This window comes from Phoca vitulina, unplaced genomic scaffold, assembly GCF_004348235.1.
Source record: "Phoca vitulina isolate PV1807 unplaced genomic scaffold, GSC_HSeal_1.0 scaffold6, whole genome shotgun sequence".
NCBI classification, from domain to species: domain Eukaryota; kingdom Metazoa; phylum Chordata; class Mammalia; order Carnivora; family Phocidae; genus Phoca; species Phoca vitulina.
This window is the reverse complement of record NW_022589709.1, coordinates 21722572-21788875: the sequence shown is the minus strand read 5'-3', so window position 1 is coordinate 21788875 and position 66304 is coordinate 21722572. Positions and strand designations below refer to the sequence as shown.

At 42.1% G+C, this 66304-nt stretch overlaps 1 protein-coding gene across 1 annotated transcript; it reads right to left on the bottom strand.

Annotated features, from left to right (window-relative positions):
• Positions 1–21862: 21862 nt before the first annotated feature.
• On the bottom strand, positions 21863–49380 carry NREP (neuronal regeneration related protein). The gene is made up of 4 exons (XM_032403865.1): positions 49293–49380; positions 47933–47997; positions 27895–27972; positions 21863–23603 (listed from the first exon to the last, which is right to left on the bottom strand). Exons 2-4 carry the CDS (start codon positions 47933–47935, stop codon positions 23478–23480), a joined length of 207 nt encoding a protein of 68 aa, XP_032259756.1. The 5' UTR covers positions 47936–47997; positions 49293–49380; the 3' UTR covers positions 21863–23477.
• Between the last annotated feature and the right edge of the window lie 16924 nt (positions 49381–66304).

Sequence of the window (66304 nt, the reverse complement as noted above, 5' to 3'; positions counted from 1 at the left end):
CCCCCCCCCCCCCCCCCCCCCGCCGCTTGCTGCCTTTGGACTTGAAGTGAAGCATCTACTCTTCCTGGGTCTCTCTTAAGCCTGTTGGTCTTTGCACTGGAGCTATACCATCAGCTCTCCTGAGTCTCCAGCTTGCCTACTGCCGATCTTAGGACTCGTCAGCCCCTGTAATCACATGAGCCAATGAGCCAATTCCTCATAATCCCTTTCTCTCTTTCTCCCTATATAGGGAGAGAGAGAGAGGGAGAGTATGTGTGTGTGTGTGTGTGTGTGTGTGTGTGTGTGTGTGTGTGTGTATACATCCTATTCTATTTCTCTGGAAAATTCTAAAAAGTACAGTGAATGTCCCCATCACCGCCTCTAGATCTGACAAGGAAAGTGAATGGGTCTTACCTCTTAAAAACCCAGCATGGCTTCATTCCCCAGTAGCTCATGTTGTCCTGCCCTTACTGCAGTCAAGAAAACTGACGCTTCAGGATAGTTCACTGAGCCGTCTATCCAAGGCAAAGGTTTTCGAACATTATTTTTATCAAGTATATTTTTTTAAGCTTACAAAGAATCTCAATATGTAAAGTAGATAAAAAGGGGATCGATTTGATGAAATTGGCAGCCCTGGGGCAGGGTGGGGTGGCATGGAGGTCCCCTCTTGTGCTGGTAACTCCTTGCTCAGGGCCTCTGTAGGTTTTGTTTTCATCATGAGGTGCAGAACTTTATCTCTTTTTTAACATCTTTTCCTTCTTGAAAAAAAAATTATTATATAAGTTACATATACTTACTGTAGAAAATTAAGGTGTGCTCAAATAAGAGCAAGAATTACCCATTATCTCAAATTCTACCAACCACAGGAAACTAACATTTTCATGTTTCATGAATTGTTAACACACATGCACAAATAAACACATGCATATTCATATTTATATTTGCATAATATACATAGACCAAAGCCTTTCTGAAATAATTCCTTTCAGAACAGTTAGCCATAGAATTAGAATCCATCCTTTCATCAGGAAGTGGTAGAGTAGAATTTATATTGACTAAGAACAGTTTCATCTATTTAAGCTGGCTTTTGATTACACATACCGGAGTCTTCATATACAGATGAGTTCGTTCCTTTTCCTAACAGGTACCTAGAGAGACTATAAATTCCAGTAATGCTGAAAAAGTTTTGTTTTTTTTTTTAAAGATTTTATTTATTTATTTGACAGAGAGCAAGAGAGAGAAAGAGAGAGAGAACACAAGCAGGGGGAGTGGCAGGGAGAGGGAGAAGCAGGCTACCTACTGAGCAGGGAGCCTGACTCGGGGCTCCATCCTGGGACTTTGAGATCATGACCTGAGCCGAAGGCAGATGCTGAGCCAACTGAGCCACTCAGGTGCCCCTGAAAAAGTTTTCTTCAGAATGTCTAGAGTCCTCAGTAAATTTCTCTTGAGTATTTCTAGTTGCAGTAAATCTATATTCTTTAGGAGTGACTCGAGTGTCTGAAATGATAATAGACAAATCATCTTCGAGGGGGAACATTTTGCAAGAGTGCTGTCCAGAGTACCCGTCCAATCTTTGCTCCTGTTTCTTGCCTGCACATGCCCTACTCTTGTCACTCGGGTTCCCTAACAGCTGTCTGAGTTTTCCTGAGTCCGTGCTCTTGACATACCATTCTACCTCCTCTGTGGAAAGCATACTCGTGTTTTGAGCCAGTAGTTCTCCAACATCTGTGTGCATCTGAATCACCCAGGTTCTGGTTTGTTAAACCACAGCCAGCAGGGCTGCACTCCTGGAGTTTCTGATTCAGTAGGTCTGGAGTGGGGATGAAAAATTTGCGTTTCTAACACATTCCCAGGAGATGCTGACGGGGATCACGCTTAGAAGCACTACTCTGCAGGGCTTCCCAAATGTTGTTGTGTCTGTAATCATCGGAGCATCTTATTAAATGCAGGGCCTAATTCAGTAGGTCTGGGGTGGATGCTGAGGTTCTGCATTTCTAACACGCTCCCAGGGACCCCACTTTGAGCATTTTGATTGTAAGGCTCAGCTCAGAATACCCCTAGTTTTTGTTTTGTTTTGTTTTGGAGGAAGAGGGCTCCCCTTTCTTCCTTTCTGTCCATGGTTCCTCAACTTGTCTGCACACTGAAATCACCTGGGGGAGCTTCAGTACCTACTGGTGCCTGTGTCCCATCCCAGAGATCATGATGGCTCTGACTTACGGCCTGCGCTTTGGGATTTTTAAAGATCCGCAGGTGACTCTAACATGTAAACAAGTTGAGAAACCACTACTCTAAACACTCAAGGTACCTCCTATGCCTCCATGATATTTTCATTCTACCTAGTACCTGTTTGCTTATTTTGTTTTTGCTTTTGTCTAAGCTGCACTGCCAGCTCATTAACCCCCTGAAAGGAGGGATGGAGTCTTTGTTTCCCTCACCGTGTTTCACACACACTAGTGATTAGTGTTTGTTGAATAAATAAACAAGTAACAAAAATGAAAATCAAACGACTATGTGTAAGACATTACCCAGGCCACCAGCCCTCAGTAGAGTAGGATTCCCCAAAAAGCCCTTTATCTAAAATAATTTGACTTTCTCAGACTTTTAGGAACTGCTGCTCTTTACACGTTCAACTTTCTCACCTTGTGCCTTATGAATTCCATCAAGAAACTTCTCTGATACAGGCTTTATTTCACACGGTTGATTTTTTTCCACTTGCTCCTATGGGTAGGGAATTCAGCACCGTGCCAGATCCAGGGACATCTGACAGCCAGCTCCTGGGGTTCCAGAAGTGCAGGTGCACAGTACTCTCTCCCACAGGGGAGCTCTGTTCTTCATCTGATGGGACCTGGAACATCAGGGTGTGGCCTCCCCCATCCCTCGCTGAGGGGGCCCCTTCAGGGGCCAAAAACCTCAGAGAAGATGGGCTCGGTTTTCTCTGCTGTCACACTTTCCCCATTCGGACCTCTAGGCAGCTCCAGGTGTAGCCGCGTCAGCCGAGTGTAGGCAGCTGGAGCCCGGGGCTCAAGGTCCTCTGTCTTGTGATGGAGTGACCACTTCTGTGGGTTCGTGGTGACAAGCATGGTTTCCTACCATCCTGTGGCTCCGTCGTCCCATCTGGAGAGGGCATTCATTCTCTGAGAACCTAGAAAGTCTTACACTCACCCGCTGTGCTCCTGGCTAGTGGAGCCTGGCTCCAGGTCCTCAGGCTGCTTCCTGAGGTTCTGAGCAGATTGGTGTCCAGTCCCACCACTGTGCCTCCTCTGGGATCAGTGCTGAGGCCCTGCCGCGGTGCAGGGGTTTGGAGAGAAGGGAGCTGCTCAGAACAGAAAACCAAATCCCCACCTAAGCAAGTAGGATGTAACTTGTTTTTCCTCATCAAACAAGGCTTTTGGCTGATGCTGCAACTCAAAATACCATTAGGAGCAAGGCCCCTTCTGTTTTCTGCTCTACTGTCGTTACTGAGAAGACATTATGGTTCCAAGGTTGCAAAATGTGTGCTGCAACTGTGGGTCTCACATCCTTCCTTCTAGACAGAAAGAATAAGGCAGAGGCAGGCAGCATTCCTTTCCGAAAATTCCAAGAAACTGAGCTGATGTCACAAGGCTACCCGACGCTGCAAGAGAGTCTGGTAAAGAGGAGTTTCAGTTGGTCCCAGGGTCAATATATCCATTAAGCCCATACTTTTAGGAGCCTAAAAAAAGTCTTAATTTTACTTCCTTTTAAAATCAGAAGTAAAAAAGAATACGATAAACATGAATATCAAATAATGAATCCAGCCTGGATTGTATTTGTCTCTCTACCAATGCAATTGTGAAATATAGTTTTAGTTTTGGTTTTTAAGTGAGAAGAGGGCCACAAATGCAAAAGCCCCTAAAGACTATGAAAGCTATAATACTGCCTTGGTTGAGATGACCCCATTGCATTCCGCACTGATGCCAGCCCAGCACTGTTGTGTCTTTGTTCCCTCACCTCGAAACCAGGCCTCATAAGATTATGAGCATTAACAAACCAGTACACATAAATAATAATAACAATTCTGTTGTGTCCACCAGATAGCTGTCACTCACTAGAAGTATCTGTTAGTGTTTGTTAGTTTTTCTGAATGGTATACGAGACAATTTTTTTTCTTTGAAATAAGATGCTATTGTGCAATGCTAGCTAATTCTCTTGACATCATTTTCCAACCCAAGGATCTTAGTAGCTTCAACCTTTGGCGGCCCATTATTTATCGTTGCCCACTCTGCTAATTCCTTTTCTTGATGTTTTGCCAGTAAATTAGGTATGACTTAGACCAGTGACTGCCACAGAGTATGTGCTTCCTAATTACCTGTGTACCTGCACAGCCCGCCACCTTGGCTCTTTCCCGAAAGACCATTTAAGGAAGAGTCAGACTAGTGATTACGGTATTTTCATTTGTGGTTAGAAAAGAATGGGTTTTTCTTCTCTGCAAACATTTGGCCGCCAACTGCCAGGAGTACCACTTATGAGCCATTTGGAGGAGCTGCTGGTCCTTAATTGTTTCCAGATGACATTTAAAATGGATCATGTGGTTGAATTTGATTCCTGTTCTCAGAGTGCAGAGGATAAGCTTAGCACCTCAAAGGATGCTCAAAGCATCAGACCTGAAACATTCTACAGAGAGCACATACCATGTAACCTGTCCCTACAGAGGAAGCTTTAGTTAACAGTACTAATGCAAAATCCTCAAAGCAAGGACGTTCGCTTGTTCAACTTGGTATCCCCATGGCACAGCGTACAGAATGGCCTTTCTAGCCTCCTACTGAATCTTGGTCCAATTGAATTAAATTACCAACCTAAAAGAAGTTGACCTTAAAACCATTTTATGCTTCCAAAACCAATTCAGGATATTAGGTTTTCCTGGGAAAAACAAACTGTCCTTACTTACAGTCTTGGCTAAGAGGAATGCCAATATCCAATTAAATAAAGTATCATTAGCATCATGTTCTCTTAGACAAAAGGATATCCCTAAAATCAGCTTAAGATGAAAAAAGGAAAGAGAGTAAAGGTTAAAAAAAAGCTTTTGAGAGGTGACATTAATGGGCAAAATGCTTTCCTTTCTAAACTGAGTTTCTTCATCTAGAAAATGGGGGTAGTATTACCAACCTGAGAGCAGGTTGTGATGAAGATCCTCAGGAGAAACAGCGCCTCTCACAGTGTGGGACCCAGACAGGCGCTGTCCCTACTGTTACTCTTGGTGTTTTTACAGGGCAGTGCTGTTGCCAGTCTGGCTCAGGAAATCCCTTCCGGTTGTCATCACCATAGTAGGGGTTGGGAAAGACGATAGTTGGGAAAGAAGAGTATGAGAAAAGCATGTACTCCTGAGGGATGTCTCTCCTTATCCCTAAATGTTCTTCTTTTGTGAGGAAAGGTTTTTTTCTTATTAGTTCACAGCTCTCAACCACCATGAAGAAAATCTTTGAGAAAGCAGTAACCAGAGGCACAATTCTTTTGCTGTCTACCAGATCAAGGAGTGGAGTCTCGTGCATACCAAAGACATTTTGTGATTGTTTTAAAATTAATTTTTAGTTAATTAATTTAGTGAACTATTTCCTGTGTAACTTACTCTCTTCAGTTACACAACAGTGTGCCAGATTTTGAAAAATGAAACACAGGACTGTGGGACTGCCTTATTGCAGGTGAGCTCATACCCTGTCGGTGGATGCAGGGATGTCCTCTGAAGGGTGGAGATTTCCCTCTGCCAACCATCCAGGGCAGATTATAAATCATGCCTTGATCCTATCTTCAAGGCAGTTCCCTTTTCTTAGGAATGAGATGATGTTGGAAGCCTCAGTTCTGGCTAAAGGAGAGCAAGGTCAGTGCTCTTATGCATGGAGAAAAGATGGTTCTTTCATGGCAGGCTATAGGTAGCTCAGGACCAAGATAACCTATGGAAGAGCCCAGTGGAAGCCCCTAGGAGGATATTCTAGTCGACTCCTATCTATAAACTAGTTTTTAATCTTGGTTTTTTTGCAAGATTATTGCCTAACAGCCTATACTTTGATAACCTTTTGTTAAACGTTACTACATAGTCTCAGCTGGTACTCAGAGGAATTACCCGTGTCCACGTGGGAGAATCCTATGTTCCTCCTTAGGGAGGAGGCAAGTTATAGGATGGTAAAAGATGGATGGCTAGTTAGCGAGGAATGTCACTCAGAGCAAGAAAGCTGGCTGAGGGGTACAGGGATCACCAAGTCATTTAATGGAACATGAAAACATTCCTAAGTGAATTCTCAAACATTTAGTAAGGGTAGTAGAGTAGATAAGAATCTGGTACCACCAGACCTCCATCACTCGGAATGGGATTCCAGACTATTGGTGTGTTTGTTTGTTTGTTTACGGTCATTGTTTCCTGAATTGAAAGGAAGAATTACCCAAAAAACTGGAGAGTTTGCCAACACTGCACGTATATTAGTTTGCTTGGGCTGCCATAACAAAACACTACAGACTGGTTGGCTTAAAGAACAGAAACTTATTTTCTCACAGTTCTGGGGGCTGGAATTCTGGGATCAAGGTGTGGGCAGGACTGGTTTCTCATGAGGCCTCTCTCCTTGGCTTGCAGATGTCTGCCTTCCCCCTGTGTTCTCATGTGGACTTTTTTTCTGTGCATCGGCGTCTGGTGTCTCCTGCTCTTCTTGTAAGGACTCCAGTCCTGTTGAATGCGGGCCCACCCCCATGGCCTCATGATCCCTCCTGAAGACCTCATCTCCAAACGCAGTGGTATTCTGAGGGAGTGCCAGCGTGCTGAGGCCTCCACGTATGAGTTGGGGAGGGACACAAGTCAGAGGGTAATACAGATGTCAAAATGCAGTATCATCCAGGCCCTTAGAAGTGAAACAGGGAGACACCGGTGACTTCAGTGGCAGGGTAAGCCTTCCTTCTCTTCATTCTGATCTTCTCTCTTGTCTGCAGAGCACGGCATCATTTTTAACTGATCGTCTTTCTGGAAACCGTAGGCTGTGTCCTAAATGCTAACTTTCTAGAGTTTTCGGTAGTTCTCCATCCAGGGATGAGTGAAACGGTGTGATGGACAGGACTGCAGGGTTAAACTCAGTAAACAAACGGAGTCCCCCCCGCCCCCCGTCCTGGGCCCCGCAGTAAGGGCTTGGCTAAGACACAAGCTGTGCCGCACAAATCTGCTTTCTGCGCTCGACTTCCCAGCTCCCCCCTGGGCCATCCAGGCCTCCATTCACACACACTCGAGGCAGAGCGCTCCAGCGCTCCCCGGACATTTCTCTGGCAGGTTTCCCCTGCTTCATTCTTCTTGTTAATGGTAGCAGAGAAAATTACACAAGGTATCCGGGATGTTGATTTGCTACTTGCCTCGCAGTTTACTTCAAAGTCCCCTCAGAGTTTTCTGACTTTTACTTTCTAGAACAAATATTACTGGTATAAACATCAAGTACGCCTGTGCAATTATTCTTAATGGTTGTGGTAAGCGAGCTCTGGATTTTCAGGTCAGAAGCAGTCTGCCTTTTAGCAATTAGCAATTCATGGCCATGTCGTAATAAGTTCAGTTGGCACAGGCTCATGTCTCCAGCTCACGGAGTCAACAATGACAACAGCAGCCGCAGAGTGTAAAGATGAGCACGTTCCCGTTGAGTTCTCTCCTTTAGCTCTTCTCCTCACACTGTCGCACTACGTGGCATTGCCCGGGTTCTCCTCTAGTTGCCTTGACTGAAGATGGCATCAAAGGAGACCTATTTGATTAATCAAACCATAAAGTTAGACAGGAGCACAAGAAATTGTTCAATTGTTAAATCTTCCAGGAAAGCTTCAATGCAACCAAACCGTCAAAGTTTTCCAGGGCAGAAAGGCAGTGTTTCCTCTGTATTTCGCTGTCAGAAAGGTTTCCTTGGTCAAAGTCACCGCCTTGCCAGTGTCTGAACTTGAATTAACTCTGCATCTTACCATATCTCCTGACTGATACCCAGTCTCAGGAAAAGGCCTGGTATTCCAACATTTTGCAAGAAAATACACAAACTGAACTCTGAGCAGTGACCCTGGGTTATCCTTGAAATCTTGATTCACGGTATTAGCCGTGGCCAAGCCAGAAGGCACTCAGCCTATGGCTGATCTAAAAATTCTTGCTTAATCAATGACTCATGTGGTCAATCCCTTGCAATCTGGTCATAAATATGAATTTCCAGGGAAACCCTCCATAATGCTGTTGAAACCCAGTTGTTTTTATGTTAGAAATTTGGCTCTTTGCTTATTTTAGGCTATTTGCTTATCACTTTGCTGTGCCTTTGCATCGATGATCAAAGCATACTTTATTGGGTTCCCTTCTTTCTGTGGTCTCCCATTCTGCTTTCTTTACGTCTTCGGCCAAGAGCAGTGTTTTTAAGAATACCACCCACCCAAGTGGCAACTCAGCAATGGTATCAGTCAGTTCTGGCTCTAGATCCCAGCTTGTGCTATTAGACAAATAGGAAGGGAGATTTGCTCAGTGATCTGTTGTTTGCAAAAAAGAAACCAAGACTTAGTGACATGTGGCCAAGGAAGGACTTGGGCTGTACAATATTGAATGTTAAAATCCTGGATTTCTGGGCATAGTACCAAAGTGGAAATACTTGGGGAGCCATTGGCAGAGTTGAGCTGCATCCCTCACCACTGCCACACCTAGCCCAGTGCAGACACTGATCGCATGGGTGAGGAAACTGAGTCCCAGAGACATGTATGATCATTTGCCCCAGTTCATGTAGTTCACTGCTGGGAAGTTTTGTCTATAACTTGGGTCCCCTGACTTCCAGCTCAGCATTTATGACATCATACTCTGTGGCTCTCAAGGTCTTCCTCACCATCCTCCCCATCTCACAGAGCCACCCCAACCTCAGAACTATCCAAGTCAGTTCACTGGATGCCAAACAAAGTAACAAGTCTGAGTACATGAGCTGTGCAGACAAAAGTCCTGAGTGTAATCTCCTCTCCACAGCCCAGGAATCATCTGCTTCCTCACCAGCCAGCAGTGGTGGTTTTGCACACTCATTCTACAGAGAACAGAGGGATACAAAAACCATGTCATATCATGGTCTCCTCAAATTCCTTCAGACTTTGAGTGTTTCCCAACAGAGGTTCAAAGCCCTTGCCTCAGTATTAGAGGTACCCCTTAGCCTGCCCTAAGCCTCCCTGCTTCCTTTCTCCCCAGCTGCTCCTCCCCCTGTTTGTCCTTGTCATTGCTGTATTCTTGTCCCCCTGCTATCCCATTCCCCTTGGCCAAAGTGCCCCTCCTACACTGTTCTTCACCTAATTCTAGCTGAACCTCTAGACCCAGATTCTTTATCCCAGGTTTTGTTCAAGAGGGATCCCTTCCACGTCCTCTCCAAAGTCATCTAAGCACCCCCTAAACCTTGAGTATATGAGGTCTGATACTGTCTTCTGTAGGCATGTCAGCCAGGCTTCTCCTTTCCTAAGGCTCCCAGGCTTTTTCATAACTCCAGAGCACACCTCGTACTCCTCACCTCTGTGCCTTTGCCCACACTGTTCTTGCTTGGACCTCTATTTCTCATTTCTGCCTACTAGAGTCCTACCTGTGTATCAAAGTTCAGCTGAAATATTCCCTCCATTAAACTTTCTCTCATCTTCTGTATTCTAATGCTGCTGTAACAAATTACCACAAACTTAGTGGCAACACAAATTTATTTTTTTATAATTCTGGAAGTCAGAAGTCTGAAATGGCTTGCACAATCAAAGTAACAGGTTTGTATCTTTGCCGGAGGCCCTAGAGGAGAATCCATTCCTTTGCCTTTTCCAACGTCTAGAAGCCATGGCATTCCTTGGCTTGTGGCCCCCTTTCCATCTTCAAAGCCAACAGGATAGCATCTTGAAATCTCTCTCTGTTTCTGTCATCACATTGCATTCTCTGTCTGAACTTCCTGTTTCCCTGTTATAAATACCCTTGTGATTACATTAGACCCACCTGGATATTCCAAGAACCCTCCCCACCCCAGTATCCTTTACTTAATCACATCTGCAGAGTCCCTGTTACCATGTAAAGTGACATATTCACAGGTTCTGCGGATTCCCCTGATAGACATTTGATATTTTTTATTTCTTTTACCTCATAACATTGTGTTCGAGTATCTATAATTCAGGGTTCCTCAGAGATTGTCTTGAGCCTACAACAGGACAAATTCTTTGAGAGCGAAGACTGTGTCTTGTCTTTATATTCTTAGAGCTCCAAGCTCAGCCAGTGAAGCTCTACTACTGACAAGTGCCCTGTTGGCTTGAAAGCCGGGCCATAGAGAGATTTGCCTTCTTTGCAGCTGACTGACTTGGGTTCCAGAACAGTTGGGCTATACATGAAGCCCTGGAAACTAGGTGGGGCGAGGCTGCCAGCCTCACATGGTGTGGGATACCCATGTTACAGCGTATTAGCATACACAGTGGTTTAGCACAACGTATCTACACATAGCAAACCTAATAAAATATACCCGAGCCCTCATATTTTCTCTTGGTAGTTGTATAAATTAGTGCAGTTTTTCTAGGGAATAGTTTGGTAACAGATTTGAAAATTTTAATTGTGCGTAGCCTTTTTCCTTATGATTTCATTTCTAGGAACAGTCCAACCTTTCTCTCCCACTGTGATGCCCACACATGGACACAAAAATAATTTACACGTTACGTTCATTGTAAAAGTATCTATTGTAATGGATAATTGGAAACAATGTGAAAGTCTATCAGTATGGTACTAGTTATTGAGTTATGGTATAGTAAAAAAACAGAATAGTAAGCAGATATTCAAAACAAGAGAGAGATGCATAAACTAGCATGGAAAATGTTCATGATATGTTGTTTAAAAAAAAGCAAGTTGTATACAGTACATCTAACACAATTTGGCTTTTGCAAACAAAATCATATGTATAATAATATATATACAACAGAAAGATCTGGAAGATAAAGAGATTATTGGGTCTGTGATTTTGGAACATTTTCACCTTCTTTGAATATTTGAACTTGATTTTACAGTTATGGTTTGCTTTTATAGTTGGAAAGAGTGAAAGAAACCTATTTCTGAAAAATACAGCAACAGATGCTATGTGAATTCTGGAAATGAGAGAGGTCAGTAATGGGCATTTGGTTAGAGACCAAAACACAAGGCATTTTTTCAGAGGAAACTAAAAGCCGAGAAGGAGGTGACACCTCCTTTAAACTTACTGAAATCAACTGCTTTGCATTTACTTTCTTTTCCACATTGTGACGGCAATCACGTAAAAACGTTTCTCAGTGGTATTAGGATGTCAAGATTCCACTACTCTCTACATCTGACCCTTTTCAGTACTTCTGCAGCTTGACCATAAGCTTGAGGAGATCTTCCAGAATTCCCAGGGTGAGGAGGGAGAAAAAAATTCCTTTTTGTTACTGAATTGCTAACCGTCCTATACCAGTTTGATCATTCACCGAATCTGAAGTTTTTCTTAGTTTTTTGTTTGCTTTGTGGATAATGGTAGATGTTTTTGGTGGGCAACATTTAGAAGTGGATGAGATTAGTTACCTCCCCACAAAGTCACCACCAATGGTTCATAGAGTCTGAAGTGCCAGCTCTCTGTCCTTCTAACTCTGTGCCCTTTTCCTGAAAACCAGTCAGGAGCTCTTCCGCTTCATCTCTAGCCCCCTTATAAGCAGTGTAAATAATTTTCCCACATTTCTGCAGGTACGTACACATTCACCAGCCTGACCTTTCCCATTCCTTGATTACACCCCCAGTCGTACACATCTTGAAACAACCCTAGCCCCATATTTGTTTTAAAAAATAAGTCTCTACTGAAACAGTAGGACCTTGTTTCTGGGATTAAATCTGTGCCCTGGCTATCTCTCTAGCTTTCTGTCATTTGTACTTTTATGCCATTTGATTCTTACATAATTTTTGTATATTTACCAGCCTCCCTGCTCCTTTTTTTCCAAGGAAAGGCTCTACGCAGCTCTTTACTCTTGACCCCCTCCCCCCACCCCCACCCCGTGCTATTGCTATCTTTACAAATTATTTGCTGACTTCACCTGGACTTAAATCATATCTTGTCTGGGTCCTACTTCTGATCTCGCTCTGGCTATGTCTGCTCATCCTCCCCACTTCTTGGTTGTATTTCAACTCAGGATTCCCCTAACACCTGTCTGTCGTTTTTGCTGTAACTTTTAAAAAATTACAGTCAATTTTTAACCAGCTCATAATGTTTCCAGTGCCCATTGCTTCATGCATGAAGGGTCAGAGGAATCCCTTGGTCTTGATGATTAGTCTAATCATAAAATGATATAAATGATTTATAAACATTAAAAATGTTCACCCTCACTAATACCAAAGAGAAAGTAGAGGCAATGAGGTACTATTTTTCACCTGCGAAATTAGCAGAGATTGGAAACCAAGTATGCACTGCAAGGCTGATGGGGGTCCTAGGGCAGACATACTCCCCTATTGATAAAAGTGTAATTTGGTGCAAACTCTTGGAAAAGCACTTTGGCAAAATATAAAAGGAAACACGACAGATACATAAAGAGCTTTTGGAGCATAAACGTCCACCACAGCATTATTTAGAGTGTGAAAAATAAGAAACAACACAAATGTCCAGTGTAGGTAATAGGTAAGGTTTGCGGGGCGCCTGGGTGGCTCAGTCGTTAAGCGTCTGCCTTCGGCTCAGGTCATGATCCCAGGGTCCTGGGATCGAGCCCCACATCGGGCTCTCTGCTCAGCGGGGAGCCTGCTTCTCCCTCTCCCACTCCCCTTGCTTGTGTTCCCTCTCTTGCTGTGTTTCTCTCTGTCAAATAAATAAATAAAATCTTTAAAAAAAAAAATAGGTAAGGTTTGCTATAATGGAATATTTCCAGACATTGGATGTTTTTCTCTTCCTCTTTTTAAAATTAAACTTCTCATTTTGAGAGAATTGTAGATTCACATGCCATCATAAGAAATAATACAGCGGGATCCCATTTATGCTTTCCCCAGTTTTCCCAGTGCTATCTTGTAAGGCTGTGTCACAATATCACAGTCAAGATATTGGCAGAGATACGGTCAAGATGCAGAACATCTCCATCACTGCAAGGATCCTTTATGTTGAACTTTTATACCCTCCCTCCCGCCCACACCCCCTCTGTAGCCACCAGCAACCACTAATCTGTTCTCTATTTGTATATGTTTGTCATTTCAAAAAAGTTCTATAAAGGAAATCATATGTAAGCTTTTGGAATTGGCATGTTTTCACTGAGCATAATTCTCTGGAAATTCTTCCAGTTTGTTGCACACATCAATTCATGTCTTTTTATTGCTGAGTAGTATTCCATGACATGGTGTACACAGTCTGTTTAGACAACCCATTGAAAGACATCTGGGTTGTTTGTAGTTTGGGGCTGTCATGAATCAAGCTGCTATAAACATTCACATATAGGCTTTTCCATGAACATAACTTTTTGCTTCTCTGGGATAAATACCCAGGAATGTAATTGTTGGGTCATATGTCAGTTGCATGTTTAGTTTTTTAAGAAACTCCAAACGTTTTCTGGAGGGGCTGTATGTATCTTTTCACATTCTCACCAACAAAGTATGAGTGATCAGCTTTTCCTCATCTGCATCAGCAGTTGTCTCTCTGTTTTTTATTTTACTTAATCTGATAGGTGTCTAGTGATACCTCACTGTGGTTTTCATGTACATTTCCCTGGTGGCTAATGATGTTGGGTATCTATGTACTCAGCTGCCGTCTGTGTATTTTCTACATTGAAATGTCCCTTTATGCCTTGTGCCATTTTCTAATTGGATTGTTCATTATTGAATTTTTAAAAACTGAGATATAATTAACATATGAAACTCATCCTTTTAAGGTATAAAATTCAGCAGAAGATTGTGTAACCCTCACAGTTTTTATAATTCCAGAACATGTTAATCATCCCAAAAAGAAAGCCCATGTCTGTTAGCAGTCAATCTCCATCCTCTCCTTCCCCAGCCCCTGACAGCTTCTAATCTACTTTCTATTTATATAGACTTACCTATTCTGGACATTTAATACAAATGAAATCCTACAATTTGTGGCCTTTTGTGACTGGCTTCTCTTTACTCAATGTTTTCAAGGTGCAACCTTAGTGTAGCCCGTATCAGTGCTTCATTCCTTTTTATGGCTGCATAATATGGCATTGTGTGGATAAACCACATTTTGTTTAGCTCTTTATCAGCTGACAAACATTTAAGTTGTCCTCACTTTTTGGCTAATATGAATAATGCCGCTGTGCATGTTTGTATACGAGTTTTTATGTACACCTGTTTTCAATTCTTTGGTTATATACCTAGGAGTGGAATTGCTGAGTCATATGCTAAATCTATGTTTAATTTTTTTAAGAAACTGCCAAACTGTTTGCCAAAGCTGCTGCCCCACTTTACATTCCCACCAGCAATGTATGAGTGTGTAGGAAAGGTAAAGATTTAAGGCAAAGACTCTGCCGTCTTAGACAAGGTAGTTCCTTCTGGGCAGTGAATTACCCTTCCGCTGACCTGCTGATTCTGCCCTCACACTTGGAGACACAAGTGACTGCCCCTAGAGTTCCCTACGCAGGCAGTGAGCAAGGGCTGTCTTTCACAGCCTTCCCAGGGGCTGCGACCACACTTTTTCAGTGTCCCCTCCGAGCTAATCCTCCTCAAGAACTCACATCAAATACTCCCTCGTTATCACATCTGACAACGGAGATCCTAGCTGTTAATGACAAATCAGAAAGTTCCAGTTACCCCTCTCTCCTAGAAAGCAGTGTCCCTCAGCTCTGCAGGGAACATCTGCTTTTCAGAAACTAGGTTTGAGATTTGAAGGCGTGAGCCAGCAGGGCGCTCACCCCTGCAGAGGCCTGAGGAGCACTGCTGCTCGCTCCCCTCTCCCAGATAGCCAGCCCCTTTGGCACGGGCTGCTCAAGGAAAGAACAGGAGGTGGTCTAGGGCCTTTGAAAAAGAAGCAACTGTCCATCTCCTTCTCGGGGCGTGAGGGCAGCACCGCAGGGAGGAGCATAATGGACACTTGGCTCAGGACTGGGGCTGCCCCACGTGTCGGGGGGGAGCAGAGCGGCTATTAGTCAGTAACCGGGACTCCACGTTCTCAGCTTAGCTGCATCATAGGGCACCCTGATGGCCAGGGCCTCACTTGGTATGTGTTTTTTGTGGAAACCTCTGCCATTGAGCCTGTCATTTCTAAAAAGAAGCTGGGTCAGCTGCGAACAAGGGTCCTTGCAAGAGGGCAATAGGGGTGGCGAGAGTTCCAGAAAAGGGGTCACAGGGACACTGGCTAAAGGAACTGAGGTAGTTTGGCCTGGAGGAGAAAAAGGCAAGGGGAGCAGGATGCCAAATGCTGCTGTGTGGAAGAAGGAGCCCGCTTAGTCTGTGCAGCTCTGGGAACTCAGCTAGGACCAAGGGCTGGGTGGAAAGTAAGAGAAGGCGTTGGGCTCAGAAAGATTCCAACTAATAATTAAAGCTGCCCAACTTGGAAGAATCAGCAAATTAATGCATTCTTAAAATTCTCTATTCTATGAGGCTTTCACTTAGCCACATGGGTCTCTCAGTGAAATAGCTAAGCTGTGCATTAATGGCACGGTGTATTGTGTGAGGGAAGAGATTAATTCTGTATTGCTTCCAGTAGTTATGCTCGGGGGTAAGCCTAATGGACACATGCAAGAAAAGAAAAGGTGACCCCCTTTTCCTGCCCTCAGCCCCGAGCCGCCTGCTGCCCTATGGGCTTTTCCCCGGAGTGCTGGGGTCTCAAGGACTACGCGGTTGGCAGCTTGCTGTACAGCCCCACTTCTCTCAGCACCCAGCCCCCTCCTTCTGTGACCATTAACCCGGCCTTTTTGGAGATGTTGGATAGGGATATAATGACATGTTTTTGAAGAATCTGGAGGAAAAGGATTTTAGTGCTAAAGAGATTTGACCTTGTAAGGGAATGAAGTAAAGGCTCTAAGAAAAATTGCCAGTCTTTTACAGACTCATCAAATTTGCAGCTCAGGAGGGTTGATGTCTAAGATGTGCCCCCCGCCCCCGTGTGATTGGTTGGTGCCTTAGTAGACCCATCTACTGCCAGGCAGTCCGAATCTTTCCTTCATTTCCCCATCAAAATTTATTGGTGCTATGTTTTCTCAGGGTCTTATGCCCTGCAGTGCCATAAGTTCATGGCCAGCAACTTTAAAAGGCTTCCATCAGAAGAATGGGAAGACTTCAGCATTGTGGCTGGTTGGCAAGTATTTCTGGCCAAGAGTGAGCTCCTCAAAACAAAGTGTATAGGTGGTTGTCTCGCTCAGAGGTTTCCAGACTTTTTGGTTCTTACACTCTCTAAAAGAATCTTAATAAAGTATGTATCATCATGCAATTTTTAAGTTAATAAAGTTTTTCATCATAAGTTTAAATACTTTCAAAGAATGTAACTTGGAGCATATTATAAATGTTAACATTTTAAAATTAAGTTGAATTTCTTTTGTAAATTAAATCTAAACACTATGGCAATTGATCATCCATCATTCCATTTTCTTTTGAAAAGAGATTTGAGAGAGAGCGCATGAGTCGGGGGGGAAGGGGCAGAGGGAGGGGGACAAGCAGAGGGAGGGGGACAAGCTCCCTGCTTAGCAGGGAGCCCAATGTGGGGCTCGATCCCAGGATGCTGAGATCATGACATGAGCTAAAGGCAGATGCTTAACTGACTGAGCCACCCAGGTGCCCAATCCATTACCCATTTTTAAAAAAAACCACTTATTAACTTGCAGAAATTTGACTTTTTTTCTTTTTCTCCTTCAACTCAAATTTTCATTCCATTCCCCTCCCTCAAATCTTACTCTGATATAGTTTTTGTTTAAAAAGACTTTATTAATTACCCTATTACATTTATCTTTAATAAAAATGTAAATTAAAAATTTTAACTTTTATTTTCTGTGACCATAAAACTAAGCATTAAAAAATCTGTGTGATTGAATTATTAGCAATACACTGATTAAAACAACACAAATATACTAATTATTAAATGCAAAAAGTGAAATTATATTCTAAGTGCATCTCTTAGTGAGATGAAGAACTTTTTTCGGTTCATGTACCTGTGGAGGAATATTACTTATTGCTAGAATGAGATGGTCGGCTTCAATTCTATTTCTGTTTTTTGGTTTTTATAGATGTAAGCTGCAGGAATTGAGAGTGTTTTCTTATAGCAATGTAATTCAATTATTTGAACTTCTTCTATGTTATATGCCAGAATTCATATAATGAGCTATTATCAAAAAATATTTTTAATCTTCTGTCACCTGACAACTTGATTAGGTTCTTCTTCATTTTTCTTACAAGCAGCGAATCAGAAAGCACGTGACTTGCAAAGAGCTTTGTTCTCGTCATTAGCATAATTCACTTTCTCAATTTATGGGAAGTATACCAAAAGAGCTCTACTAAGATTTATCATTGTTTTTATGCTGTAACACTTTCACATAGACTCACCTTTTAAAATTCTGTTCTTCAGAAATCATAGGAGAAACAGATACATCAATTTCATTACAGTTTTGCCAAAACAGTGCCTTGTGATAAAATACTTTGACCTTATTTTTGCTTTAAATGCGTTACTATTACTTTGGAGCTGCAGATTCAGCTCATTTGTAGATAATGTCTGTCACAAACCTCATTGGCAGAGCCAGTCTTCATTGCCAAACCAAGTAGCCAAATCAGATACACTTTCTGTCAGAAAAAACTTTGGCTTCATTTTTCAATTCACTTAGCTGTTTTGAAGATTATAAAAATCAATGAAGATTAAAAGCATATCTTGTGAAACTGATCACTAAAACAAAAAATTAAAATGATATAGATGTGGGGCGCCTGGGTGGCTCAGTTGGTTAGGCGACTGCCTTCGGCTCAGGTCATGATCCCAGGGTCCTGGGATCGAGCCCCTCATCGGGCTCCCTGCTCTGCAGGAAGCCTGCTTCTCCCTCTCCCACTCCCCCTGCTTGTGTTCCCTCTCTCGCTGTCTCTCTCTCTGTCAAATAAATAAATAAAATCTTTAAAAAAATAAAATAAAATAAAATGATATAGATGTAATATAATTAATTCCATGTTTAAGTTATAAAAACAAGGTGATCAGTAGATTCTTTTTCATATAAAATAAGAATGATAAAAGGCATGGTATATCTCTGGTAAAAATGGTTTATTAAATACTGCTGACTGGCTTTGGAGAATAAGAACTAGTATAAAATTCAGAAATACTACTAATAATATGGAAAGGTCCTAGGCTGCTAATCAGTTTGGCAGCACATAATTTTTTTATTATTATGAAAAAGATATTAAGCATTAAATAAGAATAAAGAGAATTGACTATAACTGAAACAATTATTTCATGCTCTGGTTTGATACAACAGGTTTTGATAACTGTATTAACTAATGCACACCAAATCTGAAAATGCACAGGGAAGTTTATCCTTGGGTTTTCTCCATCTTATCTTGTAAAAATTGGTATTCCTTGAAGGCATTCTAATTTCATTTACAATAATCACCAGTGCAAACCTGTGTTCTTCCCAGTTAAGCTATATTCTAGGGATGAGTATGGAGAATTGTGTAAAATAATTGTGTACAAGTGCACGAAGAGGCCATTTTTGGTATTCATTGTCTCTGATTTTCTCTGTGCTTCATTCTCTCAGGACTCTCCCCCTCAAGAGCAAGGCGTTCTTTGACAAGCGTAAGGAGGCAGAAGAGGAAAAGGTATTTAAAAAATTTGTCATTATTTCTATCGTTCTACTTTACCATATATATCTGAATTCTAAAAAGCCATATATGAGTCCAAACACTTTATTTCTGTGTTTTCTAACATAGCACTTTTAACATGTGTTTAAGAAGGGAAAGCCAAAAGTTCTGTGGCTTTCTGATTAAAGGAACCTTCAAAGGACCATAAAGGTTCCATTAAAGGAAATTTTCCTTTTGTTTGCCACATCTGGGAGTTTGGGATCATATTAAGGGCATATATCTTTGTTGTTATAATGTGGGGCAGGGACTAATATGAATACAGATTCATTCTCAGTAGATCCATTTGGGGAAAGAGTAGGATATGTATAGGGAATCTGGAAATTAGTTCACTTAAAACTACCCACGAGCATGTACTCCTTGGAAAGACTTCACGTGTCCTGAGGCACACATACCCTAGTTTGAAAATCAGGAGTTTTATCAGACCCCTATCTAGCCTAACCTGACCCAGTGCAAGATTTTTTACCATAGGGGTCTCAGTCCCTGAGGGAGGGCCACCGAAGAGTTTAAAAGAGGGTCTGGGAATGCAGATGGGACTGCAGCAGCCCCTGTTTGGGGAGCAGGGATGAGAAGCCTGTTCCCAGTCTGGTGCTCACGGACCTGCATGTGCTCCAGGTGCTGAACAGAAAGATCTCAGAAGGTCCCCTGGCCCTTTGTGGGTGCATAAGCACGTTACCATTGCCTGAACCCGGAGGATGCGTGCTGCAAATCCGCAAGGCAACGGAGGCAGGCTGGGTACAAGAAAACAAGAGGTTATGAGCGCTGGATCGTGGAGGGGTAGGGGTGGTTCCTCACCAAAGGTGCAGGCCCCACTCAGCTCCAACCCCTCTATTGCCAGACCTTCCAGTTTTCCAGGGAAGACAAAAACCCGCATTTTCACATGAAATCTTCCCATTTGTAAATGTTGGCAATTAAATCAAGATTTTTATAAAACACTTAGCAGGCAAAACAAGCCCACAAGGCCTATCTGATCCATGGTTGCTGGTTAGCAATCTCTGCCCAAAGGCCACAGGGTGTTATTTTTGCCTCACAAGAGAACAAAGCAGCTCCTAATCAGAGTTTGCGTCTCCCCCCTGGACTCCGGAGGCGAGCACTCCCAAGTTCTTACCTCTGCCTCAGCGGTTATTAACCCCTTAAGTCCATAGCTTAGCAAGTCATAGCTGGGTCCTGCAAGTTTAAAATGCAGTGACTATTTCAAGCTTCATGGAAGCTGAGGGAATTGTCATCAGCAAACCAAAGTCCACTGAGTTGAATAGAACTTTAGACAAAATTCATTCTAGCTTTCCTGTTTTTACAGTTGCTGATACATTCTCTTAAATTTTCCTTTCGGGGCTGACAGCACTTGTCTTAATAAATGGAGGGTGTGCAACCCCAATATTACAGTTCCTGGATACTCTCCGTACACACCTTCAATCTGCAAAGCTGGACCTTCACTCTGGAACTCTAAAGACTGTAAAAACCTCTTCAGTGAAAGAAGTAAGCTATGATTCTATTTCAGCCCTTCTCACTTTCAGCCCCTGGCTTACAATTACCCTGAGTGCTTTAACTTCAGATGGTGTGCTGGTTTTAAAATGTGGCCATAAATTCTTCAATATTCTTTCCTTTAGGAGGTAGAGCTTATTAATTCCCTCCCCGTGAGTGTGGGCTATATTTAGTGACTTGCTTCTAATGAATAGAATATGATGGATGATAGTGACTTCTGAGAATAGGTCACGGGCATTGTGGCTCGCTCCCAGCTCTCAAATTACTGGCTCTGAGGGAAGCCAGAGGTCATGAGGACACTTAAGTAGCCTTTTGGAGAGGCCCATGAGTGGAGGAACGGAGTTCTCCTGCCAACAGCAGATTCTTCAGCCCTGGTCAAGCCTTCAGATGATTGCAGCTTGCTGACTTCTTGACAGCAAGCTCAGGAGAACTGAGCCAGAAGCACCAGCTAACCTGCTCCTGAATAGAAGAGAATCTGTGAGATAAGAAAAGTGTATTGTTTCAGGATGCATGGTGTGGCTGTAATGTGTTCTGTGGCAACAGATAACTAACACAGATGGGCATAAAGCAACCTAGACCATACCACCTCCATGGCCTGGCCTCATCACTTCTTGGTTTCCCATTTAGCGATGGCAGGAAGACAAGATGCATCCCCTCCCAGCTGTGAAAACATACAGGGGATGGGAGGCTGTTGGGTGAGGAAAATGGCAATTGTTTGTGAGGTAAAAGGTAATCAAGTTTAAGGAGGACTTCTCTTACATTCGGAAATATTAACCTCTGGATGGGATTACCGAAAAAGGTAGTGGTAACTCCATTTTAAGAATTTTCTTTCAGATTGAACAAATTCTGAGTATGTGGTAGGCAGCTAGGATTTAGCTCTGCTCTAAGGCTCCTTTCTCTTAATAAAAGTTGAGGGTAAATAGGAAACTTAACCAAAATCTGAGATGTGCATGAATTTCAAAAATAACTCCCCAGCATAAATGTCCCTCCTGACACACGTGTGCCAAGACTCAAGATTTCTCAGAAAGCATCTGACCCCCACTTTCCAGAAGCTGAGTGCCCAGTTTGGAGCCGCGCCCTCTGTTGCTCCTCTCCCTTCTCTCTGGCCTTTATCTCAGAGGCCTGTGCTTTAGCCTCTGTTCACGTGAAACTGAAGTATCTGGACCCAGCCAGCCACTCCAGCAACTTGTGGTAAGCCGGGTGAAGTTTCACGTCATTGTGGAGGAGGAGGGAGCAGCTGCATTTCTTATGCACAGGGAGAGGATGCACCCCCCCTGAATTTCTGGGTTGCGGGGTCACAGGAGACCTCCAGAAGGTCCTGGTGATGCCATCTCATCATGTGCTAGATCCCAGGTAGCTGGGTACATATGAATTAATGACTTAAAATCCTGTCTCAAATGTTTATCTTCCTCCAAGTGGGGGAAGCCTTTTATCTGTGTATAAGTGCAAATATTCCGTGAAGAAGTGAGGTCTGGTATATTTTGGATAAAGAATGCCACAGCCTAGCCCCTAATCAATCACGTAGAACCTTCAGAAGGGAACACGCGTGAAAGGCAGAGCTGATAGATGCCCTTCAGTCTACTTTGGGGGCTCTGAGAACACACGAATTACCGTGAACCAGCGAAAGCATTCAAAAGTAGCCCTCTCCAATGATGAGCCAAGCCAGTTACCTTACAGCTTGCATATTTATTGAACAAATACTACTAAAATAGCTAAAATACACTGGGTACTTATTGTGAGTGCATCAGTAAAGATCACATTGTTACAAAAGCCTGCATTTTCAGCAGTGCACAACTGCAACTCTACATAAATGCCACAGATGCAGAATACTGTTTTCTTGCTCTATTTACACAGCTGATACACCTACTCTAACAAAGGAGGGAGCAGGAAAATGCACAAGAAACTCAGGCCAATGGGGGAGCAAGAAGAGAACGAAGAAGTGCAGTGCATGCATCATCGGTGTTAACAGTCAGAAGCGGAACAGTGCAGAACACAGCCTGCCCTGTCAAAGGAAGAGCTAAAAGACAGTTATATAAAAATTAAGGTGGGCTTTCAGACTGGCTAACACAACAACAATCCGTGAGTAGATGGTATTATCTGGTTTTATTTTTGTTTATCCACTTCATTGGGAGCAAGGACAAAAATGTAAAATCTACACCTTGCTTATCAAAACTGCCAAAAAAGAGTGCTCTGCCTTTTTTTTAATTTTATAAAGACATTTTTTTTCCAACTTAATTTTTGGGAAAGGTGTAATTTTCAGATTCGACTCAGATGCCAGTTTTTTTGGATTTTTTTTTCTTTTTGAGAGGGCCTTTATTTGAAACGTTTGCCCTTTTCCCCCCCAAATATCCTTTCAAACAAAAAGAACCAAAAGAGACACCTAAAAACGCCTGTCAAAGTATTGCTTTTCTTTCTCTAAGCTAGGCAGGCGAGGCTACCGGAAAGAAGAGATTTGGTAAGTAAATTACAGTTTTGTGATTGCTCCCGCTCCAGGGACTGCACGTCCGTGAGCGCCAGCCGGCGAGACGTGAGTCTCTCACTCTGGTAGCGTTCACTCAGCCTACAACGCTGAAGAAGAAAGCCACACTGAAGACACGAGGAAAACAAGTCAATCCAGTCTAGAGAACAACATTCAGGGAAACAGAGTACCAACACCTTCTTAGAACATGGAAATAAAATATAACTCCATCAGAGCTACCTCGCCAAGGAGCATGTTGAAAGTCCAAAATAGCACCATTCATCAGTGTCTCAGGTCCTGTGGCAGCATCTCGGTCACTTACCACAAGGAAACAATGAGTTTCAAACTACTTCTATACATCAAAAGAGTACATGGATAAAATATAGATATACAGACAATCGATGAACATAAACTACTAGGCTTGTTACATCTAAATGAAAAAAAAAAAAAAATGGGGACTCTCAGCCTCTGCGAGAAGCAGTCGGGAGCTGTGTGAGTGAGAAGGCAGGAGTGACCCGGTGTGTGAGAGCAGAGGGAGTTTGAGTTGTGGAAGACATCGTTGTCGAGAACCAGGCCTGAAGGCCCACCTGTAAGGGTTGTAAACGTGGATTCACAGTGTGAAATTCTGAGCGGTTTCACTTGAGTCAGAATGATTAAAAACTGGTTTGATGATACCTATTTGTCCACTGTAAATTCTCTAAAGCAAGGCTCAGAGTCCCATAGTTTCTTCTTATACTTGATGATTTACACAGAAAAAAATCCCATATATGATACCATGACCTCATCAATACCCATACACCATATGTAATACAAATGGAGGTGTGATGATTAAAAAGGGTGGAGGTAACCGATGCCTGGGGAGTGGAGTTCACTGCTGCCAGGTGGAGTCAGGGAGGCGGCCCCAATCTGCTCATCCTTCTTGCGGTTCACTTCCTTTGGGACAGGAAGTCTTCCCTGAAAAGCAGGTGGACGCGCACACACACACACACACACACACACACACACACAGACAGTTAGTCATGCTTCTGAAACCATTTGAAATCTTTTGCTTCTCCCTCCCGCCTTTTATCCCTGAACTCCAGATGTTTTGCAGACAGAGTTTACATATTAAACACAGTTCACCCGAATGTAAATATTAGGTCTGTGGGGGCATGAAGTAATTAAACACTCGCTGCCTTGGCTTCAGGAGAATCAAGTGCTTCTTTAATGGCTATGCCCAGCCATGTGGGAGGCGGCATTCCCCAGAGTCAGGTTTCTGAGAACAGTTTCTAGTAGGGGACAGGGCCCAACATAAGGCTGGGTAAGAGGTGCTCATAAGAGTGTTAATACATTTTCTTTAATGCATTCAGTGGTGGAGGTGGGTAATTGCCAGTTTTCCAATATATAATAAAAATATTTATTTAAAAGGAGGTCACAGCTTGTACAAAGGTCACTTATGTCTGGTTTATTCTCTGAACAACTGGCCCAGTCCATGTGGGCCTGATAATCAGAACCACAAGTGGGCACCAAAGGTGGGAGTGCTTGCAAGAAAGAGGAGGATAGTGTGACACTCAGGCCAGGAGATAGTGAGATCCACCTCGTTTGGCCTGGGGCTATTCTAAGTCTATCCTCACAAGCCTGGTTGTGAGTGAGGTGTTTGTGTTTCTGTCTAGAATAATCCAACCGCAGTGTGACTGGTGCTCCATCAGGCACCCATGGGGAGAAGCTCTCCATCATAACCAAAGAGCAAGAGGACAGGACGAGTAGCCCATTTGCTCAAGGGATGATAAGTCTTAACTTTTAACTTTACCACAAACACCCTGTATATCCCAATCAGATATGAAAATAGTGATTTGACAATAGTCTGTCTTTCAGCCAAACCATTAATTGCTGGAGTTTTCTCAGACACATTATCCAATATGGTTTTAAAAGATTTTTTTTTCCTTTTTGCTCAGATCACATGTTTCAATAGGACATGTACAATAAGCTGTTTTGACTGGTTGAATACTTGGGTTAAAATAATAATCTTGCTTTGAGATCTGTAAATTACTGTATTTGAATTTCTTCTTAAGAATTCAACTTTCAAACAACTTGAAACAATGTTTTCAGCAGCCCCAGGATGAACTAAATATAACAGATAATTCAGCTTTAATAAGTCTTATTTCCTGTATATATATTTTTTAATGTTAAACACCTGGTATGCCTAAATTTTGTGTTTAAAAATCTCAGACTTTGAGAGCATACATTTTCAGGATGTACAAAAAGTCCACTCTGTGTACTTTCATGTTTCAGTCTCAGATTGTGATTTAGAAGTTGTTTTGGTACCACTAAATAGCAATAGGACCAAATCAGAAAACTGAATTAAAATGTACTCACACATACTTAAGGATCTAAATAAATTTCTAGAATCTGCCCATCATATTGGGCAGTGTTATTCAGTTGTGCAAATAATTTTAATCTTGAAATTTTGGCATACAATCCCAAGATTTAAAAAAAATGCACTGTAATGATGGTGCTTTTAAACTCTCTGTCCCTCCTCTCCTCTCAGCCAGTCACCCTGGTTCAAGATATGACAAACTGAGGTTTGGGACAAATGAAGAACTCAGTGGCTGCTAATTATCACAGGCCAGGAAGGAAAATCAAAGCTTCCTAAGTATGATTTCACTCAACTACAACTATACTGGGCCCTTAAAGCTGCTCACTTCAGTTCATACTCTGTTCAGAAGTGAATATATAGTCAGTCTCTGTATAAGTCTCCATCTTACTAACCCATTACCTCCATGGAAAATACACAACAAAAACAAATGAAGATTGGGTGGGATTCTGGGTAATTTGGGGAGCGGTATTTCCAGGGAAAAAAAATGTGAAGGAGATTATTTCAGATTTGAATTTACCATTTTTACTATTTTTTTCTGTTTTGAGACCACCCCCCCTCCCAAAACGTTCATGTCTTCATTTATTATTCATGTTCTGAGTGCCTACTGGGGCTTGAATACTCAGATTTTAAAGCTATAGGGATTAAAACAGAGACAAAAATAGTCCCTGTCCATCCTGCCCTTTATTTTCTGTATGCGAGATGCCCGAGTAACTGGACAATGGCAAGGCAGTGGTGGTAAGCCATGCGGGCTGGCGTGCTACTAAAGCGCCCTGAGGGGCCACAACCCGACAAGCCAGAGAAAGTTCTGCACATCCTCCCTTTGGAGGCCGGAATTTACTAGATTTCAGTCTTTACTTCCTATCCCTCATTTTTTGAAAAAAGAATAAAGTCTGCCCCTCACTGAAAGAACTGTAGGCTTCTATAGCAAGGGGAGGAGGTTTTTGAAGAGAGGACACAATGTAGTCTTATTTCTCCAGAAGTTGGGCCTTGTAAGAATTCAGGCAAAAATAATCCTATCTTCCTCCATCATCCAGCACCTAATGGCTCCCAGAGGACTGAGGATCTTGAGCATTCTAGAAGGCTGGAGGAGCAGGAACAGATGTGTCCAGTGGTTCCCACAGACCGGTTCTCCTGGATGCTTCTGTAATTAATCTACCTCAGGCTGGATGGCCCTCTCTCCTGAGAACTGTTCGTGTATGAATCCCTCAGCTTCTCAATAATGTGCCTCGGACAACGTAAGTCAAGATTATTTTTCTTGATTATGCAAAGATACGCTTTTCCATAAGGAAACTGCTGGGAAGGACAAATGTATTCTGCTTAGAGGATTATTCACATATGGAGAGAGGAAAGAACTTAACAGAAGACCTGAATCTCAGGATCCACTGTGCCATCCCTGTGGAGCATGCCTCAGTGGAGGCAAGGCCTAGGTCCTGGGTTGGCCTTCTAAGAAAAAGGGAGGCACTGTTGACCTCACTGAAGAACCTGCCTATCTTGCCACTCTGGTTGATGTCACCAGTGTCAAAGAGAGGACTTCTGGGTGGCCGAATGGGGCAGAAATAATGAGAACACTATACTCTCCCTTACTTCTTCCATTATCATGTCTTACCCTCAGCTGCTCAGATGAATTATGCCCCGAGCTTCCCAGTGAAGAGTGTCTAGAGTTACGCTATTGCTGCTGGTGGGGTGATGGTGTGGAGGTGTGGTGGTGAGGTGAGGTGGGGGGTGGGTAGTGAAGGGGCAGGGGGTGTGTCCTAGGGCGGCAGTTGGGTGCTGGTATGGTAGGGTAGTGGTGGGGTGGAGGAGGATTGGGGTGGGGTGGTGGGGTGGTGGTGGATTGGTACTGGGGTGATGGGGGTGTGCGTGTGTTTTAAGTAAAGCTCCAGTACACTAGCTCACTTCCACCCCACCTCTACAAGACAGCACATGGCAGGGCCAGAATCCTTTTGTTCACCTACTTTCCTGACACTGGTTTCAACCTGGACCTTCAGAAATTCTCTGGAAGATTAAAAGTGATTTGGAATTGTTTTCTCTTAGTGCAAACTGCCAGTTGACACAATCTCTTCAAATTCTGCCTGTCAGTAAAAGATAGGGAACTGCTGAAACCATTTAGTGTAAGTAAGAGTTTCTCAAACATTAAAATGTCAATAAGAGCTGGGAAAGCCTCACCATGTGTCAATTACACTTATGAAACTTCTGAATGGATATTTTATTTTCAGTGCACTTTATTTTTCTTTCTTAATTGCAAAATCAACAGGTCACTGGTAAAAAGTACAGTCCTCTCTCCTTAAGGTCAAATTGGTATTTACCTTAACAGGCAAGTCCAAAGGTATCTACCCTAAAAACTGGTAAGTGTTGGCGTTGTTGGAAATGGTGTTAAATCCAAAATGTAAATTTGACAAATTTTTTTAATGCAGAGAATTATCACACCTAAGATGTCAGAACAAAGAAAGCATGTTTGTAGAAAATACTTTTAGGCCTAAAAATTGGAAGAAATAAAAATAATAGTTTATGTTGTTTCTTGGGTAATTTGATCATTCAGGCACGATTACCAGACAAAAGTGTCATTTACTTTAATCATCATTCTTGAGTTTACCTACCCAAGAATGGAACAAAGTAAAAACCTGTAAAATGTACATTTGATAGATTCTCAATGAAAATCTGCTTTGGACTTGTCAAGAAAGGAAGATAATGTGACCTTTAAGAGTCACAGCACTTTAGGATATATGTATATATTTCTAGTATATCTTATTTCCAAGGTCATAACAGTACCATGTTAATAGGTTCTTACTGTAGACTAAATGGATATTAAAATAAAAAAGAAATAACTTTTTTTTTAGTTGCCTCTAAATTGAAAAACATTTTTAACAAAATGGTAGCTAAGGATCTTACCTTAGGAAGCCTTCCCTCCATTTCCTTATTTGGAAATGGTTCTTGACTGACCCAGACAGAGAGCTCTGGGTAATAAACCTATAGAGACATAAAAGCACACACATTCAGATTAAAAACAGCATCCACTCTGAAACCACACGGGATCAACTTCATGAGTTCAATCCTCAATGTCACTTCTTTCCTGATTACAATTTAGAGCGCTGGGAAAGCCCTGCACCCCTTTCAGACTGTTAGAGTGCATGCAAACGTATACCGCACCCAGGAGAGTCCTGGCTCCCAGTGTCTCCCAAGTCCAGTAGAGCAAAGATGTCAATCAGTGTTCTCGTCAGCACGCTCAGTGGCAGCCTCCTGACATGACTGGCTGAGCAAACTAGGGCACTGGGGAGGCCTGACTTTCAAAGCAACCTATAGTAAGTATCCTTAAAACTCCATGTTTATGAGATAAATGTGCCACACGCCCATAAAACCGTTAGGGGGTTATCCCAACAATTGATTAAATGGCTCTACATTATGCACAAAGCATAAGGAGGACAGGAACAAGCAGCCTGCATTCTCCCCAGGTCCATGGGGCCGCTGGCAACACTCTGCCCAGTGCCTGAAAGTAGCAAAGTGTCAGAGAGAGGCAGGGAGACGGGCAGCATTGCCATGAATGATTCAGAGAATACCAGCTGATGAATCTGGGGATGGGGGCATGTGGGACAAGGTAGAGAGCCTGAGTGGAATTGAATAATTCTTCTTTAAATATACAAAGGGTTATTAGCATAAGAAGTTTGCTGACCAGCTGTTCTCCATCTCCAGGAAAGACAGGAGTAGGGGGTTAGGAATTAAATTACAGCATGGATTTAGGTCAGCTATAAGGAAGGACTTGGCATAAGAATTGTTAAATTACTGAAGGAATTTAGAGAGGAAAACTGTGAAATCTCCTTTAAGAAATCTAGAAACAGAATCTAACAACCATCTGCCAGAGTTAATTCACATCTGATACAGCCCTGCTTGAAGGGAGGGGAGGAAATTAGATAAGATTCCCTCCAGATCTGATTCACTAAATGCTCTAAATATGCCTCACATTCAATAAATAATATGAAGAATCACATCTCATTAATAGGTTAACAAACAGGCTTAACGTTTTTGTTTTTGGAAGCCGTAGATGTGGTAGCCTAGTCCCTGCGCTAACTGCAATGTCTTCACTGTCCTGGTCAATCCACTTGGTCAGGGGGCCTGAGCTAGGAAATGTGGATGGCTGTGTTGATTCTTTGGGATAGTCTAACAGTAACTATCTTTGCTTTACTCCAGTAACATTATGACACATCCCAGGTTACAAAGCAGTTTTGCATACATTACCCTAATATATCCTGACAATAAACTTAGGTCTTATCATTTCAGAGATAAGAAAACAGAAACTCAGAAAGGTCACCCACTTGTCCAAAGCCACACAGTGAGTATAGGATAGGACTTGAACTCAAAACAGATTTCCAGATTCTCAACTTCCCACTATCCTGATGCCCTCAAATCACCCCAGAATGCAAACTGCCTACCACCTCTCTCAAAATTATACTAGTCCACAGACACCACACACATTTCTCTCTTACATATTTGAGAGCTCATCCTGCAAGAATGGAAGTCCGACTTCAGACTGGGTCTGCTTTCTGGGCCATGTGGTTCCCCCAACCCGAACCTCCTTCAGCTTTCCCCTCCTCTGCCCAGATCCTTCTGGGAGAATTCCACCATCTGCCTTGTTTGGGACAAACAAGTCACCCCTGACATTCCCTTTAACTGGGAATGGGTGAAGAAAACAAAATTGCCATCTAAAATATACAAGCATTTTTTAAGGCTTAAAACAAAGTCACAGCATACCAAATCCTACTTTGTGGTTAATTTTAAGGAGATCCCAATTGGGATCAACTATAGATTCACTTAATATAAATAGATATAAAATTCACCTAATATAAATACATTTCTACATTACTACCTTTACGAGTAGGCTTTAAGTGCAAATTTTAAATATTATACATATTAGCAAGAAATAAAGTTCTATTGTAAACAGAAATGATAAAAATACATGTAAAAACTTAAGCACATGGACGCAATGAAAAGTTACATCAAGTAAACGTATGTCTGTGTTCTCGAGCTTTTCTGTGAGAGTCTATTTTAACAAAATGACACTGCTTTAGCGTTTAGCTTCCAGGTTCAAAGCATCACTACAAAAGCCACCCAAGTCCAATCTGCAGGGGAAAATACTTAGCCTCAGAAATCATTATACTTAGTATTCTTACAATTTGTTTTTCCAAGAACTTTTTTTTTTTTTTTTAAGAAATACAGTCAATGATTTTTTTTGCCAAAGAACTCAGGAACATGGGTATCTGATAGCAAAACCCACAACTAAAGAAATTTCTTCCCCTAACCCAAATTTTTCTTTTGAAACATAATAATTTATCTATAAATTGACCAAGGGCACTTCTAATTAGGCATTTTTTAGTGTTTGAATCATCAAGTAATCATTGTCTACTTTAGGAAAAATAAATGTCATTTTGGCCTTGTGGTAAATTCTTCCAGTCTCCTTCAGAATCAGAACTTGAAGCCAAAAATGGCAGGGATAGAGGCATCTCAGTTACATTCTTAAAACTTGGCTTGGTTGGTCTCTAAGAACTCAAAATATCCCTGGATATAGCATCTAAAGGGGATGTTTAAACTTTTTTTGGTTTTTTTTTGGATTTGGGAAAAGTTGGTAGATTATTGGAAATATATACTACCTCCATTACAGCTTTGTTCTTTCTTTTGCCTGTGGTGTTTTGAAACTCTAAAATGAAGGACTTAAGAGAAAAGATCTGTGACAACCATTACCCTTGCTCTCCAATACCTCAGAATACCTTTGTCCATGCATGCATTCGCCGCACGTTTGGGAGGCACCTGCAGTGTGCTGGACAACGCTAGGTTCTAGGGATTATGAGAAATACAGTCCCTGCCTTCTAGGAGCACAAAAGATCATTTTATAAAAGTGTGTTCTATGGGCTAAATTGTACATTCCCCACATACAAAATTCATGTGTCAGAATCTTAATCCCCAGTTAGAATGTGCATACATTTGGAGATAGGCTCTTTAAAGAGGTAATTAAGTTAAAATGAAGTATTTAGGGAGGCCCTACCCCAGTATGACTGGTGTCTTTATAAGGAGGAAAGGAAGACCCAGACACACACAGAGGAAGCCCACGTGAGGACACGGGCAGAAGAGGACCATCGACAAGCCAAGGAGAGAGCCTCAGAGGAAACCAGCCTGCTGACACCTTGACTTCAGAGTTCCAGACTCCGGAATTGTGGGAAAACAAAGTTCTGTTGTTTAAGCCACCTAATCAGTGGTACTTTGTTGTGACAGCCCTAGCAAGTTAATAGTGTGCTTTAAGTGCAATTAAAGAAAAAAGAAATATACGGGTTATGTCAAATAGAGTAACTGTTGGAACATGTATCAACAGACTAAAAAAACCCAAAGCCAACATTCAGCAAACCATCCAGCAGTGCTGTCAAGAGAGGAAATGGGGGTGGCGGTGGGCAGACCTGGGAGGGCATGTGATGGCTACCAGCTGCAAGCCAAGGAAGACAGTGGCCTGAGGGTCGGGATGTAATGAGCTCCATGTGGGAAAGCGCCCCACGGTCAGGAGGTCTCGCTGCAACTCTCAGCGGCCATCCGAGCTGCGGCACGAATGCGGCCCACAGGCTGCCCTACCCTGTCTTTTACCTGAGTTCGGAATATCAGGAGCTGCCAACGGCCCTAGGGTTGGGGTTTTTGAGTACTGATCATATATGGGTCAGAAAACAGGGAGAAGTTGATCTATCTTCCTAAAGTCCATCTGTTCTTGCTCAGACCCTAAACTTGCTCATTCATTTTGGTACTAGTCAATTGATGCTCCAAAGGTGGACACATGGCTTAAACTTACTCCAATCCATTCCGTTTTCTGGATTCACGTTTGTGTTTTCCATGAAGACCAACTAAATTAACTGTTTCTTCTTTAGACTTCATTGAGTTCTCTATTGGTGGTGGTGACGTGCATCTGAGAAATGTAAGTGTTCCAGACAATACACATGGCACGACCTCAAAACCACTGTTCTATGACACCAGCAAACCGAAGTTTGCTTTAATTTTCACAATAGAAGATTGTGTTCTTTTAACAAGAAGATACGTATTCTTTTAAAACTGTCTTCCATATATAAAATAATTGTTTTGCTCTTGCTCAAGTAAAATCCTCAGAACCCCCTGGAATACTGTTCTTCCAGAAGTTAGAAATCACAGAAACAAGCTATATCCTCAACAATGAAGAAAACATGAGTGTTTGAGAAAATACAGAGGGAAGGAAACTGTTCGTGTTTTAAATTGGAGAAGATGCAAAGGTTTTGCTTGAATTCTGGGAAAGGCTAAGGGTTGATGCTTGTCACTGAATATATTAGTTAATGCATTTTTTTTTTTCCAGTGCTGCATTATCTCACCAACAGCTAAGTTTAAAAACAACAGAACTGACAAAACGAACCACACTGGCTTAAGCACACTAATCATGATAGGTATTTAGATATCCATGAGCAGCTCTTAGGTAAAACCAATTTTCTGCTTTTACTAAATATTTTAAACCTACTACATATTTGAGTAAAATTTTATGGTAAAAATATGCTATTGCTTACTGATTCTTTTCCATGTATGTGATGGTTGGGTATTCAAGTTTCAATGGTCTGTCATCCAAGTTGAGAATGAAATGCTCATGGTTTCCCCTTTTTTAAACCTCTTTCTTCGTTTCTTTCTTGGCTTGTTTTACTCTCTGGATAATGCACTATGAGAAATAACTTCTTTTTTTAAGTCTGTAAGATAATTAGCTTGCCAATAATTATTACTTGGTATCCAAATTAGAAAAATAAAATGTGGGGGAAGTCAGAGGCCACTCCTGGAAGGTCCTAAAACCATGCAAACTAGATTATCACTTAAATTTTTTTTAAAAGTCTCCTAAGCTTTTCATTTAAAAACTTGCAGAATGTTTTCCAATAGTATGGTCCACACACAGAATCAAACGAATTGACATTTCCAGTCACTTTTATGCTGCACGTAAAATTCGAATTGTACCTGTTTATTACCCGTTTCTACCTGTATTTTTCTCTGGACAGCAGAGTAAGTGTCAGCTGGTACCTAAGTTGGCAAACACTCTGGTTTGGGAACTAAATGAAATGAAATGAATTTCAAGAGCTCTTTGAAGGGGCTGTTAAAGGAGAACGATCCCCAAAGGCAGGGCCATGGCTGTCTTCAGAGCCTAAACACATCACATATGTATATGCTGCTTGCTTAATTGGCGAACATACTTTCTTAGAAACCTGCCATGAAGATGCTGCATGGCTTGGTTGTTAACGACCATAATTATAAGATTATTTTCTATCCTTGGTGGAGTTGTGTGTGCTTAAGGAATGCACACACATGGCCCTTTTATGACTTAACAAGGACAGGTACCCACCCCCTGCAATTAGGAAAACAGCAGGGCAGCAGGTGTCCAACCTGCATAATTAATTCTTCGAACAGCAAAGGAGCGTATTTTCATAATCTCTCTGCCAATTAAACAGTGTGTGTGTGTCCGTGTGTGTGTTGGCATGTGTACATGTTCTATTCTGCCTAATTGGCTGGGAGGTCATGAAAGCTGGTACTGTATTACAAGGAGAATTTATATGCATACACATGTACTTCATTTCTGCAAATACCCTTTGAAGTGGTGCTAATAAGAATCTCCCTCTAAATCTACTCTGCTCCCAGGTGTTGCTGGCCATGTGAGAGGGCAGAATGTAAACTGAAACCATAAATGAGTTACAAGGATCATTTTCTCTGAACAGCATTACATCAAAGATTAGATGGTGCCAAAAGATGATGCACTGAGCTCTCTCTCTCGAGACCTAGTCTTAGCAATCTGCCTAACCCTGCGAGTGCTGTTTGGAGTTGGGGCACGCCGCTGAGGAAATGCACTGCAACCAGAAGACAAAAAATAAAATAAAAATACAGAACACTGGGCCATTCGGATAATGTATGTAAGTAACCTCTGCCCATTCTGGAAAGCAGAGTAAGTGTCAGTTGGTGCCTAAGTTGGCAAACATTCTGGTTTGGGAACTAAATGAAACATGCAGCCACCTAAATACATCCATAGGCACGCACGCACGCGGAAGCCGGCTGCGGTAACAGTGGGTAATTACAGAGAACCCATTACCAAGCCCTGACCATCGCACTCAGCTGTAAATGCCCTTTCAGGGCGCTGCTGCATTACAACACCTGCTGACACTCAGCTTTTCCATGGCCTGACAAGTTCTTAACCTGCAGAAATGGGGGTAGGGGAGACAACCGTGGTTCAAGGGGGAAGATGATGGTTGATCTCACAAACTGCTTAAGCCCACTGGCATTCGCTTTGCTTCGGGTGCACAGGTCCACTGTCCACCTTTCATTAACACGCAGCACAACAGGTTACTGCCAACATTACCTGTCAGGCGGGCAAAAGATGTGTAATTCTTTGTGAGTTGGGATGTCTGAAACAAGCTGTGTCGACTTTAATAGTAGAATCCTTTAAATTCACTCTGCTCGTGGTGAAGCCATCTTGAGAGGCCGCTGATGAATATGTGGGAACCTGACAGCTGTGGAATTTTATTTCTAGATTTCAAGGAGGCAGAGAAAGGAAAAGGAAATCTCGCTGGCAACAAAACGAAAGTGTTTACATGTGAAATCAATCGTCAGCACAAAGAGCTTTCCCAGTCACTCTGTTCCACAATATAATATGCTGCTTGTTTGGCTGCTGAGTCTTTAAAAATTTGATTTCTAAGAATAACAGCAAAGTCTTTCAAGAGGAGCAACGAATCAAGTCAGGAGCAAGCCACAAAAGGTTAACATCATTATCCAGCCTTGCTTTTTCACCACTCTCTCAGACTGCTGGGTGATGTGTCAGGGCTTTGCTGGTGCCTGGCTCAAGGCAGGGTGCAGCGGCAGCTGGTGAACACGGTCGGCTGCGAACACGTGCGTGGCACAGACTCCTCCCCCCACCCCAGCCTTGTTTCTTTCCAACAGGAACATGCTCAGCACAAAGCAATCCACCTAAAGACTCCATAAATCCAAAAAAGGGAGTTACTGATCGAGGAATTCTCAGATTTCTGCCAAGGCACCCTCCCCTGGGCTGGAGGTCAGCCTGGTACAGTAATCAGAGCCAAATTGCGGACTGGACTCAAGGAATGAAGTTGAACACTTCAAATCTTGACTTTTAGTGGATGATTTTTCTTTTCGGCGATGAAGACAAAACAAAGTACAAACAGCTGATAACAGACCAAAGTAAACCAGAAGGAAAAGTACAAGAACAAAGCTTGGAAACAAATCTCAGAAGGGATATCTAAGAAGAGATTTTCCAAACAAAGGGAAAAAATAAAGCAGCTTTTTAAAGCTCTGGTTTGAGATTAAGCAGTTTGTGAATGAACAATAAGAAAGTAAAGGCCACAAAACAAGATTATTTGCTCTTTTCAGCAGGAAAAAAGAAATGCTGGCCTTTGTTAACTAGCAACACACACACACACACACACACACACACACACACACACAAAAGGCCCCTCAGGCATTTAAGCACAGCATAAGCTTTTCCTTGCCCCCATGACCTCAACAAATATGTTAATAAAATCTTTTACCTCCCTGGAGTGGAACCAGAGTAAATATTTACTTAACACATTGAGTTTCTAAGTCTGGACCACCTTACTCCCTTATAGAAATTGGTTTTCACTTGTAATTAAGAAATTAGAAACACTACATCTAGCAATGTTTCTTCTACTTTTAAGGTGAAAGAAGAGCAGGGAAGTAGGAAGGGGGGAGGGAAGAAGGAGACTGAGAAAGAAGAAAACTCTATTTGTGCCCCGTACAAGACTGCACTTGTGAATTTCTGAACAAAATCTGTGCCACAAACGAGGGTAATGCTGCCATCTTGCTTTCCAATACCAGACATCGGGAGTTAGCCGTGCTTCTTCCAAGCACATTCCAAGGTTAATAGGAAACATCTAGACTTGCTTTTATTAGCTGGTTTAAATAATTTTAGGTATGCTAGGCTTCACCTTCAAATAACTGTAAGATGTAAGTCTGATTTCTACTCACCAAGAATGCCTTTTTTTTCTTTCCTCTTGTCCTAAAGTATGTGCTACTCATTAAAATCTTAGGAAAATTTTCACCAACAATATAGAAGAAAAAGTCCTCAAATATCCGTTTCTTTTGTTAAAGCCGTCAATCAAAGGGCAGTAAGGGTTTTTTTTTTTTGCTTTTTAATCTAGACATAAGGATTTTGTATTTTTCTTGGGCTGAGTGGAGGATGAGATAGCCAGTTGCTTTTGAGGAGTTTGTGGACATATCAAAGCATTCCTCTGGCTGACATGTTCAAGATGAGCTTTCCAGAAAGTGTGCATTTTGTCGCACAGTGCTCATTCCCAAAGAAATTGGTCACTCTCTCCATCCGTGTGCCCTCTCCTGCTGGCAGCTGCAAACCCCCCAGCACTGAGCAAAAGTCATTTCACCGCTCCACCGTGTCCCACCCTGCCTTGGTCGTTTAAAGACTGCTATCTCTTCAACAACAAAGAGCATCATAACAGATCACCAGATTTGGAGGGAAAGTCATTTCTATTGCGAGAGGATGTAATTAAAATTGGTTTAAATCAGATGCTAGCTGATTATCTTATAAGAAGTTTGGCTGTAAAAAAAAAAAAAAAAAAAAAAATACAAATATAGCCGGATCTGTACCCACAAGCTGTAAGTGCTCAGGTCACACAGAGGCCGCTGAGAGGCTTCCGTATGAAAACTGGCAAAAAACTAAAAGGAACAGAGTAAGATTAGGATGAATGTGCCAGTTAGCTCTGTTTGAGGGCAGAGAGGGTTTGCTCTCAGCAGCCATGTGTCGCTACAGTCCTTGTGGGAAGCCTGCTGTTAGAGCAGCAACTCTGGCTTGGTTATGTTAATATTTTGGATCTGATTAAACCCAAGCTACACTGGTCATCACAGTTTTGTCTTTTTTTCCATTTTCCCTGGAAGGAAATATTTAGAACAAAACAAGTATCTAGTAATCACTGCAGCTAATTACAAAGGGCATTTGCTGAGAAACCAAATTGTTTGAATATGACCCCCAAATGAACTCTCAAACAGCTTCTCAGATGGCCTAGCAATGCACAAAATCAGAATAGCTTTCCTTCATCAAATATATTTGGAATCATGTTCACTGTAACTTCAACATTCCCATTTAAAAACAAACTGCTTAAAGGAGAATTAAAAGTTTATCAATGATCTTCAAATACACAAACCGTATATAGTTGACTCTTTAACAACATCGGGGTTAGGAGCCCTGAGGCCCCGCACAGTCAAAAACCTGTGTATAACTTATGACTCCCCCCAAACCTAACTATTAATAGCCTAGTGCTGACCGGAAGCCTTACCAGTAACAGAGTCAGTTAACACATATACCATATGTCGTATATATTATATACTGTATTCTCACAATAAAGTAAGCTAGAGAAAAGGAAATGTTACTAAGAAAATCATTAAAAAATACACTGACAGTACTGTATTATATTTATAAAAAAAATCTGCATATAAGTGTACCAGTGCAGTTCAAATCTGTGTTGTTCAAGAGTCAATTCTACTACATAAAAATATAAAGTGATCCTAACTGAGGAAGAAAATAAACACATATTAGCCCAGAGAGACAGTGTATAAACTACCAAGAATGGTAATTTAGAAAGAAAAACAAATTTAACCTGACTCCATTTGGAAACTTTTAATTAATGTAGACATGCAGATAGTTCTAAGACAGGAAAATGGAAAAACAGAGATGGGCTAACAAGCCAATTATTAGTTATTACCATCATGAAGGTACTAAACAATAAACAACAAGGTACATAGCATTTGATCATCAGATTGCATGTGGAGTACTGTATTCAATCACAGTGAAAGGACGTTTCTCTGGCTTTCTCTAAGCAATGTAAGAATAGCTGATCAATTTAGTAAAAATCCACATTAATAATCAGATGAATTGTTTCTATGATGCCAAAGAACAAGTTTAATTGAATTTCTGATTGAATTGATTGTGACAGGGTAGACAGTTAAGCTTCATATAATAAAATTAAACTTTAAAAAGCAGTCCTCATAAAAAAAAAAAGAAAAAGGAAAAATATGCTTAATAAAGATGAAAAGATGTGGAGACTTGGCTCCCAGACCTTGATAACAAGATCAGAACAATTGAAGATTCTATTATCAAGAAGTGAGCAAAACATCCAAGGGCCAGGGGCATTTCATGATGTATAATTAGACCCAAGTCTCCACAGGGCAGCATGAAATGGAGACTCAGTTACAGTCCACAGCATCTAGGCAAACAGGCAAACCCAGGTAATTGAGGATCACAGTTATGCACAGGAGAAGGACTCAAAGAAGATGTGGGCAGAATTTCCGATGCTGGAGTAACTGAATTGGTTGGGCATATAATCTCAATTATCCAGCCAATTAATCAAACAGTATGTACTACATACCTACTTTCTGTGAGGTCTTGAATATTTGGTAGGTAGCTTTCAATCCTATAGAATGAACATCTTATCAAGAGTACATCCCATTAATTCGGGCTGGAAGTGCCAAATTAACAAACACATTTTTTTCAAAAAAGTTTTTTTAGAACGAAGTCACCAAATGCTGGGATGTCTATCCAGGAAAGAAGTGGGCTTATAATTAGGTCATCTTTTCAAACTTGAATTCTTTGAACCATACAACAACTGGAAGTCCCTGGCAGCGCATGTTTCAAAGAGTGGGTCCATTCCCTGCACACTCTTCATCCTTTCAGCCAGTATTCACTGAGTCCCCACAATGCAAGAGGCACTAGGCTAAGTATTCAACCATGTGCTGCCAAACCCACACAACACACTGATACGCTAAGATTCAGCAACTGCCTGGCAAAACAAGAACAGACTTCCAGATTGTGGTCCCAATAAGCCTTCTGGGTAACTTTCACTAGGATCACTTGATGAAGGGCATGAAACAGTACTTCTTGGAAAAGTACTTAATAACAATCCCTTACTTGGGTCATGGTTATTACTATCTTAGTAAGTTTGATCCATCTAACTACTCACTCTAGCTTTTCCTTGACAGTTCTGAATATTGGCTGCCAAAGATGCACTGTCTTCTTCTAATTTCTCCTCTTTCCTGTCCGAGGACAGGCTCTGTATCTGACACTGACTTTGTCCAACAAAAGCGGTCCTCAAAATGCCTGGGCCCACTTTAAACACAACTTTTGTAGATTTCTCTCTGTTCAGCCACCGGACTGCAGTACTTTTCCCTGCTGGAATTGTATCAAACACAATTCAGACAGGAAGGCTGTTACCTGCCCCAGTAATCAAAGGACAGTGGTGTGTGATGGTGATCTGAGTACCGGTTGGAGTGGAGAAGGGAGAGGAGCTAGAGCCGGACGACCACACCAAACTTCTGTGCACATTATGAATCTCCCCCTTGTTCTAATCACTTATTGGCTCATATTATTACTGGCAACCACTACTCAGCTATTCTCCCTTTCTTTCCAATCAGTGGCTCTGGTTCCCGATTTCAGCTTCAACGGGGCAAAGAGACCTGCCTTTCACTGGCCACATTCTCTTGTGGACCTTCTCTTTCCTTTTTCAGACACGAGTCACATTTTATTTTAGTCTGTGAAAGTAAGGATGAATGTTGAACAAGCACGGTCTAAATTTGAGGGTTTAAGAACATCTCCAGCTAGATAATCCTAACACTTTTTAGGGCACAACGCTTAGAATGGAAACCACTCTCAGGTAGTAACAGGCAATGATTTTATTTATGAAGATTTCGTCACCTTGGGACACCAGAGCTGGTGACGCTCTGCGGTCACGACTGCCTCAGTCAGGTTGCTGACACACCAAGTGCGGAACCGCTGGGAAAGCAGCAGCCCCGACCCCGCACGGAACGGCGCCGCACGGCCTGTGTTTTGGAGGACATGTGTGACTCTACCCCAGAATGAGATTTCTCCTTTAGCAGACCATTCCAAGTGAACTTTTTGGACTCTCTTAGGACCTCTTCTGTTGAAAGATGTGTACGAGAAGGGAGCTGTTTCTATAGTAGGCTTACATTTCATTTCGCTATCCCCCTACCTCCCCGGACTCTGAGTCTTCCTTAATGATCAGGGAAGGGGGGCTTTTCAGTAGTCAATTCAGAATCTGTCCATGCTCATCTCATTTCCTGGGCCATAAGTTTTATAACCTGAGCTGTCACAGTTCTGCAAAGTATTGGGCTGTTACTAGCTATAAATCTCAAGGTGAGTCACCTGCTTCTGCCCAGAAATAACCGATCTCCATGTATCCATGACTACTGACTCATTCATTTATTCCACAGACATTTACTGATCACTAAGGATGTGCCAGTTCCTGGATAGGTACTGAAGCAGCGATCAGACTGGTTCAGAGACGTCGTGGGATCTGTTCCAAGGTCCCATTAGAACATGTCAATGAATGTTAGGACTTCCTTCCACTTTGTGGAAAGAGAATGCCAATCAACTTCACTAGTTGTTCTAGAGTTCCCTCTCAGTGATGAAACTTTTCCACATCTGAATTCACCATCCTGACTGTAGAGGAAAAGAAAAAACAAAACAAAACCAAGGCATCACAGTCTCAGCTGCTACCAAAAAGAGGGATGATGCTCTTTTACTAAGGGTCAGTGTTCTTGTTTCGAGTTTACAGTGTTGGGAGGGTAGAAAAACAGACTGGCAGAAATAAGCCAGCCAATGAGTAGAATGTTGTGTGATGCTTGTATGGAGGAGCATGAGATTATTCCTCCTGGATGTGCAGGGCTGAGTTTTGTAGAGGAGCTGTCATCTAAACTCAGAAAGAATGGCTTTTGTCAGAAGGAGCATTCTTTCTAGGACTGAGTAAGCAAAGACACAGGAGGGACTCCTGGGGTATGTTTAGAGTAACAAGTGGCTGGTCCCTCTAGGAAAATATATTCCAGCATTGTTAGAAATAAAAGATTCGTTTACATAGTTCTTGGCACGGCTGCCCAGCCACAGAAATTAAACTTAGGAAGGTCTAAACACAGAAATTACAGAATAAATTACTTAGAAGTATGAGGTGAGAGTAAGCATAAAGAATTCAAGGAACCATGCTTACCTATGTTGCTTTTACCAAGAGAATCGGGTAAGTCCAGCCGCATCTGACGGGACTAAAAGAGCTAGTGAAATCATTTCACATTGAAAATCTCGAAGCTGGGGCACCTGGGTGGCTCAGTCAGTTGGGCATCTGCCTTCGGCTCAGATCATGATCCCAGGGTCCTGTGATCAAGTCCCACATTGGGTTCCCTGCTCAGCAGGGGAGCCTGCTTCTCCCTCTCCCTCTGCCTGCCGCTTCCCCTGCTTGTGCTCTCTCTCTGTCAAATAAGTTTTAAAATCTTAAAAAAAAAAAAAAAAAAAAAAAAGACAAAAAGAAAATCTTGAAGCTGAGGTATTCTAAGCTAGGAGTCTGTGCTATATCCAGAAGAAATTCCAGAAAAATCCGTCTCAGTCTTGTCTTTCCCCAACTTTTGTGTATCATGTGATGAGATTCCCTTCAAATGGTCACTAGATTATTGACTAACTTAGTAACAGCCTACAGGCCTCAAATTATAAACAATCTTATGATGATGATGTCAGTGTTGGCTTGAATTTTGAGTAAGTGTGTCTGGCGAATCAGGAAGAAGTGGAAAGAGAGAACCAACTGGGTCCCTGTGCTTGCAGCTGATGAACACATGGCTACCCCCAGCTCGCCTCACAGAAGGGAAGCGTGGTGCCTCCTTCCAGCCAACTGGCACGGCAGCAACGCCCTCTCTGGCCACGCGGGCAATGACGCAGCTGCTGGAATTTGCCAGGGGACGTGCTGCCACCTTCTCGAGAGAACGTGGCCCCTGCTCCCTTCTTCCTTCCCAATTCCGTGTACCTAGGGCCCTGCCTCCTCTCCACCACTCCACCCCAGCCCAAGGACAACGAGGGGCAGCAACACAGTAAGCTCACATCTAACCAGAAGTACATGTAAGTCTGTGATGTTTTCTGTTGGGCAGTCAGAAGACGAAGAACCTGACAGGTTGGGACCCGAGTGCTAGCCTTGGGTCATCTCTAAGATGCCAACTTGGTGGCTTCCTCTGGCTTAGCACATCAAGTCCTGACTGCTAGGTCTAGTTTGTGAGGTCTGTTCTTGACAGCACAGGGGCCCTAAATAGGAAGGACAGTCCCTACTGTATAAAATGCATTATGCTTACTTACTCTTGCAAGCATACCTTTCTAATGTATTCCCTTTATCTAGAATTCACTTCTCTCTCATCGAAATCTATCCAAATATTTTTAATTCTTCACTCACTTAATAATTATTAAGGACTAGTATGAAGCCCTAGGGATAAGAAGTTTAAGAAGGCGTGGTACCTGCTCTCAAGGAGCAAACAGTCCGCTTCCAGGTTTCAAATGTAATGCCAACTCCAGTCACTTTTATTATTAAACTCTACACTGAGGACTTTGAAATCATATTCAGGCTGAATAACAATAATGAGTATCAAGCTTGATTAGCAATGTCTGCCACAGGTGCAGCAGGACGTGGTGGTGGCATGCGTACTCGCCATCTCTGGGTCTAGCTTAACTTCTACCTCCTTAAAAAAAATTTTACCCTATCATCCCCATTCCCCAGGGTTCAGTAATAGCATTCTTCTGCATCTTACAATTCAGAACTAGATTATGCCGCATGACATTAAATTTGTCGCACACGTTAGTCTTCCTTCCACAACTAAAATGTAAGTTGACTGAGGGCAGAGGCCAAGTGTGCGTCTTCGGTAATGCAAAAGAACTAAGCACAAATAAAATGCTCAAAAAATACTTGTTCAGTTGGCATGGGAATAGAGGCACAATCCTACCATCAACTCTTCTCATTCTCTTCAGTACTTGCAGGCAGGGCACCTTTGTGTCCTCAGGGTCATCTTCATAACATCACAGAATCAGATTATACTAGAAGTTAAGTGAGGGCTTTAAAGATCCAGTACCGGGGTCAGAGCTCCTCCTGGATCCCGGAGGGGATTCTTATGGCTACAGGAAATGTTACTGTGAGCTTTGAGCACGACAGCTGGATCAAACCTAGCGTGTCACCAGGTTGATGGGAGTGTGGCTCTAGAACCAGTCAGTGTGAGCAACTGCAGGCCACACTCTTTTGGCAAGTGGCTTTACAGCCTAACCACAACTTCTGTCTCTTGTTAATAAATAATGGAAAATAATTTACTATGAAAACTAAAATTACATTCACTTCAACTTCCTAGCTCCTAGAAGAAGGTAAGGATACAAATTACTTCCAGATCACCAAAACTAAACATGATCCAGTCATTAAGGATGAATTTTTAAAAGTCCAACCCAATATTTATTGAGCTTCTAACATGTATTTAAAACTCTATTAAGCACTGCATATGAAGTTAACCCTCTGGGAGCCTATGATTTTTTGGTCAATGGAAGAAATGAATCTGATCCAACCAACAAATAATGCAGGAGAGTATAATCTAGTGTTACACCCAGGTTAATACCATGTCATTGCTACTAATAACTGAGTTGATATTTAGAATTTAGTTGAGAGCCATGTTAATGCTTAAATCCCAAACCATCAGAGCTGCTAATACTTGTCATGCACTAGCAGATCAATTTCAGGGTCACTGCTATTTTTTAAACCACTGAGACAGAAATCCTTGAAGCTGTCCCTACCTGCAAAATAGGTCTAGAAATACCATTTCGGATAAATTTAGACCCAATAAATGGTATTTTTAGCAACCATAATTTCTACAGATGTGGGCTAAGATTTATGGTTAATCTGTTTTCCAGTTCAAAGCAAAGGAGTTTAAAATTGGAATGTTTTAATATGTCTTGATCAACCAAGATGACATAGTCCAAAGTACATTCAGTACATTTTCCTCTGATATATTCAAATTGGATTTGCTGATAAGATTTCCTTATCCCTAGTCTTTTCCTGTATAACAAAGGAATTACACAGATCATTCAGGCAAGTCCTTCCCACTCCTCTATCACTCCAGCAACATTTTGAATAACCAAGATGAATCAGGAAATCAAGTTTTTTGTTTTGTTTTAAGCACAATTATTCCAATAACTATGTCAATGCTCCATTTCACTCTGGCTGTGAGGATAAGACCTTAATAGACTTTTCAGCCAGGAATACCACTATGAAAAAATATGTGCCAGACCAAGGAAGCCAGTATCTCTCCCCAAGGCTCTCCAGTCAGTCCAAAGTGGATGAATGCTTAATGTATAACACTCATCACCTAGAGGCTCCTCATCTAATTTAGTGTTCATATTTTATTTTATTTTTTTGAAGTATTCACATTTCAGAAGTGTATTTTTCTACTTTAGAAGTATTCATTTTAAGATTTAAAATAAAGTGGATTCTTTAATGATGATCTCCTTTACATACAATTTTTTTAAGAATTCTATCAGGTTAAAATAGAGTGACATTCTGAGTAACGGTTTATTCCAAGATTTCTGCTCAAATGCCTTCTCCTGTCTGAATTATCTATATAATCAAGAGGAAGCTAGACTGGGGTTAAAGCTGGATAGAAAATCCCTACTGTCCTAATTCCCCAAACAATCCCCAATCTCCCCCTCATATTGTGCTGGAAGGTCCTGTGTAAGATAGCACCATATAAAATTACCCTCCTAGCTACTCTTCAGCATCTCCCCAATCAACTGAGCAACCTGTAAATTTACATTCCAAAGCCCAATGGCACAGCTACCCATAGGACCTCATCCCTCCAATCTTTGTCTTTCTCTTTAAATAAGAAAACCTTATGTTAATGGAGAGATTATTCAAAGAGTCTCCTTGTAAGCCCATGAATGCCACTTCACAGACTGTACAAAAAGCAGAACTCTATGAACGGTACAATAGAGTCAACTCATCTTTTTGAAAAGCTCAGCATCAGCCTTTGAGAGAACTTAAATTGTTCCAACTCCTAGATCTCTATTAAAACATAATGAGTCCATGTGTATGCCACTGTGAGTCCATGCACACACATACGCAAAGGCAGGTTTACTGCACAGAGGGTAGTCATGTTGAAAATCAGGACTTAACCTTGACATTGGATTAAACAGTTCATTTTTTCAAACTATTCAATAAGATCATCTGCTCATTCTGAAGTATTTTCTTCTCATTGACATATCTGAAGTGCCTTTAAAATAAAACACGTAAACACCAAAAACTCACATAAAATGTATCTTAGAAATTCAAATTTAGCAAAAAGCCAAATCTAAATTAAAGACATATGGACGATCTCTGCAGACTCACAATATCTTGTTAATTGCAAAAATAAATAAATAAATAATGGGCAACTGGAAAAATGCACATTTACTACATAACCTAAAAAGTTTGGGAATGAATTATTGAAAAGAACACTCTGGTCAACTAAGACTTAGCAAACTATACTCAAAATTACACCTTTTAACAGTACTGAGTTGTACAACACAATACATTGTAATCCATAAAAATTGTGCCATCCCCCACCCCCTGGAATTGTGCTCAGAGAGTCCCCTACACAGAATACAATGTGATTAGTGCCTGGGAGAATTAACCAAGTGGTTGTATTTTTTTTTGATAATGCAAAGGCACTCTAGGATTCTTGAGTTTCTTCAAATTACTGTTGTGAAACGTAATCATTTTGGGGTATGTAAAATGTCTAGATACTGAATCGCTCTGTTTTGAATTCTGAGGTCTACCAGTAATTTCTTACCGTGGAGTGAGATTATAAATTTGTATTTGGCATAAGCCCTTAACTAAACCAGCTAAATACACTGAAATTAGATCCTCTTTAGTGTTTTAAATTATATAAATGGAAATACACATTTAACAGAAAAGGCATGTTCATATATTTTCCAGAGGTGGCCAGGTGTTAAATCTACTGCTTCCCTAGCCCAAGTTTCTATTGTATGTTGGCTAAGTCTTTAAGTCAGCCAGTTACAGAGATCAGCAAAGTAATTCCAGTTTTAATCAAGGAAGGAAAATAACTTCATTTTGCCAAAAAGGAGAAAAGGAGGTGCCACTAATAACAGTTTTTTAAAGAATAAAATGGAAACTTCTTTTTCACATTAATATATGCAAAGACTTCTAAGAGCTCAGGCCTCCCGGAATAAGCGAATTGCTAGAAAGTTACTTGGAATCACCCACAGACAATAACTGTCGGTGGTTTCATTTCAGGCAATGGGCTTGTGCCAAAAGGGACTGACATCTTGATGAAAGGATCACCAAAAAGTTGTGAGAATTTTTCCATGAGTAAAAATCCTTCCAAGAGCAACAAACTGTGATTTCTCATTCTGCCACCATACATAAAGGACAACTGTAAGAAATTAACAACATGTAATAATAATTCAGATTTGCTCTTCTGCATTCAAATCGTTCCAACTTTCATTCTCGGCTTTGGCACACATGCTGGCCTTTCACGAAGCTCATTCCACTCACTAATACAGAAACATGATATTTACTCTCGGAGCCTGACCTATAGGGCCGGTTCTGGCAGGGTTAGCGGTCAAATTTATGTTTAACCAAACTGGTCACCTGACATATTACAACATACATGAACCTTCATGGTCTACCTACGGTGACACAGAGGGTAAGATTCTAGATAAAGAGCTACAAGATAAGCTGATGGGGCGAGTCTCAGTAAAAAGAAAAATAAACAAAAATACTTTGCAGCAGTTCATTTTATTACCATCCTAGCACTCTATGACAATGACTGATTAGGAATTTAATACGAAGTTAGGAACCGTTTGCACAAAACCCACTGACCAGTTTAATTTTCTGTTCATCCCTTTTGCCCTTCCACCTTAAGTTCCTTAATTTGGCCACTATGCTCTAAGTCCGAGCAAGAGCTATTTTACTTGAGGCTTTGACACCCACCTGTTGAACTGACAGGTGAGGCATACACAAAAAATAAAGAGCTTACTTGCTAATAGGATTCAGACTGAACTCATTTAATTGCTCTGATTCATTCTTCTCTTTGGGAAGCTTATACTTGGGTTGTTCTCAAAGAAAACATCAAGTATATCAGATTCAATTTTGATTCATTAAATTCCACCCTCGTTTAAAAAAAAAAACCCTAAAACTAAATTTGGAAATCACACATTCTAAGTGGCAAAGAGGTGTTTTAGAGAGTATAAACATCTGCAGTGGGACATGCTGTACTTAACTGAAAAGTTGCAGGACATTTCTATTATTTTTTGCAGTCCAACCTTATTTCCAAGGAGGACATTTTTCATAGGAGGTCAGTATACTTAATCAGCTGCTTCTAATGCATACTTCATCTCTTTTGCTCTTTAATCAGTCATCAAACATGAAACTGCCCTCTCTGCGGATCATAATACTTATCTGAAATAGTCACACTTTCCTTTAGAGGTAGCATGCTTGACTTCTAAAACTGAGCAGATGCCTCTCAGAAGTGAAGTCATAAATCTGCAGAAAGTATCAATGCTAATACCATTTGAGATACAAGAGACAGAGTATATTAATATCAAAGTCTGTGCTCTTCATATGGGTCGCTCTGAAGGAGAGCAGAGACTACGGCTGTTTGGTTAGCGGGATCCAGACTCCTACTCCGTGGGTAAGTTCTGGCTACCTCTGAACTAGGACCCACTGCGTTGTCTGACACCTACGCTGCCCCCTCTTCCGTGCATGTCACGACACATCACTCTTCTTAAAGAACAGAACAGTTTCCGTTGTTCAAGTTAAATAAATCTTCGCTTCTGAAAGAGGAATTTCAGTTTTCTATTCAAAATGATTGCAAATCAAAAGCTCTAATTCACCACATCCAGTTCATATAAATTGCTGCACGGCAAAGCTCCCACATGCCGGAAAAGCGAGACCCTTTTAAAGGTCAAATGGGGTAGGAACAATAAGGGGTGGAGGAAGGAGGAAGGCGGGTGTTTGATATTTACATGAAATAAAGACTGACAAGAATCTACTGAGAGTCTCCTCTGATGACCCATTCTTACCATTTTGAGAATCGTTAACAGTCTTGGCCTTGCACCCTCCCTCTCTTCAGTCCAGGGAGACCAACCTGCAAAATATGTTTAAATACAGTAGACAAATCGCCTCACCACAGGTCAGCAAATGAAAAATGCTGTTTAGAGGTTACAGACAAATAACCATTTTCTGTGGCTAAGATAAGTCACATGCAAATATATTGTAACCACTGGGGCCTCGGAGAGAGCTTTCCAAGGGTCTGTAGGCTTAAATTGGGGACAAAGGAATCCCTGGTTCCCGGCTTTGCAGGGTCCTGGGCTATTCTTAGTGTTTGGTTCATCTTTAAATTGAAGGAGTTCAAAAGGTTTAGCAACTTAAAAGTAGAACCGAGCGATAAAAATAGATTGTTTTCTGGCTGCTCTTTGTTCCCAGACATACTACTGGCAGTATATTTGCAATCAAGACAGCAGAATAGGAATCAGCCTTCCACCGTGTAGTGTAATGCCTCAGAGTGGATATTTTTGGAAATGGCACTGCATTACATAACCTTCCGTGTTTAAAAAAAAAAAAAACTACACTGGGGGGAAAAAAGTCAGGAATATACACCATTATGCCCGTCTCTCTATACCAAACAAACACTAATGTATATGCTGCGGTGATTTTCCTCTCAGCCTTTATGTCAGAACACGGTTCTTTTGTTAACATAAGTTATGACAAAAATTAAGATGAATGGAGAAACTAAAAGTTCTCCAAGAGGGTATCATAAGCTCTTAGAGTTTTCCTATAATGTTATTATAGATACACATAAATGCAAATCAGATTATTATCATCATGGAGCAGAAAGAAGTCATTTATTTTTAAGCCCTCCCTCCCCCAAAGTTCAACTGCTTTATAAGAAAATGCAGAAAAAGTGTTGCAAGATCGAATGCCTGAGAAGACCCTTGGCGGCGGCAGCAGCGCGGAGAGAGTAATGAAGTGTACGGATGGAGGGACACAAATTCATTTAATAAAGGGGGTGGGGGTGCATGCACCAAAGTGCATCTAATGCAAAGAAACAAAACAGTTCCTAACAATGCTTTATAAGCAAGAAGAACAAAAATTAAGCACACCAACAAGCAAAAAAACCCCACCCCTTCCCAAAAGAATTCTCCCTCTTAACTTGTGCATTAAAAAAAAAAAAAAAAAAAGCCCAAGTTAAATTCCAGCCTTAATGCAGCAGGACCAAAATACCAGAATTTCTTCAAGATACACGCTTCAGCTCTTTCAAATTTAGAGGGAAGAAGCATGAACTCTGCAGGGTTGAAGGGTCCAGCTAAGAGCAATGGCAAGAAATCGACACAAAAGAGAAAGCAGCGCTCCCGGCCGGGGATGGGAATAGCATATACTTACAGACAAAAGCCCCGCTCCCTGTTCACTCTCTCCTCTCTACACCTGAAACACAAATGTGGATGAAAAAGGGCATCATGCTAGAAAGACAGCTGGGGGGGGGGGGGGGGGGGGGGAGGGGGAGGGGAAAGGGGTGGAGGAAGAGGAGAGAGGAGGGGGAAGGGAAACAAAACCCAAACCGGCTTCACTTCCAAGAAGTGCCGCCGTGGAAAAAGAAGGAGGGGAAGGTCTCCCTGCCTCGCGCTCTCTCCAAGAGTGTGTGTGTGTCTCTTTCTCTAAGAGTCTCAGTCTCTCCCTCTCCTCTCTCTCTCTCCCTCTCTCCGCTGCCAGTGTGCTAGTGAACAATGAGCTAATTCTGATGGGGCTGGCGCAGCGCCAGCGCCCCAGCCTTGCTGCCACTGTGCGGCCGCGGTGGAGCCAGACTGCTTACTCGGCAGGAATCGGCGACTCGGGGGCCCCATCGGCGAGCGGCCAGCACGCGCGCGCCCCGGCACCCCACGCCCCGGGCGCCCCGCGCCGCCCCCACTGCGCCCGCCGGGCCCCCGGGGGACAAAGGGGCCCCCGCAGACCGTCGCGCCGCCCTGGCCCCGCCCCGGAGCACGGCGCGCACACACACACCCCGGCCCGGCCTCTCCCGCCCCCGGCGGGCTTCTCCGCCTCGACGTGCGGTTGCTTTTCAGACAAATAAGGAGGCGGAGGAGGTGGTTTGGGGGCGCGCCAGGCGTGAAGGCGGCCAGGGCGCTGCACAGCCCGGCAGGCCGCCAGGCCGCGGGGAGAGGCGGCGCGGCCCGTACTGTAATAATAAACCTGCAGCAGAGGGCATCTGAGGGAAAGAGGACGGTGACGGGCGGCAGCCGCCTTCCCTTTTATGTGCCTGTCCCGAGCGAAGCAGAAAATGGTGCCCGCCGGCGGCGCCGAGCCGCACACCGCCACACAAAGAGCCGCGCTGCACGCTTTGCGCACGGCCCGCGTCGGCCCGCAGCCCCGCGGGGTCCGCGCGCCCGCCCCAGGCCGCAGGAAGCCCGGGGTCGCGAGCGCCCCGAAGGCCCAGCCCGGAGGCCCCGTGGCTGCGCGCGCACACTCGGGCACACGCTTGTGCACAGACCCGCACGCACGCGTGCACACAGCTACACGCGCACGGACAGGCAAGAGCTGCGACCCGGTGTGATCAGCCCGAGACACACTCCCCTCTTGCTCCCTTTTCCTTGAAGGATTTAGCCTGTTACCCCTGCTCTTTGCCCTACTTTTTAAAATCGGAGATTGCTTTTTTTTTAAAGTGCTTTTCTGATTTTTTTAAAATTCTTATTTAAAATCTGACTATCTTCATAGTAATGTAACAGCTCAAAATTTTGCTACAACTTGGTTTTGTTGCCAACAAAACAGAATATCATTTTATGGCAAATGTCAGATGTTAGAGGGGAAGATTCTTTCCTAATTAAATTGCTTTGCCAAGAAGAAAGATATAAAAGATCATAACCTCTTCTAACTGCATATGCACATTTTACTTCTAATCACTGAACGCGGTGTTTTCCCATCACAACAGTCAGAAAAGATGAGGGAGTGTGGTGGAGGGAGAATTTACAAAAACATGTTTATGGACGGTCTTATTTTTTAGATTTAAGGTTTTTTGGGTACAGAAATAGCACACCTTAAAAAGCATTATTTTACACTCTTAATTCTGAAGAATAAATTATCTATACATTAGTTACCAGGACCATAGATCTTTCACAGTACAAAAGCCACTGCAGCGGCAAATCCTTACTAAACTGCCAGTGGGTGTGACGTTTAAGGGGGCAGCTAAGAGTTTCCCTGAATTAATCTAAAACGTCACATTTTTCCTGTAAAAAGCTTACCTTAGAGTCATTACTAGGAACAAAGGGAAGACACAAAACTCATCAAACCTCCTAAATGCCTTCAGGGCCAGTGTTCACCTGCCAGGGAGATGGTCTGGGGAGTGAGTTGGGTGGTGGGAGAGGGAGAAACCTGGGGGCTGCTTCTGTAGGTGTGAAGCCCCAGCAGGCTGGTTAAGGGCACCTTAACAGTGAGATCTTTGACCTCAGAGTCAAGCTCAAAAAGTAATCCAAGAAGGCACTACGCTGCCACATCAACCAAAAATCTGTCCCAGGAAGGTATGTTCAAAAGTTACTTCTATAAGAAAACACACACACACACACACACACTCACACTGACTTTAGTGTTTATGCAAAACTTACCCTAAGATGTCCTTTAAAAACACAGGGAAATTTGGGATTTATTATATGTTAATTTTTCTCTACTGAAGCCACAAACATACGGGTGACATAGTTTTTTTTTTTTTAAGAAATAAGAACACTGGGTCAGAATCATAGTCTATTTACTGTGTTCCAGAAAACGGTTACAATCTGACTATCGAAGAAACATTCCTGAGTCCTTCTGGGTAGAGGCGACTGTGCTAATCACTAGGGACATAAAGGAACTCACACCACGCCGCCTCACTCAGGAAATGTAGCCAGAGCTGTCTCACGGTGCTCCTGGCTGTCCCACTCTGACCCCTCCCATCTGTCCTGCAGGTTGTATGGTAGACCTACTCTCCTGAAATACCTTTCTAATCACAGTACCCCCAGCTCCATTACAGGATAAAGGCCATACTTTAGTCTTCCACTCAGATCTCACCACATTGTGACCACAATCCAACTTTCTAGCTTTATCATCCAATTCTTTCCCAGTCGTAGAATAGTAGTCCTTTGATTCAGTCTGATTGATTACTTAGGGCATATATTTATCTCTAGACCATTCAGGAAGCAAAGTCACGCAAACACTGACTTAAAACAGGGTGTCTCAACCTCAGTGCTATTGACTTCTGGTGTTGAATAATTTTTTGATGGGGCCAAGGTATGAGGTGGAGGAAGGGAGATGTCCTGTTCCTTGTAGGATGTTTAGTGTGGCATCTCTGGCGTCTACCAACTGGATGGCAGTAGCAAACCCTGGTTGTGACAACCAAATGTGTGTCCAGACGTTGCCACATGTTCTTCGAAGGGGCAGAGTTGCCCCTAGTTGAGAACCATTGTCTTAAATAATCAGGTCCATTTGTTGAGATGGGAGAGGGGGCCTCCCACCTGAGTCATGTGGGAGGAGGGACAGAGACCTGAACAAAAGCAAGGTTTTCTTAGGAGAGATGAAAAAGAAGTAGGCAATGTCCATATCTTCATGGAATCTACAGTCTGGGGTGAGGGGGTGGAGAAACCCCCAAAGCCAAAGCTACGGTGAGGTGATAAGTACAATTATGGACAGAGCTCTGCACAGGGTGCACTGTGAGCACACAGGCTCCTTCCTAAATCAGCCCGGGGTTCAAAGAAAGTTTTCTAAAGGAGGTAATGCTTAAGCTGAATTTGTCAAGAATGAAGAAAAGCCAGCAAACTGAAGAAGGGGAAAAGGGACATTTGGGGTAGAGGCAGGGATAAATCATGAGCTAAGGAATTTGCTCAGTGACTGGTGACAGGCAGGGGATACCAGAACACAAGAATCCTGGGTCAGAAGCTAACCCTTGTGTTCTGCCCCTTACGGGGATGCCAAAGAACAGTCCATTCCAGGATGTGGTCACAATGAGGCTAGACTTTAGATACAGGATTTCCCTTCAACCTCCCTTAGGTATTTCATTCTCAAATGTATCTTCATATATTCAAATGCATCTCAAATATGTATTCTTGCAATTGTGTTTATTTTCAGTCTGTGTCATTCATGGCTTGGGGTAACAAGTTCTATGAGTTGAGCTCTGGGCAAAAGGCTGTATGTAAAAGTGGTCAGAGCCAGCCCTATGTGACCCTGGAGAAATTATTTAACCTTCTACACTGTTCAGCTGGGGTTTACACCAGAGGACCAGAGTGCTGTGTTATGTGAAGCTGCAGACTATGTTTGGCCTTTAGTTAGGTTACACATGTGCAAACAATAGGTATTATAGGTAGCTTTATACAACGAAACTTATATAATGTGTCTTCTCTGAGCCTCATCTCCTGTCCCTTTCTGCTCAATCTCAATGCTGCATAGTTCCCCCAGTGAGTGACTCTGTGGCATGACTCTTAGACCTTTTCACTTGCTGTTCCTGCTGCCAGAATGCCCCTTTCCCTTTCTTCAGTGTGTTTCTTGCTCCTTCTTCATGAGTTTAGGTTATGTATCACTTCTTTTAGGAAACTTGCTTTGAAACTCTGGCCCAATTTAGAAAGGAGTCTTTGTGCTCAGAGGTTGCCACTGTCCTTCTCACACCTTGGCTTTATTTTTCTGTCTTTACCATCAGGCTGTAGGTTCCATGAAGGAACAGATTGTAGTAGACATTTCTGGTTACTTGCCTAACACCCATTGTCTCTTTCCTCCTCCTCTTTCTTAATGAAACCCTGATTCGTCCTAGTGTTCATCCTTCCCCCCATACAGTCCCTAAGTTCCAGGGAAGGTGATATCAGAGAATAGTTCCTGATGGTTTTAGCCCATCAGTGTATTAAATTGTTTGGAGCTGATAATGGGCTAAAGATAAGCATGTGACCTAAGTTCAACCAATCATACTGAGAGGAAAGAATTATATTGCATGCTTGAGCGAAGAAATTTAAATTCTATGCTTAAAGGAATACACAACTACTGAAGATATTTAATCTGAAAGTGACATGAACAGATTTTTTTTTCCCTAGAAAGATTATTCTTCGAGCAATTCAGAGGATGCTTTTGGGTAGGGAGAAGGGGAAGAATTGAGGAAGTGAGATCAATTAGGAGACTATTATAGTAATCCAGATGAGTAATCATGAATGGCCCATGGGAAAGGAGAAGAGGGAAGGAGGTACAATTGCAGGGTTCCTTGGGGGCTTGATAGAGTACTAGAGACTAGCTGGAGAATAGAGTCTAGGACAATCCCAGATTTCTGGCCTTGTGACTACTTAGATGATCATGCTCCTTCCTAACACAGAAAATATGAGAAGAGTGGATTTGGGAGGAGAAGGGAGTGATAATGAGTTCAGTTTTATACCTGCTGAGTGTAGAACCCACATAGTCAATGTTCCAACAGCAGCCCTGAGTAAGTTTTTTATCACCATCTCCCTGTTCCTTGTGCTCCCTTCCTAAGATGGGCTGACTCGTGTCCCCTCCAAAATTCATATGTTGTAGTGCTAACCCCCAGTACCTCAGAATGTGACTGTATGTGGAGATAGGGTCTTTAAATAGGTAATTAAGGTAAAATGAAGTCATAAGGGTGGGTCTTAATCCAATGACCTGTGTCCCTGTAAGAAGGGGAGATCTGGACACAGTCACACACAGGGAAGCCCCCGTGAAGACATAGGGTGAGGACAGCCATCCACCAGTTTCTTTCTCTCAAAAGAAACCAACCCTGCTGGCACCTTGGTCTCTAGAACTGTGACAAAATAAATTCGTTGCTTAAGCCACCCAGTCTGTAGTACTTTGTTATGGTAGCTCGAGCAAACTAATGTACCTTCCTTGCACCAACATCCAGAAGGGCAGAAGATTTATAATATATCTATTTGTTACGTGTTTTGGGATACTGTGAAATGGAAAGTCCAAGAAAGATCTTGAAGCTAAAGAAGTAATATGTTCTCCAAGGACAAGGCTTTGTCCAAATCTAGAAAGTCCCATTAAATATGTATATGAAAGTTTGCAGTTGTGGAGGCTCATCTGAAATTCAGGGAGCATGATTCTCAGAACAGCATTCCAAAACACATATGGAAACCTATTTAGAATTTCGACCCTGTCTACTTACAAGTTTCCAGCTGTATTTACACAGCTGGTGAAGGCAGCACAGATGAGGATTCTCCACTTCACCACTTAGAAGCCCACACTGAGAATAAGTTCAGAAAATGCCTTCATATTTGAAAATTCAGTCAGTCTCAGGAAGGAGCACAAAACATCAAGAACTAAGCCACTGACATTGGGGATATTGGCAATGAAAGGAGGAAAAATAGGTGTAAATTTAGCAAAATGTGAAATATGAATGTAAAAGTGAATTCAGGATGACTTATAACCTATGTCACTCTATAAAACATAATGATGAACATAGCATTTAAAAGATAAAGGACAAATGTAAGAGGTGAGGAACCCTTGAAAATCATGGTGCCCTCAATCTCGTGTTTTGTCCAACATCTGGAAATAATTGGAAATCCCTGGAAAAGTCAAGTTAGCCCTCCTAGAGGCGAAGAACAAGCTAGCTGTTGCAGAAACAAAGAGATAAATGGAAGGAATGCCTCAAAGGAAGATTTATCCAGATTATCCTACGCAAAAGAGACCATATGAAACACATTTAAAAATTAGCCTTCTGCTTGCCTTAAAAGTTATCTGAATGGTGATGCAAAACTTTAAAAATAATACTAGTGCTTAATGCTGTTCCAAAACAAGGAAAAGGAAATTATTTTAAAACCCCAGTGTGTGTGCACCCATGTATGTGTGTATGTGTGTGGTAGTTAATTACCCTTAACAAAGAATGTTTTTTTTTCCATGGGAAATTCTGAATTTTAAAATTGGTTAAAGTAATCAAGTATTCTCCATAACACTAGAGAAATGCAGAATTAATGCTCTAAGAAACTCACAAACTATATACTATTACATGATGTGGAGTTAGTGCTTGTCTTATCATTCAAGAGGTGGTGTAACAAAAAATGTCCCTAGATTTAAATATCCCCTGATACTGTGCTGTGTTTACAACATTCTATACATACTAACTCTAATTTTGAAATTAACTCAAGCACCTTGAGAGCTGAGCAAAGTTCTGTCCCATTACAGTAGGATCTGCCATCCTCGGACTCTAGGATTCAGGAGAGCCTGAGGTACCCAGGGATCTAGTTTGGGGCACCTTCCCCACCTGACCACTCAGTGGCGATGAAAGGAGGGGCTGACCAAAGAGAGAAACAGCCGACTGGAAGACAAAGACTCTTTGCCTTCAGAATGAGTTTCTTCAAAAGTTGGGGTAATGTGCCTCTTCTCCTTGTGGAGATACTCAAGAAGGTAAGCCCTGGCCAGAAGCTTCAGATATCAGATTCCCCTGGAATTCATAGAAATACAGATGTAAAGAATAATGAATGTGTTTGGGTTCAACTAATAATAATATCACACATGTCTGTTGCACTTTTTACACACACACACACACACACACACACACATTTATTTATTTACTTATGGTGGGGAAACAAGTAGGAAAAACAAAGGGAGCCACTTAGGATCACAGCTCAGTTAGTAACACTGATTAGACTGTCTAAATCGTGACTACACTCCACTACTTTTTGCCAAAAGACCTCTGTTGCCCCGAAACTAGCATTTGAAACAAGCATGGCCCAAGTGCAGGCAGTTGGCTCATAGAGTCCTTGCATCAATTCTGTGACATCCTCACCTCACAGATGAAAAACTGAGGCAGAGAGAGATTACGCCCTCCAGGCACTGAGCACAATGTCAATAGTAGAGCTGGGCCTTGAACCCAGAAGTATGACTCCAGAATCCATTCTCTTCACCATCATGTTCTCGTAGCTCCTCTGCTGTGCACTGAGGCCTACAAATATATCCAGATCCAGTGGACACTGGTTAGTCCTTCCCTTGTTGACTTCCCCTGATTCTTGGCCGTACTCTCTGGCTTTTTTGACTCTCTCACAGACTCATCTTCCTTCTACACCATCAATTTTGATGGTTTACAGAAATGAGATGGTTCTTCAGGTAGAACAGTTTGTTAAAATGGCACCCAAACTGTCCCTAAAATAGCCTGTGATCCTCTGAGGTGATCAATTTCTTTTACAAATGGTTTTGAATGACACCATGTACCAGTTACCCCACCAAATACTGGTAATGATGACATACTGTCAGAAAACACCAGCAAAAAACCCAGATTCTCTTCCCCCGCTCCACACATACTCGTTTACACACATACCTATCACTACAGTTCCTTTTGAAAGCACACAAATTTCATAACTTCAGATTCACCTTGGCTTTGGCCTTGTATGTAACCCTTTCATTCTAAATTAAACACCTTGCTGGAGTTGGAAAAGGTGTCCTAATAGTTTCTTCAAAATAGTGTAAAGTTTTATTTTTGTTGATCCTCAAAGGCATCATGATAAAATAGTGAGAATTTGACTCTGTGATTAGGAAGGCCCATGAGACTTCCTTGAGAAATCTGAGAATGTGCACTTTAAGAAGCTGAAGTCGGGACAGTTCTAAGAAAAATGGCCAGGTTTTCATTTGCATGGACTTGCCTCATTTTGCACCAAAATGTCAGTGCCTTAAAGCATCCAGCTGTAATCCCTCAACTATGCTCTGACGAGTGAAAGGGTAAAAGGCCCCATCTACTCACTAGAGAGAGAAATCTTCCCTTGTAATTCCCACATACTGAATCCACCCAGGAGAGACATCTGGGAACCTCTCTTCTTGGGTCTTCCTCCCCCATCATCTACTAGGCCTTCTTAGCCTCTGCCTCTCCCTCTCTTCCTCCTTTCATCCCCCCCCCCCCCCCCCCCCCCCCCCCCCCCCCCCGCCCCGGAGTTCTATTGTTTCCTCCTCACAACCTCAAGTTCAAATTACCAGTCCATTGATTTCTCTCCATGGAGTTGGGTGCCCTTCCAGTTCAGATGGTAGACAGGGACCAAAGGCCCAGGAAAGGGATGGGTAAGTGCTTTTTCCTGAAAGAGTATGACAAGGGGAAAACATTTCTTTCTGTCATAAATCCTCTGGGTGGTAATTCTTCACGGGTTGCTAAGTTCAGAAACTTTTTCATTCCTTCTGCCAACAAATTTACAGTTTTGCAGTCTTACATGTCCTGAATTCGTTTTGTCCACTTTTCATAAATTGCAATTTACTTGAACATCTCCCCTACCCTAGGGATTTAAGGATACACATGAACAAAGCCTCAACTGGTGATATATAAACACGTCCTTAGGAATCCAAGCAGTCAAGAATTTTGATGCTTCAACCTGAGTTAGGCTAACCTGAGATGAGATGGAACTGTATTTTTGTAACATATATGGAAAGGAAGATTTTAAGAGACAAATTAATGAGATAAACAAGATTTAAGCTTTTAAAAGCCTAGCTTTATTTTTTAGAGTCTAGCTTCTGCACATTTTCAGTAATTTTCACAAAATGTGCTGTAAATTACAGAAAAGAAAAAAAAAAGAACTTATTTTTTTTTTAATTTTTTTATTGTTATGTTAATCCCCATACATTACATCATTAGTTTTAGATATAGTGTTCCATGATTCATTGTTTGTGCATAACACCCAGTGCTCCATGCAGAACGTGCCCTCCTCAATACCCATCACCAGGCTAACCCATCCTCCCAACCCCCTCCCCTCTAGAACCCTCAGTTTGTTTTTCAGAGTCCATCATCTCTCATGGTTCTTCTCCCCCTCCGATTTCCCCCCCTTCATTCTTCCCCTCCTGCTACATTCTTCTTCTTCTTTTTTTCTTTCTTAACATATATTGCATTATTTGTTTCAGAGGTACAGATCTGAGATTCAACAGTCTTGCACAATTCACAGCGCTTACCAGAACACATACCCTCCCCAGTGTCCATCACCCAGTCACCCCATCCCTCCCACCCCACCCCCCACTCCAGCAACCCTCAGTTTGTTTCCTGAGATTAAGAATTCCTCATATCAGTGAGGTCATATGATACATGTCTTTCTCTGTTTGACTTATTTCGCTCAGCATAATACCCTCCAGTTCCATCCACGTCGTTGCAAATGGCAAGATCTTATTCCTTTTGATGGCTGCATAATATTCCATTGTATATATATACCACATCTTCTTTAGCCATTCATCTGTTGATGGACATCTTGGCTCTTTCCACAGTTTGGCTATTGTGGACATTGCTGCTATAAACATCGGGGTGCACGTAGCCTTTCGGGTCCCTACTTTTGTATCTTTGGGGTAAATACCCAGTAGTGCAATTGCTGGATCATATGGTAGCTCTATATTCAACTTTTTGAGGAACCTCCATACTGTTTTCCAGAGTGGCTGCACCAGCTTGCATTCCCACCAACAGTGTAGGAGGGTTCCCCTTTCTCCGCATCCCTGCCAACATCTGTCATTTCCTGACTTGTTAATTTTAGCCATTCTGACTGGTGTGAGGTGGTATCTCATTGAGGTTTTGATTTGGATTTCCCTGATGCCGAGCGATATTGAACACTTTTTCATGTGTCTGTTGGCCATTTGGATGTCTTCTTTGGAAAAATGTCTGTTCATGTCTTCTGCCCATTTCTTGATTGGATTCTTTGTTCTTTTGGTGTTGAGTTTGATGAGTTCTTTATAGATTTTGGATACTAGCCCTTTATCTGATATGTCATTTGCAAATATCTTCTCCCATTCTGTCAGTTGTCTTTTGGTTTTGTTGACTGTTTCCTTTGCTTTGCAAAAGCTTTTTATCTTGATGAAGTCCCAATAGTTCATTTTTGCCCTTGCTTCCCTTGCCTTTGGCGATGTTTCTAGGAAGAAGTTGCTGCGGCTGAGGTCGAAGAGGTTGCTGCCTGTGTTCTCCTTTAGGATTTTGATGGACTCCTGTCTCACATTGAGGTCTTTCAACCATTTTGAGTCTATTTTTGTGTGTGGTGTAAGGAAATGGTCCAGTTTCATTCTTCTGCATGTGGCTGTCCAATTTTCCCAACACCATTTGTTGAAGAGACTGTCTTTTTTCCATTGGACATTCTTTCCTGCTTTGTCAAAGATTAGTTGACCATAGAGTTGAGGGTCCATTTCTGGGCTCTCTATTCTGTTCCATTGATCTATGTGTCTGTTTTTGTGCCAGTACCATACTGTCTTGATGATGACAGCTTTGTAGTAGAGCTGGAAGTCTGGAATTGTGATGCCGCCAGCTTTGCTTTTCTTTTTCAACATTCCTCTGGCTATGCGGGGTCTTTTCTGGTTCCATACAAATTTTAGGATTATTTGTTCCATTTCTTTGAAGAAAGTGGATGGTATTTTGATGGGGATTGCATTGAATGTGTAGATTGCTCTAGGTAGGATTGACATCTTCACAATATTTGTTCTTCCAATCCATGAGCATGGAACGTTTTTCCATTTCTTTGTGTCTTCCTCAATTTCTTTCATGAGTATTTTATAGTTTTCTGAGTACAGATCCTTTGCCTCTTTGGTTAGATTTATTCCTAGGTATCTTATGGTTTTGGGTGCAATTGTAAATGGGATCGACTCCTTAATTTCTCTTTCTTCTGACTTGTTGTTGGTGTATAGGAATGCCACTGACTTCTGTGCATTGATTTTATATCCTGCCACTTGACTGAATTCCTGTATGAGTTCTAGCAGTTTTGGGGTGGAGTCTTTGGGATTTTCCACATAAAGTATCATATCATCTGCAAACAGTGAGAGTTTGACTTCTTCTTTGCCAATTTGGATGCCTTTGATTTCTTTTTGTTGTCTGATTGCTGTGGCTAGGACTTCCAATACTATGTTGAATAGCAGTGGTGATAGTGGACATCCCTGCCGCGTTCCTGACCTTAGGGGGAAAGCTCTCAGTTTTTCCCCATTGAGAATGATATTCGCTGTAGGTTTTTCATAGATGGCTTTTATGATATTGAGGTATGTACCCTCTATCCCTATACTCTGAAGAGTTTTGATCAAGAAAGGATGCTGTACTTTGTCAAATGCTTTTTCTGCATCTATTGAGAGGATCATGTGATTCTTGTTTTTTCTTTTGTTAATGTATTGTATCACGTTGATTGATTTGCGGATGTTGAACCAACCTTGCAGCCCAGGGATAAATCCGACTTGGTCGTGGTGAATAATCCTTTTAATGTACTCTTGGATCCTATTGGCTAGTATTTTCGTGAGAATTTTTGCATCCATGTTCATCAGGGATATTGGTCTGTAATTCTCCTTTTTGATGGGGTCTTTGTCTGGTTTTGGGATCAAGGTAATGCTGGCCTCATAAAATGAGTTTGGAAGTTTTCCTTCCATTTCTATTTTTTGGAACAGTTTCAGAAGGATAGGTATTAATTCTTCCTGAAATGTTTGGTAGAATTCCCCTGGGAAGCCATCTGGCCCTGGGCTTTTGTGTTTTGGGAGATTTTTGATGACTGCTTCTATTTCCTTAGTGGTTATAGGTCTGTTCAGGTGTTCTATTTCTTCCTGGTTCAGTTTTGGTAGTTGATACATCTCTAGGAATGCATCCATTACTTCCAGGTTATCTAATTTGTTGGCATAGAGTTGCTCATAATATGTTCTTATAATTGTTTGTATTTCTTTGGTGTTCGTTGTGATTTCTCCTCTTTCATTCATGATTTTGTTGATTTGGGTCATTTCTCTTTTCTTTTTGATAAGTCTGGCCAGGGGCTTATCAATCTTGTTAATTCTTTCAAGGAACCAACTCCTAGTTTCATTGATCTGTTCTACTATTCTTTTGGTTTCTATTTCATTGATTTCTGCTCTGATCTTTATTATTTCTCTTCTCCTGCTGGGTTTAGGCTTTATTTGCTGTTCTTTCTCCAGCTCCTTTAGGTGTAGGGTTAGGTTGTGTACTTGAGACCTTTCTTGTTTCTTGAGAAAGGCTTGTATTGCTATATACTTTCCTCTTAGGACTCCTTTGCTGCATCCCAAAGATTTTGAACAGTTGTGTTTTCATTTTCATTGGTTTCCATGAATTTTTTTAATTCTTCTTTAATTTCCTGGTTGACCCATTCATTCTTCAGTAGGATGCTCTTTAGCCTCCATGTATTTGAGTTCTTTCCGACTTTCCTCTTGTGATTGAGTTCTAGTTTCAAAGCATTGTGGTCTGAAAATAGGCAGGGGATGATCCCAATCTTCTGGTACCGGTTGAGACCTGATTTATGACCTAGGATGTGATCTATTCTGGAGAATGTTCCATGGGCACTAGAGAAGAATGTGTATTCCGTTGCTTTGGGATGGAATGTTCTGAATATGTCTGTGAAGTCCATTTGGTCCAGTGTGTCATTTAAAGTCTTTATTTCCTTGTTGATCTTTTGCTTAGACGATCTGTCCATTTCAGTGAGGGGGGTGTTAAAGTCCCCCACTATTATTGTATTGTTGTCGATGTGTTTCTTTGCTTTTGTTATTAATTGCCTTATATAATTGGCTGCTCCCATGTTAGGGGCATAGATATTTACAATTGTTAGATCTTCTTGTTGGATAGACCCTTTAAGTATTATATAGTGTCCTTCCTCATCTCTTATTACAGTCTTTGGTTTAAAATCTAATTTGTCTGATATAAGGATTGCCACCCCAGCTTTCTTTTGGTGTCCATTGGCATGGTAAATGGTTTTCCACCCCCTCACTTTCAATCTGCGGGTGTCTTTGGGTCTAAAATGAGTCTCTTGCAGACAGCATATCGATGGGTCTTGTTTTTTAATCCAATCTGATAGCCTGTGTCTTTTGATTGGGGCATTTAGCCCGTTTACATTCAGGGTAACTATTGAAAGATAGGAGTTCAGTGCCATTGTATTGTCTGTAAAGTGACTGTTACTGTATATTGTTTGTGTTCCTTTCTGGTCTATGTTGCTTTTAGGCTCTCTCTTTGCTTAGAGGACCCCTTTCAGTATTTGTTGTAGGGCTGGTTTCGTGTTTGCAAATTCCTTTAGTTTTTGTTTGTCCTGGAAGCTTTTTATCTCTCCTTCTATTTTCAATGACAGCCTAGTTGGATATAGTATTCTTGGCTGCATATTTTTCTCATTTAGTGCTCTGAATATGTCCTGCCAGTCCTTTCTGGCCTGCCAGGTCTCTGTGGATAAGTCTGTTGCCAATCTAATGTTTCTACCATTGTAGGTTACATATCTCTTCTCCCGAGCTGCTTTCAGGATTTTCTCTTTGTCTCTGAGACTCGTAAGTTTTACTATTAGATGTCGGGGTGTTGACCTATTTTTATTGATTTTGAGAGGGGTTCTCTGTGCTTCCTGGATTTTGATGCCTGTTTCCTTCCCCAAATTAGGGAAGTTCTCTGCTATAATTTGCTCCATTATACCTTCTGCACCTCTCTCTCTTTCTCCTTCTTCTGGGATCCCAATTATTCTAATGTTGTTTCGTCTTATGGTATCGTTTATCTCTCGAATTCTGCCCTCGTGATCCAGTAGTTGTTTATCTCTCTTTTTCTCAGCTTCTTTATTTTCCATCATTTGGTCTTCTATCTCACTGATTCTTTCTTCTGCCTCATTTATCCTAGCAGTTAGCGCCCCCATATTTGATTGCACCTCATTAATAGCCTTTTTGATTTCTACTTGGTTCGATTTTAGTTCTTTTACTTCTCCAGAAAGCGTTTCTCTAATAACTTCCATGTTTTTTTCAAGCCCAGCTAGTATCTTTAAAGTGATGATTCTGAACTCTAGATCTGACATCGTACTAATGTCCGTATTGAGTAGGTCCCTGGCAGTCGGTACTACCTCTTGTTCTTTTTGTTGAGGTGATTTTTTCCGTCTTGTCATTTTGTGCAGAGGAGAATAGATTAATGAGAGAACAAAATGCTAGCAGGGTAACAACGTCCCCAGAAAATATACTCTAAACAAATCAGAAAAGACCTGAAGCAGTGGGAAAAGAAAGGGAAAGAGAGAAAAAAAAAAAGGAAAGAAAAAAAGAAAAAAGAAAAAGATAAAGATAAAAACAAACAAAAGCAGAACAAAACAAAACAAAACAAAAACAGAATGTGATCAAATATGATCAGGCTGGTTTATAGATCAGTGCCACACACTAGATTTTGGGTGTATTTTGGTCTGTTAAAAGAAAGTCCCTCCCAAAATTTTAAAGAAAGAAAAACTTATATATGTACAAAAATAAGGGTTGATATGATGAAGGGATGGAATATGACTGTAAAGATGGAAATTATAAAAAATTTTAAAAAAGGATTTGATAAGTTGTTTGAAAAAAGAAAGAAGAGGATTAAAAAAAAAAGAAAGAAAGAAAAAAGGGAGAGAATGTGATCAGGCAGGGGAGTAGAAAAAAACCATACACTAGAGATTTAGAGTATATTTTGATCTGTTAGAAGAAACTATCTCAAGATTTTAAAGAGAGAACAACTTATATATATATGCCAAAAATACGGGTAACTACTATGAAGGGATAGAATATGACTTTAAAAATGAAAAATAAAAATGTTTTTTTTTTAAAAAAGGGATTGATAAGATGTTGGTTGAAAAAGGGAAAAAGAAAAATTCAAAAAAAAAGAAAAAAGGAAAAAAGAAAAAAAGACAGTTAAAAAAAATAATTAACTTTGAAAGACTAAAGAATCATGGTAAAAAAAGCCATGAATTCTATGTGCAGTGTTCCCCTAGCGCTGGAGTTCTGCCGTTCTCATTGATCGGTAAACTTGGTCTTGGCTGGCTGTTCTTGCTGATCTTCTGGGGGAGGGGCCTGTTGCCGTGGTTCCCAAATGTCTTTGCCGGAGGCAAAATTGCCCCGCCCTTGCCGGTCCGGGCTAAGTAATCTGCTCGGGTTTGCTCTCCGGAGCTTTTGTTCCCTGCAAGCTTTCCGTACAGCTTTGGAGGCGGAGAGTGAAAATGGTGGCCTCCCAGTCTCCGCCCCGGCGGAGCCGAGAACTCGGGGTCCCGCTCCTCAGCGAGCCCCCAGAGAAAAGCCGTCAGTCACTCCCGTCTCCCCGGTCTCCGGCTGCACTCCGCGCTCACCCGGCCTGTGACCGCGCCTTTCTATCTGGCACCCGACCCCGGGTGGAGTCTCCAAACCCAGCAGATCCCCGCGGTGCACTCCCGCACCTCTCCTCCCGGGGGAAGAAGGTGAGTCTCCCCGGATCTGCCGCTTGTTGGGTCCCTGCTGGAGGAGCAGTGGCCCGACTGTGCCGCGGATCACGGTCTATGGCAACCCCGAGCTGAGAGCCCGCGCCTGGGCTCCGTCTCTGCAGCCGGCTTCCCTGCTCCGATACCTGGGAGCTCTGCCGCACTCAGGCACCCCCGGTCTTTCTGTGACCCCGAGGGTCCTGAGACCACATTGTCCCGCGAGGGTTCCACCCCCCACTTCGCCACCAGAGTGACGTCCCTCAGCGGAGCAGACTTCTAAAAGTTCCGACTTTGTGCTCCACGGCTCTATCACTTGCCAGAAGCGGCGGACGGAGGCCCCTCCCCCGCCGTCTATCCTCCCGAATATCGCCTCGGATTCACTTCTCCGCACGTCCTACCTTCCAGAAAGTGGTCGGTTTTCTGTTCAGAGAGTTGTTGCTCTTCTTTTCTTTGATCTCCTGTTGAGTTTGTAGGTGTTCAGAATGGTTTGATCCCTATCCAGCTGAATTCCTGAGAGGAGACGAAATCCAGGTCTCCTACTCCTCCGCCATCTTGCTCCCAAAAAAGAACTTATTTATTAACAGAGTCCCTGAAGGACCCAAGCTTAGGAGTAGTTCACTGGCAACTCTCCTGGTGACTTTGCAATGTAAAAAATAGCAGAAATCTCTGTCTTCAACCCAGATGTATCTCCTTTGACTAAGTGGCCTGGGCACATCCCTGCCTGCGTGTCCCACAGGCATGATAAACTCATGTTACCCCAAAGTGAAGTTATCATTTTCTTGGAAGTATGGGAATATCTCCTGTTCTCTGTTTATACAAATGGTCACACTTCCATGTGCTCACTCACATCAGGTGGAAACCTTCCTCAACTCACTCTTCTGATCATCTCTGGTTGGTATAAATCTTATATCTTAAACAGCATCCTTAAAGCCTCAAGTCAAACGTTACCTCTTTTGTGAAGCTTCCCTGATGACCTGTTACTCCTCGTGGCACCATTCATTTGACTAAGTATTTGTTGAGCATCTGCTTATTATGCACACAGGAAAAAGCTAAGCACTGGAAATAGAACAGTGAACAAGACAGACACTGGCACTGTCCTGATGGAACTTAATTCTACAATCACAATTCGCAATACAAATAAATTAGCAAGCAAGGCATTTTAAGATAAAGAAAAAAAATGTTTTAAATGATGTGGCAAAGAATGGCTTGGGGGTAGGGGAAAGGGTATTCAGGGAAAGGCTCTTTGAGCTGACACTTGAGGTAAGACCTGCAAAATGAGATGGAGCCAGCAGCTGAAAAATATGGGGGCTAAGTGTTCTATCAGAGGGG

Excerpts from the sequence above, each read along its gene's own strand:
- NREP (XM_032403865.1), bottom strand. Across the intron at positions 23,604-27,894 it reads TGGAGGGAAGGCTTCCTAAG|GGAAGACTTCCTGTCCCAAA; the intron begins GTAAGATCCTTA and ends CCTGCTTTTCAG.